Genomic DNA, 60,948 nt, shown 5'->3' on the forward strand with positions numbered 1-60,948 from the left:
AATCATTTTAATATCAATTAATATCATTGTAAATGTATTTTTTTATTTAATCTCTGTGTACACATAAACTCTTTGGTATTAAATCTATGTGTAAGTGGCTTGAAATTGCTTCTAACACATCATTAATTATATCTAAGCATTAACCACTCTGATTAATCAGATTTTCATCTCTTTCCACTGTTTTGCATTTACTGTGTCATTCTGTGTTTATTAAAATTTATAATTCCTTTTCTTTAAACATATTTCCAACATATGAACTTTATGTGATGTACAAATATTAATATTTAGGAGGTAGTTTCAGTTTGTCATTTAGGCAAAATCAAGTCTAATGATGCAGTTTTTCAATTAACTTTATTCTTTGTTACCTATTTATAGCATTTAAATTTAATGAGCCCATAATTATATATATGCATATACATATCAATGATGACTGCGGTCAAACAATTTAACATATACATGAACTCATGTAGTTTCCTTTTGGTGTCAAAGCACCTAAAGTTTACCCTGTTCAAAAATCACTAGTATATAATATAAAAATAGCAACTATAACCTTTAAATTGTACTTTAGTCCTCCAGATTCATTTATTTTATATAACTGAAACGTTGACTTGTGTCTCTTCTCTCCCAAGTCATCATTCTATCATGTGTTTAACCTTTTTAAAGATTTCATATGTAACAGAAATTATGCAGTATTTTTCTCTCTCCCTAAGCTATTTCACTTAGCTTAATATCCTCCAGGTTCATTTATGTTATCACAAATGGCAGTATCTTCAACTTTTTAAAAGCTGAAAAATATTCTATTATTACATATTATACACACACACATGCACAAACACCTCCCCCACATTTTTTTTTCTCCACTCATCCATCAATGCAGAGTAACTTCATCCCATGGCTTGGCTGTTGGGAGCAATGCTGTGGTGGGGCACGGAGAAGAGGAGAGTGAAGATATCTCTATCAGATGCTGATTTCATTTCCTGTTGATATATAATTTATAGGAGGGATTGCTGAGCCATATGGGAGTTCTATTTTTAGATTCTCAGGAACTTTCATACTGTTTTCCATAATGGCTGTACTAACTTACATTCTAACCAGCAGTGTACAAAGGTTCCCTTCTCTTCACACCGTCACCAACACTTGTTATCTCTTGTCCTTTTTATAACGGCCATCCTAACAAATGGGAGGTGATATCCCATTGGTATTTAATCAGAAACTGTAAAATTCCTAGAAGAAAACACAGGGCAAATGCTCCTTGACATTGGTTCAGATAATAATTTATTAAATACGACATTAAAAACACAAGCAACAAAAAACAAAAATACAAGTAGGAGTATATCTAACCCTAAAGCTTCTGCACAGGAGAAATCAATCAATGAAATTAAAAAGCAGCTTATGACCTCAGAGAAAATATTTGCTAACAATATATCTCATAAGGGGTGAAAATCAAAATACATAAGAAGCCACACAACTGAATAGAAAAGAAGAGAGAAAACTCACCAAAATCTAATAACCTGATTTAAAAACAAGCAAAGAACCTGAATAGATATTTATCTCTTAAAAAAGATATAAAAATGGCTAACAAGTGCTCAACATCAGTGATCATCAGGAAAATGCAAACCAAAGCTCATTTACTTTAGCTTCTATACTTTATTTCACACAATAAATATGAATGTGTACAGAAGGTACAGTAATCTCCATCCTACAACAGAGGGCCCTGAGACTGGTGACTCGGGGATGCACCTGCATGGAGCCGGCCTGGGGTGGGGTGGATGATGCTGAAGAGGACAGCAGATGATGTAGAACCAGTGGCAGCGACTCACCTGGGAACCCTCAGCAGAGGAGCCTCGGTGGGTCCCCAAAGCCCAGCAGCACCCTCTGGGGACCTGCTACCTGCTGGCTTGGTCAGCACCACGGACAGAGGACAGGTGGGCGAGGCTGAGTCAGAACAGTGGGAGGAGGACAGCCAGGTCCCCCAAGCCAGGGCCACTGGCTGACAGCCATGAGAACCCCCTGAGGCTAGGGATGGGGTAAACGGCAAAGCTGGCCACCTGTGGGGCCCTCAGTCACCCTCATTGCCTCTGGTGCCACCCCGGCAGTGCAGAGCAACACAATTAGTAAGTGGACAAGCCAGGCATGTGGATGGATCTGGGGAGTCTTGATCAGGGGCTCTGACAGGACAAGGGAAAAGAAGGGCCACTGGGGCTGGAGAGAGGGTCACAGACTCTGGGTCAGACACGATGGAGAAATGAGGAAAAGGAAAGGGGTGGTGGCCGATATGCAGGAGAGGCAGGTGGATGCGGGATGGTCAGAGTCCATTAGACAGGATGGGCTCCAGGTGCATCCTCGCTGTACTGGGCACTTCTTAGCATTCCTGGAACTGAGCCTGGCAATATAGTCACATTTTGGGAGACTGCTGTCAGGGCCCAGCCACACACCCCTGGGCAGCCCTGTCCCATCTCAGGACTGGACTTTCTCAGCTCCCATAGGGGATGCTGCATGCAGCCCAGGAGGGGCAGCCCTATTGTGCAGCCTGAGCCCCCATGGATCCTAAGCAGCCTCTGCCTGGCCCTGTGCTCCCTCTGCTCCATTGCCCTGGCCCCTCCTGAGTGTCAGCCAGCATGGAGGCCCTGTTCTGTTCTTTCTTCCCTATGTGGGCTCCTGGGCTGAGACCTGGGTCAGATGAGGACAGGGCTGGTCCTTCCCTGAGGCCTGCTGAGGAAAGGGGATGGCCCCCAGCCTGGTCCAGGTCCTCAGTCTCCTCATGGCCTTACACTGAGACACAGCTGCCCCTGTCTGTGCCTTGGAGGTGGAGGTAAGAACCTGACCCTGCTGCGTGGGAGCTGCTCCATAGATGTGCGACTTGGTGGGGGTTTGGCGAGGCAGAGTCCGTGGCCTGTGGGCATGGGTGCTGGTGAGTGGGAGTGACACATTGTCACTGGGAGAGGCCACAGTTCCTGCTGAATCTCACACTAAACTCCAGCCCTGCAGGAGTTTTACCACAGCCACCACCGAGAATCACAGTAGTGTCTCAGGAATCGCGGCCTGCTGCCCACCAGGGCCCTACCTGGAGGCCAAGATCCAACCAAAGCCCAGGGTGTCTGTGCCCTGGGAACAGTGTATCCTGTGGTCATGAGGCCAGACCGCCAGTGTCCACTCATCAGGGGCTGGGTTCTCTCCTATTCTGGCTCCTTCCAGTTCACATTGGGGCCCCTAAGCACATGACCCAGCATCCAAGAATCACTCCAGGAAGCCTGGCAGCTCAGCTCACTCCATCACTTCTTATCTACAGCAAAAACATCAGGGCATCAGATGCACAGATAAATGGTTATGAATGCTTAACAACTGGAATAAATCTAGGAACAGTGAGAAGGCACAGTGGTGAGTGAGTGTCCCCCGTGATCACTCTTTAGGGTTTAGGACAGATGCCCATTGTTGCTGCCTGGTGCTGCCTGCCTCTCAGACAGAGAAGGGTACACTTTCCTCACCAAAAGGACAACAGGCCTGGTCCCCAGCCCTCCTGCCAATCCCTGCAAGGATCACCTTGCTGGGAGGAATCTGATGCCAGGGCCTGGGCCACTTCTAAGCCAGGAACAGGAATACCTTCTGGTCACCCCAAAGGAAGGAATAAATCCTGATCAGAGTTCACAACCTGAGCTCTTGCTCACTCTTTATTCATGGGAAGGGAGGCCCAGTCCTAGGCAGACTGAACCTCTCCTGAGGAACTGTGGAGCCAAAGGCCGGAAGCTTCCAGAATCCTTAGGTTCGGATCCCCCGTGGGGTCACCCTGAGGCCTGTCTCACCAGAGCATTCTTCTGTCCACAGATGTCTCATTGGATCTACAAAGGAAACCTCACAGAGGTCTGGGGCCCAGCATGGTCACCCCTACTGAATGTCGAGAAGGCGAAGGCCAAGAACCCAGGGAAACACAGGTCTGGTCCTTCCAGTCCCAGCCAGAGCAGGATGCATAGGCTGGACCGTGTCAGAAGCCCAGTTACCCAGGTGGAGGGAAAGTCAACCCCAAGGGGGCGGAAGGGGCCAGTCACAAATCCTGGGCAGACAGTGGCATGGGCAACACAGGTGAGCTGCACACTGCTGACTTTCCCTGGCTTTGGAAATAAAGTTTCTGCAGAAAAAGCCTCCTTTCCTTCAAGAACCGCTATTTCATGACAGCAATTTTGACAGTGAGTCTTGTATCTGTTCTGAGGCTTGGCCCTGCTCTATAGAAAATGAAGCAGGCCAAGATGTCCTCAGTGAATGTGCACCAGAATGACCTAGAAGTGAGCCACACCTTCAGAAGCCACGCCATGTTGAGAGAGTGCTGCCGCATCAAGTAAGGCATGTGGGGCATGGAGGGTCCCAGGGGAGGTGGGCAATCCGGAGGGATGGGGCATCTGAGGGGCAATGGGGAGGTCTCAGGACAGGGGTAGGGTCTCAGAGAAGAGGGTGACAGCCCAGCCTACTGCCTGGAGTTCTGGCCTTGGGAAGGGTCTGCAGAGGGGCCTGGAATAGTGAGGTTTTCAGGGCAGTCCAGGGGACTCCGAACACCTCTGCTCCTTCCGTGAAGACAAGCAAATGTTGTGTACCCAGATTGCCACCTTAAAATGGCTTCTACGGTTATTGATTGATGGGATAAGTGTGCACAGGAGACCCCAGGTCAGGGACCCTGCTGCCCTACAGGGCCTGGCTTCCCCAGCTGAGGGGTCTGGCTCCTCCAGAAGGACCCAGCTCCCTTCCTCTGCACAGGAGGCAGAGGCAGGTCCCTGCAGGGCATACAAACCATGCCCTGCCTGAGAGGGGGCATCACACGGCTGGGGCTGGGACTCAGGGCCAGCATCCTGGGCAGACTGGGCCAGGACTCATCTTGGGAGAGTACTTGGGGAGCCCCTTCTTTCAGGGGCCACATTTGATGGAGATGAGACTACCCCTATAAGAAGCTGCAAGACCTTATCTGATCCAGCCTTTTGTGGGAGGTCTCACCCCATACATAGGGGACCCCCAGCACCACAGATTGAGGCCCCAGTAGGCCCTGCTCAGGCCACCAGCCCTCTACCTTGAAGGACCAGGTCCTCCCATGCCTGCTGTCCCCACAAACCCCTACTTCAAGCTCATCACAAGCTCATCCTGAGGCTCTGGTACATCTGCCTTCTGCAGGGCAAGCACATGCTCACAGCCAGGGCACATGTGGCATTGGAAGTGCACAGAACCCTGTCCCCATGTGCCTGAGGGCGCTGGGGGAGCACACAAGTACATCAAACCTGGCCCGAGGGCAGTGCCCACACTGCCCACAGAACCCTCTGCTTTAGCCCAGAGGGAGGGCCAAACCAATCCAGCTCTGGTGGGCTGCACAGGGCACCATGAGTCCTCCTGGAAACTGAACCCACCCCTGACACAACTAAGATGAAAGGCAGGAGTGTGGCGAGCACTTCCCTGCCTGGGCCTTCCTGTATCTGTTGCCTCCTGTGCAGAGCTGGACCCTAGGGGTGTCCAGAAAGGACCCAGCACTGCCCAGTGCAAGGTGCACAGGGCAGAAACAGGGTGAAGGCACAGACCCCTCCCAGGAGAACCCTCCTGGCCTGACGCCCAGCCCCAAACCTAGACCCTCTCCTGAAGCTCTCCTGTTTGTCCTGTGGGAGCTCTCCCAAGACACAGTGTCCCAGACCTGGGCTCTGGATGATGTGTTTCTCAGGCACTTTTAGGCCTCCATGGCTGAGCTCAGAAGGATGCACTGTGACCTGCCCCCCAGGTGGTCTCCAGCACCAGGTCCCTTCCTGAGTCACCATCTAAGACAGTAAATAGTGGGGAGTGCCCAGGACCCTCCATCCCTGCTCCCCAGGCCTTCCTCCTCCTCCTCTTCCTTCTCTAAGAAGCTTCTAAAAACAGGCCAGCTGGGCCCCAGGTCAGGTGTTGGACTCACCTGAGTAACAGGGCAGGGGATGAGGGCAAGATCCCTCTAAGCCCCCCACCACACCCTTACCCTCCTGCCCTAGAAGAACCCTGGAGGGCCCTGGAGGGTTTGGTCCCATCTGTGCCAGCCCACACACATAGCTGCGAGCACCAACAGGGCCAGAGAGCAACAGGGGTCCCCACCCCCTGTTCCCATACCCCAGGCGGCATACACCCCTCACTGTGAAATCAGTAGGGCCCCTCACTCATGAGCACCCACACCCCAGGCGGCACATACCCCTCACTGTGAAATCAGTAGGGCCCCTCACTCACGAGCACCCATACCCCAGGCGGCACACACCCCTCACTGTGAAATCAGTAGGTCCCCTCACTTACGAGCGCCCATACCCCAGGCAGCACACACCCCTCACTGTGGGATCAGCAGCCTGTAGATGTTTCCTCAGTGTCAGACCAGGTGGGTTACTAGAGACCCCAAGACTCCAAGGACCCAGATACCTGGGGCCCAGCTGTACAAGGGTCAGGTGGGCTTGGGGGAGAAGTGGACCAAGTTTGCTTTCCATTCAGCTAAACATACAAAGATCCCTAGGAAGGCCCTGGTCCTGGAGCGAGTGTCTCTGGCACCCAGGCCTCTGTGGCATCCCTCAGCATGGAGACCCTTCCCAAGGGGGATGGGCTGGCCCTCCCTGGCCCACCAGCCCAGCTCCAGAAGCCCAGAAGCTGACCTGAGGCCAAGGCCCAGCAGCATGAGAATTCCGTAGAGCCCAGGACAGCAGGTCACTCTCTGGGGGCCCAGTGGCTCAAGATGTGGCAAGTCTGTTCCTATCTCAGGAGAGACCATGGGATTTTTGGTGAGTTCTGTGTTGAAATTCTCTCCCAATCTCCCCATGGACCTGGACATCTGGGGTTCATGGTGTCCACAGTGCAGCTTTGAGCAGGGATGCTGAACCCCTGTTCTTTCATCTTCCCTGGACACCCCCAGGACCATAGGACAGGCCCTGGCCCTGAACCCCATCAGGGCCCCCACAACCAGGCCTTGCTCAGCCCACTGAAAACCCAATAGTAGGGCCATAGACACTCCCCTTGCATGGTGGCACCTGGACCTGACCTTTCTCAGGGGCCACTGAGCAGCACAGCCTTCAGCTCCTGAGCTGGGTGAAATCAGTGTCAGTGGGGAAGCTGGACTCAGAGGCTGCTGGAGGGGAGGGGGATTGTGGCATCTGCAGAGCCCTAGCCAGCCAGCAGCCTGTCACATGTCCCCATGCCTGCCCACTTGTGTGACAGAGCCTCCCTCAAAGGGCAAACATCCCAGACCTACAGATGCCCAGCCCAGCCCAAGCCCAAGGAGAAAATGGACCCAGGAGAACCACGGGTGCCCCAGAAATAGCCAAGATAACAAAACAGGGGACTGAACTTCCTGGGGCACTGGCCAAAACTAGAATTTGGCCCAAGGAAGAGCAAGCCCCTTAAAGTAGTGTGTGGGTACGCAGGGCCCCCCCAAGGCAGGGCATGCCTGGCAAGGCCAAGGCAGTGACGTTACCAGGCTCAAAGAGCAACCATCCACATCGCCCAGGGTGGGATAGGAGCAGGTGGACCAGCCTCCAACCTCTTCAACTCAAGGAAACAGCTATGGCTGGGCTCTCACACCCTGAGTGGCCACCATCTGACCATCAGTGGGGCAGAGTCCAGAGACTATCAATCTATCAGATGGTCCTGGGGCCCTGCTTCCACTGCACAAGAATGCCTTCAAGTCACATGATCAAGAAGAAGCTGGGCAAGAATGGGCCCAGGAGCCCGGGTCCCTGGGTCTGCTGTCCTCAGCAGGTGCCAAGGACAGAAAAAGTCAGAAAAGGTGTCTATGGTCAGAAAAAGTCAGAAAGGTAGTCTCACTCCTTGGAAGGAGGCTCCAAGGCGGGGACCAGAGCTGCAGGGGGAGGAGGAGCTCCTGGCAGCACTGAAATAGGCTCTGGCAGGATCCCAGAGTCTGTGGTTCCATCCTTCTCTTTTTCCTTTTCTTTGAGAGCTTGGAATCTTCTTCCATTTGATGGTAAGTCTGCAGCCATGGACAATCAATTTACAAAAGGACTTCTCAGCACCATTTCCACAGCCTGCCCTGTGGAAAGCTGATAAGAGCACACTGCTGTCTCGCAGAAGTGACCATCCAGATCTCGCCAACTGGTAGAGATTATTTCTTAAATCTGTCTCAGTAATGGTATCCCCCAGACCATCAACAGAGTCGGGGCAGACTTCTCCACCAGTGGGTCCAGATGACACATGGTTGAAGCCTGCTTTAGAAGCTCATCTGCTACGGGGTCATGGTTTTCACAAGTCGATCTTTCTTATTCTGATCAGCAAGGAATCATCTGGATCTGCAGGCTTCTCATGTCTGTGCGGACACTCCCCTCCTCTCTCACCCTCTCCTTTTACCCACAAAGAGCAAATGTGGGGCTTATTCCTTAGGTAGTAAGAGTGTGTCCTGGGCCAGTTTGAGCGGCATGTCACTGGTGGATGCAGCTTTCCCCAGCAGGACAGCTGGTTGTGTTCTATCAGGGCTAGAATTCCCTCTCTCCATATCTGCAGTCGCCTTTTAAAGACAGTTCTGCATCATGAAGCTGGATGGGCAGTCCTACTCCAGGTGTGAGAGGCAGGTCTGATGGACAGTTCCTGCAGGCTTGGCACCCTTCAGTCTTCTTGGAATGCATGTGCACCCCAGAGCCCCAGCCAGACACTGAATGGCCTGGCACAGATTTTGCACTTTTTCTCATAGTTTTCTTTGGTCATTCAGATACATGGGTTTTCTCCAGGACACGTGTGACACAGAAGAGAGAAGCATCCTCCCAGGTTTGTCTGTTTTAGGTGCTAGAGCCCAGAGACGTCTCCTCTCGAGAGGATCGGCAGGCAGCAGAAGCTTTTCAGGTGGGAGAGAGGACCCCCACAATCCCGTTGGCCCCAGCTCTTCTTTCTGGCTCTGTTCTTGAGACCCTGGGCAATTGCCTTTGACTGTATGTGATTTGTCTTTCTTGACTCAAGGTGAACCTCACTTCCAAGGAATCTCCATTCTTGGAGGAAGCTCTTGGCTTCCTAGTATCTCCAAGAACTGGCCTGGAAGAGACAGAGAAATGTGGATGAATCTTGAAATACTCACAGTGTATACTTGGTGCTTTTCAAAGACCCTCCCCTCTATGCTGACAGGGCTGAAGGAAACCTTGTGTCTGCTGCTGGGAGATGACAAAACCTTAAATGAGAAGGTCAAGAAGCAGGATCACTGGAAAAAGAAATGTCCAATCTCTAAACTCATAGACACGTTGGGGAACATCTGTGTGTCTGGATGTTTATTGTGTCCAATGATGGATAATGACTCAAAAACTCACTGGCTGCGGTGGCTCACACCGTTAATCCCAGCACTTTGGGAGGCCGAGGCAGGTGGATCACCTGAGGTCAGGAGTTTGAGACCAGCCTGGCCAACATGGTGAAACCCTGTCTCTACTAAAAATACAAAACTTAGCAGGACACCATGGTGTGAGCCTGTAAACCCAGCTACTTGAGAGGCTGAGGCAAGAGAGTCATTTGAACCTGGGAGGCACAGGTTGCAGTGAGCTAAGATCGCCCCACTGTACTCCGGCCTGGGCAACAGAGACCCTGTCTCAAAGGAAAAAAAAAAAAAAAACCCTAACAAACAAAAATAAAATGCAAAAGCAAAAAGATTTTGGCTAAGTACTCCTGGCCTGGAAGGGCTCTTTGTTTTACATGCAGGTGATCTGTCCTGAAAAGAGGCCTTCCGGTCACAAAGTCTTACTGGGTAAGAGCTCCAAGTACACAGAGCCACAGGCCCATCATCCATGGAGTTGCCTCTGCTGCCCAGGATGGAAACATGGAAACTCAGGGTAAACGTGACTGAGGCTAGAACAAAAAGATTAGGGAAAAAAACGAAAACTAATTTGAAAAAATTAAAGAAAAATATTCTAACATAAAGTAATTTTTTATTAAAGCCTTGTCTCTGAATAAGTTAAATATGGCATATCACAGTATTCTACATAATAATCTAAAATTTAACTATTGGCCAAGCACAGTGGCTCATGCCTGTAAGCCCAGCACGTTGGGAGGCCAAGGTGAGAGAATTGTGCAAACCTAGGAATTGGAACTAGCCTGGGCCACAGAGTGAGACCATGTCTCTGCCCAACAATAAAACATTAGCTGGGCATGGTGGCATGGCCTGTAAAACAATAAATAAAAAGGAAACTCTAACTGCCACAAACTGAGCTACAATATTTATGTCATCATAAAGTAATAGACAATGTATTTCAGTCCAAAAGAAATAATCAAGAATTGATTTCAAAATCAATTCAGAGCTTTGCCTTCTCTGTATGGTGGAAGAGCAAGAAACAGACTCCCTCTGGAATCAAACACATAGGAAGCCAGACCAACTACATGAACCAGATGTTTCCAGACACTCTAGAAGCATCTGCAAGGAGCACAGGACAGTGGTCTGGAGGCTGAAACTAAGGGGACCACATTGCTGCCCCAGCTTAGAGCCTGCAGAGCCTCCTGGCAGTGCAGGGTGGGTGGATATAGGCAACGCATGGAAGTCCCCACGTTAAAGAGATAGGGTTGAGAATGTGAGGAGAGAAAAACACAGGGCTGAGTACCAGAAAGTAGGGAGGAGTGGCTGAAGTAGGGGTAAGATTGGTGAGTAGAAGATGGGGGCTCATTAAACCATTGGCAGGTATATGGGTAAGTACCAATCAAGATAAATAATATTACCCAGTACAAAAGAGAAAAGGCACCCTACACTTTTTTTTTTTTTTTTTTGAGACAGAGTCTTGCTCTGTCACCTAGGCTATAGTGCAGTGGCACGATCTTGGCTCACTGCAACCTCCGCCTCCTGGTTTCAAGTGATTCTCCTGCCTCAGCCTCCTGAGTAGCTGGGATTACAGGCACACGCCACCATGCCTGGCTAATTTTTGTATTTTTAGTAGAGACGGGGTTTCACCATGTCGGTCAGGTGGTCTCGAACTCCTGACCTGGGGATCCACCTGCCTTGGCCTCCCAAAGTGCTGGTATGAGCCACCATGCCCGGCCCACCCTACATTTTTTTTTCAGAGCATTTTCACAAGAAAACTTGTCATTATGAGTATAATATTATCTAAAAGTAGCAGAAGAGGGAACATTTCCCAATATATTTTAGGAGGCTACTATTACTCTCCAATAGAATCAGAGAAAGGCAGTACCAAAAAAAAAAAAAAAAACCTGCAAAACAGTATGCCTCATGAAACTTGATGTGGAAATTCTCAACAAAACATTATTCAACAGAACCACATGCTTCACCCATGGGTGAATTTCTTCTAGGAATCATAAAGATTTGGGGAAATCAAAAGAAATCTTTTGTTAAGAATCAAAGTGGTAGATTCCTGTCTTGAGTTGATTACTTTGAATTTTTGGTCCCAAAATCTATACAGGACCTGGTCTAATTCTATGATCTGTAGCACATGCAGCCAGATGCTGAAGAGAAATAGATACAACAGCAATATGGGAGTTATCCTCTCTAAAGCCCAACGGAAAAACCCTGGAGTCAGAAGTTTCAGGTGAACGAGGGAAGGAGAAACAATTCAAACATTTAAATTTAAATTGCTATGAGAATACTGACTTGTTAGAAACTGAAGGAGTGAGCAATGCTTCTAAAGTCCACGCTTTTCCATCAGAATATGGAGATAGACAGTCTCGAAGTGCAGTTTCTTCACAATTGTCTTATCCAGTCATAACATTAATTTCCCTATGAATCAAATCATAAAATAATATTAAACTCGTGACACATTCTCTGACTAAAAGAAGGCAAGATAAACTGAACAGTTAGTTGTCAGTGTAGTAAATTATATACAAGAATCTTATCACTGCATTTTTTAATTACAGTGGAATTAGAAATAATCTAAGTTTCTATCAAAGAATAAACAGTGAAACAAATCTTGTATGCCCATTGGAATACATTTAAGACATTAAAAATAGGGAGTTAGAATCTCATGCATTGATATGGAATAACGTAAATGATATATTGCTTGTGAAATAGCAAAATAAAAAAACAATATAGTATGATACAATTTGTGTTCAAAAACTGTACATGTATTTATCTTCTTTTTTTTTTGGTGGGGGGGCAGGGTCTCACTCTGTTGCCCAGACGGTAGTGCAATGGCATGATCACAGCTCACTGGAGCCTCAACCTCCTGAGCTCAAGGGATCCTCCCTGCTTGGCCTCCCAAAGTGTTGGGATTACAGACATGAGCCACCGCACCTGGACAACTTTATGTGTACTTATAAATTTATATAAAACATCCAGAAGAATCAACACCAAGCTATAATAATTCCTTCTAAGAAGGGAGTGAGTTTGGAATGAAGAGGAAGACATGGGAGAATTTTGTTACATAAAGATCTCTATGATCTGCCATTATTAAAACAGCATGCATTTCTTTTATAATTAGAAAAAGAAAAAAATACACGCATTGTTACCATTTGGTAGGAGGGCAATAGTTTTGTTTTCATTAGTATTTGAATTACAGGTTCGTGCAAGCACAAACCTGGAAGAGAAATCCCAGAGGAATAATTAGAACAAAAAAAACCGCACCTCAAAAAGTGAGTGAGTGTTATCTTTACATAACAACAAGCATTCTAGGTGAGTGCTGGTCACTGCTCCAGCTCCCACAAATCACCTAAGCCCTGCCAAGGGAAGGCGGAGGACAGGGAAGGCCAAGTGCCAGCAAGTGCTCCCCAAAACTGAAGGCCAGTTTCTGCAAGTTTCCTGTCATTAAGAAGAAAATGGAGTCCAAATGGGATGTGGACCCCTTCGGGACGCTGGCAGAGAAACACAAAGAATATGCCACAGTCATACCTTAGAGGAAGACATCTAGGTTGAGACTTGAAATTCATCAAAAGCTTGTATGAAGTAAATGAAGCTACTCTACCTCTCCTAGTGTCAGTTTCCTCACCTATAAAATGGGAACCGCATGTCAACTTCATCAAATTGTTGCCAGAGTTAAATTCACAAAGATATTTAAAAGTGGCTGTTACTGCAACGCTTCACATTATTTAAAAGAAAAGAAAAGGAAAAAACAGCATCGGACTTCAAAATACACAAAAGGAAAAATGTCCATGTGTTCAAGGATGAGATGATCAGCTTTTGAAGCAGCCTGAGGTGCGTGAGAATGAGATCTATCCCTAACTAGAACTCTTCACAGCTCCACTGAAGAGGACACACATGGGGCCCCAAGAAGCTACGTTCATGGCCAGTGTAGAGTAACTGGTGTAGTGAGGGTGGAATCCCTAAAGACCCTCTGAAATGCAGTCACACAACAGTCTCCGAGGAAACACTGGAACAAACCAGGCAGCTGAGCAGATACTACCAGGAATGGGGTGAGCAGAGGAGGGTCGGAGCCACAAATCTCAGCAGAATACACCCAACTGCAAGGAGCTCCTGGCTCTGTGAACAGCAGCTGTGGTTGCATCAGGACCAATCTTGTGAGGCAGCTGCTGGGGAAAGCTGAGATCACGTGTTTTTGCAGACACACACCCAACAGCAGTGCCTCTTGAACACAGATCACAAAACCCTCTCCATTCATCTTTAAGGTGACGGATGATGGATGCCTTCACATTACAACATCCCCACCAACACTTGCAGACAAGTGTATTTAGAAACTCCCACCTAAAGAGGGAACAGTCAGGAGTAGAATGAGAATATTGAGGGATGGGGGAGGAACGCAGGTATTTGACCCCACAGACTCTACTGAAAACAAGGGAAGAGCTGCTGTGCTGTGCTCTCCCTATACTTCATCTCACCACATCCATAGATGCCACATGGTTCTTGTTCCTTTATTTACACAGGTGCTGATGAGCCTAAGTGTAATTGATTCTGAAGGAAAAAATTCTTTATAAAGTACAATAACAGTGTCTAATATGCATGACCAGGGTTTTTTTTTTTTTTTTATAGTAAGCCACATTTAGGAATCACAAATGAAGCCTGTTGGAATGTGTGATATGAACAAGGTCTTATTTTCATGTAGATTAACACCTTGGTTTTTACAGATTAAACACAAAAGCGTAAAAGCTGGCGCCATTCCAGAATCAAACGAACTGTCCCTGAGGACATATGGAATTAAGGGACATCAACTATTAGGAAGCTACACAAAACTAGAAATGCTCCCAGAAGTTTCCTTTGTAAATATGTGAAGCCTGAGGAGTTTCAAAGACTCCCCAAGTGCTCCACACCTTGAAAGTCGCTCCCACAAAGCTGGAGCACCACCTGTTCCTGAGGATCAGGTTGCCATCTGTGCCTTTGAGACACTGGGCAGTCAGGCCTCAGTTGCGATGAGGCCAATGATGTCACGTGTAAAATGCCTAAATCATCTTCATCTTTAGGTAGCTATTTGGGGAACTTTCCACCAAATGGGTTGGTGAAAAATGGCACACCAGAGACACACGCCTGGGATGTGAGATTTTCTCCTCTGCTCTTAGCATCTCCTGGATAAACCAATAATGACCCTCTCTGCCGCCTCAACATTCACATCCGCAAAAAATGCGCTGGTGTGGGTGACATTTTCACTAAGTCACAGTCCATGTCAACCCCTGCAAAGCTCTGAACTTGTGCACTGGCGGGCCAGGCGGCGGATTTCTCCCCATAGCGGCTGCACTGCGCTCTGGCTGGAAAGAAAAGAGGGCAGCGGCACAATGGACAGCGCTTGTACCTCAGGCCAGTTCTGACAGCAGCTTAGGAAAGCAGGTGGCTCCCTGATCTGGAGGAGGCGCGATGTCCAGGAAAGACCCCGGGTGCAGGTGGGAGAGGGAACCCAGCTGAGCAGCGGGAAGTGGGGTGAGGACCACATCCGTCCGAGCCGGACAAGGGCGAGGTGCACTTCGCGGCGTCACGACCTCCTCATTGCCCAACCTGGACCTGCCCCTCCTGTTCCTCTCCGGACTCACATCCCATAGCAAGCAGGTGCCCGCGATCAGTAGCCAGCATCGCTGTGGAAGCGGTGAGGTCCACACTGCCCTGCCCAACCATCTTGGGCTGCCCGCCTCCTCCCATGTCGCCTGCTGGGATTCTAGTCCAGCCGCCTTGCCACCAACTGGCTGGGAACCGTTAAGAACCACCGTTTCCAGACTGCCTGGCCAGGCGCTCGCCGCCCCGCTCCTCCCACGAGAACTGCGCCCCGCCCCCGAGCCCGGGGCATGCTGGGATTGTAGTCCCGAAACGCTGAAAACAACGGGCGGGAGCGGTGAAGAGACTACAGCTCCCAGCTTGCACAGCGAGGCCGGAACAGCCTGGCTTCCCCCTTAAGGACTGCACACCGCCCCCTGTTCATGCTGGCTGGGATTGTAATCCGGTCGTCCTGCAATCAAAAAACTGGAAGCTAATCAAAGATGACAAGTCCCAGTATGCCAGGTGTTGCTCCCGCCCTCCAATCCACACCTCCCCGAGTCCAGAGCAGTTCTGCCATGCCAAGGGGAGCCTGGCTGTTCCCAAACCTCTCTTGGCTGCCAGGCGACAGCGGGACCAGGGCTGCTGGTCTTATCGTGTAATTATGTCACTACCTCTCCCTGAGATGCTGGCTTCATGCTTCGTCATTGCCAGAAGTTTGATTTCTCACGGAGCAGCAGGGGACCGCGAGCGGCTCACAAACCTGTCATGGTTGCCGTAGTAACGCTGTTCTTCCTGGAGCGGTACTCGCCCCGCCCCTTCCCTCGCCACCGCCCCTTCTCCTCGCCCAGCTCTTTCCTTGTGGGCTGCCTCTCCCCTCGGCACCGCCCCTCCTCCTCGCCCCACCCCTGACACGTCCCTTCGGACATGCGCAGTGTAGTCCCTGCGTAGGACGGGCTAATGGCCCCGTGTCTGACAGTTCGACTTCCTGGCATTCTATGCGGGAAGTTCACTCTTGAGTGTCTGAAACCATCAGTTCACTGCCAGAAATGGATATATGCTGTCCCTGATAACCTGGCACATGCCTTTTCAAAGCCACCATTTCCTTTCTCCTCTAGGCTGTCACAAATCCTCCTCTGCACCCTGGGAGCGCCCCTTGGACCCCGGGCTGGCTGCAAGGCCCACACCTGGGTCAGGCCTCACACAGGGACGCTCCTGCCACTCTAATAAAGAGTAGAAAATGTCACAGCAAAAGGTCTGACCCTGCTGCATCCAGTCAGGAAACAGCCACAGGGAAGGGAGCCCCTAAGCTAAGCCACTTTGGGAGCCACATCCACGGCTTCTCTGCCTCCGACCCAGGCTGGTTCAGGCCTTAGGGTCCTAGTGTGGACCTCCCGGCCGTAATTAATGCAGGTGCAGGGCCAGAGAGCCCCTTGGTCCCTTCCAACACGTGAGGGAAGTTTGTGTGGTGAGGTCATGAACAGCGTCTGCGTTTCTGCTGTGAATAGGGCCTTCTTGGAAACACTTTTAATTTCCCTTTTTAAATATCCCTTTCGAACCACGTTTAATAATTTGCTGGTGGAACTTAACAGTGATAATTCTTTGAATCCATTTTTCTTTTTTCTTTTTTTGAGACGGAGTCTCACTCTGTAGCCCAGGCTGGAGTGCAGTGACTTGATCTGTGCTCACTGCAACCTCCGCCTCGGCCCGGGTTCAAGCAATTGTTCTGCCTCAGCTTCCCCAGTAGCTGAAATTACAGACACCCGCAGCCACGCCTGGCTAATTTTTGTATTTTTAGTACAGATGGGGTTTCGCCATGTTGGCCAGTCTGGTCTCTAACTCCTGACCTCAAGTGATCCGCCCGTCTCGGCCTCTCAAAGTGCTGGGATTACAGGCGTGAGCCACCGTGCCCAGCCTGAATCCATTTTAACATTTAGTTTTCCAGATTAACTCGAAGTATCCCATGACTACACGCTAATGAAACTAGAGGAGGCACAGCTTCAGCTCCGTGCAGGACGGATGCACAAGAGCAGAATCTCCGTGGGACCTCTTTCCGGAGCATCAGTATTACTGCAGGATTTGGAAGAAACAAATTTAAATAATTTCCAATGTAAGACACTGGAAATTTAACAGAAGCCTGGAAAGTCATCTGACTTTAATAACTGTCAGTCATCTGTGCCTAAGTCAGACTTTCTCCAAGAAAAAAAAAAGAAACTCTAAGGAGAACCTATTTTTCATTCTTCTAAGTAGTTAAAATTAGAAATCACAGCAAGTCAATAGAAAGCTCTTCCCTGCCAGTCTCCTAAAGCACAATATGGCCTTGGTATGGTTTTATTTGTATTTTTTGGAGGAGTGTGTTGACATATTGGTATAAAAATTGGGGGTTTCACCCAATTTTTGGAAGTTTTCAGCTATTAGTTGGTGATTTACTTTGTACGTCATTTAATTTTTCTGTCCCTTCTCCAACTTGGACTCAATCACTCCACAGGTCTCTAAGACTCTTGATTTTCTTTAAGGCTTTTCACTCTTTTATTCAGAATGGACAATTTCTATTGCTCTGTCTTCTGTTTCTAATATTTGAATAAGCTCAAAAGTATTTTTTAAATTTCCTTATCTTCCTATTGTTTCATAATTTCCACGTCTTTGCTGAGGTTCCACATCACTTCATTCATTGTTAGAATATTTTCCTTTACCCCTATGAACAGATTTATAATAGCTGCCTTTAAACATCCTGAATTACAACACCTTGAATATCTTAGGATCACTTCTACTGTCTGCTTTTTAAATTGTATATGGATTCCATTGTCGTGTTTCTTCACACGTCTCATGAATTTTAAAGTTGTGTACTAAAACTGTAAAGAATCATTATAGAGACACTCAATTCTGCTGTGTACCTTTGAAAAGCAGTGTTATTGTTTACAAATGGTGTTAATTGGGCTAGATTCAAACGTCAATACCTATCTCCCCTATAGTGGGCACAGCTGAAATCCTCATTCAGTTCTTACTCACATATAGGTCATATTTGTATTATATAGATGTGTTTCTATAACAATAGATAATATATTATTCAGGTGTCATCATTATAATCTGTGTTAATTCAACAAGCTACTCCAGTATTACTGAAAGCCAGGACTTCAGTTTTGTCTGCTTATTGGATTTTGTATAAATCAAATTAAATACTATGTATATTTTACATCCACTTAGTTTTATGGAACATTATATTTGTGATATTCATGCTGTTGCAGATACTAAGGTCTGTGTTTTTTTTTTATTCTTTTTCAGACGGAGTCTCACTCTGTTACTCAGGCTAGAGTGCAGTGGTGCAATCTTCGTTCACTTCAACTTCCACCTCCTGGGTTCAAGCAATTCTCCTGCCTCAGCCCCCAAGTAGCGGGATTAGAGGCATGCACCACCACGCCTGGCTATTTTTTGTATTTTTAGTAGAGATGGGGCTTCACCATGTTGGCCAGGCTGGTCTCCAACTCCTGACCTCAGGTGATCTGCCCACCTCTGCCTCTCAAAGTGCTGGGATTACAGGTGTGAGCCACTGCACCTGACCAACAATTTTTTTTTTCATTTTAACAATTTTTAAGTGTGCAGGTCAGAGGAATTAAGCACATTCACACTGTTTTATGAGCATCCTCCACATTCATAGCGGGTGTTTTTCATCTCGCAAAACTAAAACTCGGTACCCATTAAACACCTCACCTACCTTCCTGTAGCCCCAGGAACCACTCTTCTACTTTGTGTTTCTGTACACTTAACTACTCTAGTAGTTAAGTTCGTATGAGTGGAATCATATAGTATAGTGAAGAAATCATGAAGACATATAATACACACTATATAACATGTGTTTATTCATTTGAACAAAAACATTAACAGACATCAGTAGTACATGGTGATTACAGAGGAAGAGAGATAAAAAAAGAAAAGGATTCGACAGACACAGTAAATTCATGACAGTGATGCTCAAGTACCACAGCAATGAGTTCCCTGCCCCGGTCACAGGGCTGATCACAGTGGAGCTGGGAGCCCAGTGTAGCTGTCTGACTTCCAGAGCCCATGCTCAGCCCAAACTTCACCGAGCCCTGAGGCACTCTGCCCCTGCCACCTGGGCACTCAGTGGGCCTGAGATTCTTCATGGCCTGGTCTTCTTGGCCTTGAGGGTGTGGCTGGCCTACTGGGATGCGACTCAGCGGCAGGACAGGTTGTAGCTGTAGGACAGAGCAGCAGCTGTGAGGCTCCAGAAGCCACACCTCAGGCCTCCCTCCCAGTCCCCGCCCAGGGCTCCCATTCAACAGGGCCTGCTGCTGACCAGAGAGCCATGGCCACAGGCTGTCTGAATCTGACCACGAGACAGAGTCTCCGCCCACCCTCTGTCAATCTACTAGGCTCTCACCTCTCAATTGGACTGTGTGGCTCCATGGGCTTGAAACCAAACCCATATTCCTGCTGAGTCTGAAGATGATAATTCCCTCTTGTCACGGAAGCAGCTGTATTTCTTGGAGGACTTTAATCTCCTGGAGCGAGAGGGAAAAACAGGAAGTGGACAGGGCCTGGGTGGAAGACAGTGAAGAGCCCTTAGGGAGGGAGAAAACTGGGGCAGATCTCTAGGGCTTTTCTCTTAGTGGGCCCCCTCTTCTCCAATCCCATGCAGCCCCACCCATTTCTCAGAGTTGGATATAAACAGAGAAACAGCCCCTCCCAAGGAATTGGTCCAGGATTCCTGTCCCCTACCCACACCCTCCATTGCAATGGGTCTCGTCCTCTGTGTATCAAACCCTCCCAATAAATCCAGGATGCAGAGGATGGAGCCGGAGAGTGTTCTACCCAGGGTAAGTGGGTGGGATGGTCTCTGACTTCCACATCCCCGCCCTCCCCCAAAGTGAGGGCCCCAGCTGCTCCCCATTTTTCCTTTCTGGGTGTTGATCACATTTCCCTGGAAGACAGCCAGCCAAAGACCCTCAGAAAGGCCCCTGGCCCATGACTTGCCCCCATACCCACACCCTCCCACGCTGCACTACTGCCAGGCCAGCAGGGGTGAGAAATGTGCATAGAACAGCACTGGGACCTGCATCAAGCTCTGGGCTCTAGATGAGGAGGTGTGGGAACTGTGGCTCAGGGACCTTCTTCCCCAACACTCTCTGACAACAGACAGATAAATGCAGGCCCAGTATACAAAGAAAATGCTCGGCCACTTAGGAGCTGCCTGACTTGGGAGGGACACAATTTCCCTCTCCTTCCGTGGGCACAACCTAAGGGAGAGGCTGAGTCCAGCTCCTGCGGCTCCTGCAGCTTTGCAGTCAGGCAGCTCTGCAGCTTCGCCACTCAGGAAACAGGGACTGGCAGCTGCTCTGAAGCTTCCACCACTCAGAGGTAAGATGGGCCTGACGCCCCAGCTCGGGGGGCATGGGGAGGACTGTGGGGCTCACACAGGAGGGGGTTTGCTGTGATCGAAGGGCTGGGTCCAGGGCTCTCTCCTCCCAAGCCTGAGGATCCTGGTCCCCGACCTGCCTGCCCCAGCCTCACTCCCACCCACACAGTCCTTCATGGCAGTGCCCAGCTTCACCAGGTTAATGAGGAACCCCCTCCCCCCACCAGCCCAGAGAAGGCACATCACCCTGGCCATTGGGGTGGTAGTGGCGGTGAGGTCCCATTGTCAGGTGCCCACCCAAGACCTGTCCCCTGAAATCTCACCAACCGCTTCTGCCTGGACACCCGTTCCCAAGGTCTCCCACCTGGAACAGCCCAGGACCCTCAGCTGCCTCCCCCAGCCCTCCCCTCCTCTCCCGCATCTCCCCAGCTGGCCCCCAAGGCCACTAGACACCCCCAGTTACTTCTATGCTGGGATTTTAACAAGTCATGAGGGCATGGGGTCCCCTGTCTCACTGTTCTCCAAATCTACACTGAGCCCAGCTCGCCCAGGCGGTTTCTCTGGTCTCTCTAATGGAGGCATTTCAGGACCTGTGGCCACAGGAGGGCAGGGCTGGGGGAGGAAGACCCCCTGCTCTCTTGATGTGGAGGCCTCCAGCTGGGGGGGATGAAGCCTGCCCTTCGACTCCCTGGAGCCCCTCCCACCGCAGATCCACTCACCTGCTGCCCCACAGCCTCATCTGTGCTGTCTGGGGATTCATCTCCTGCATGGCCAATTTGGAGGTCTCCACCTGCCAGGGTAAGGAACAAGGTCAGGGAGACTATTCTCTCCTCCCTCAGTTATACCTAAGCCCCCTTGACCTCAGGTCCTGGATAACCAGCCTGAGTGAGCTGTTGCAATGCTCCCACCAACTCCACTCTGCCCTGATTCTAGATTCACTCCCAGCTCCAACACTCACTGCTCGTGTCACCTTGGGCAGGCAGCCAGAACTCCCTGAGACTGTTTTTTCATCAAGGAAGTGTGATGGGAACCACGCCTTCCTCACAGGGCCTCCTGATGACTCAGTTTCATGTGGCTCTTAGCAGTGCTCTCACCATCATCCTTCGTGGGAAGAGCAAGGTACAAGCACCCATAAATTCCCTTCCTCCCTGAACCCCATCAGGACCCTGTGAGGCCTGCTCAAGAGGCTCATCATTTGTTCATCTGCCAGATGAGGAAACAGAGGCCCACAGAGGGCAGTGATGTGCCCAGGGCCTCACAAGAGAGGCTGGATCCTCCCACACCTGGAGGCCCTGTCCCAGCTGCCTTCACCCCACACCCCAGCACCACCACTGCTCACGGTCCCATCCTCTGGTGTCTATGGGTGTCCACATTGTCATCCAGGCTCAGCTATGGTGGGAGGGGGACAAGGTGTCTTGGGAAGCCTGGTTGAGCAGCACCTGCTTGTCCCAGCCCCACTGGAATCTCTGCTCAACAGGCTTTATGCCAGACCAAAGGCCTCACTTACCCCGTGATCCACCAAGGAAGTCCCCTGCACAGAACCCTCTCTTCCTCCACTCAGGGAATGGTCACCCAAGATGCCATCTCTGACAGTACAGGTACTGGGTGGTGACATGCCACTTCCTCATTTCCAGGGAAGGTTCTGAGATCTGGTCAGGAGGGATCCACAGGGAATGCAAGAGTCTCCAGATGCTTATAAGCCATCTGGAGCTTTTGGTAGTGCTCACTGGGAACTGGGGTGAGAATCCTGTGACTGACTAATTAGCAGTGTCTGCAAAGGACAGAGTGGGGAGCCACAGCAAACACACAGATGTCCACCCTGCATTTACCAATTGAGACCCACCAGGCCTGTGAGATTCTTCTGCTGTCCCCATCCTTGGTACAGACAGGGTGACCCTTCCTTTAGAGGTGCAGTGCAGTCAGAAGCAGTAGCAGTGGCCTGACTTCCTGGGCTAGTTTGGGGAAGGAAGGAAGCCCCATCTACCATGCACACCCCACAGCCTGGAGGTAGCTCCATGCCAGCACGATGGACCAGCATGGGAACCAGAGCCCTGCTCCTTCTGCAGCTCATCATGCCTGCTCAGCAGCCCAGCTGCCATCACTGCATTCCATTACCAGGGTCACCTGCCCCCAAACCCCCCACCTGCCCATGGGCAAACACACATCTTTCTGTTGATCCAGTCTAGACAGTGCTGGAGTTGTTCAAGTAAACGTTCAGTGAGAAAGTTACACACACAACACACACACACAGGTGTACACACCCCCACAACTGGCCCAGTACCCCTTCCAGCCTAATCTTTTTCTCTATCCCCCTCCAAAACACTTGACTCCCAGCTCCCATTTCTACTTTTTCTTGATGTGCAAATCCTACTCAGTGTACTGTCTTTTCTGAAAATACTTTTAAATTTTCTGTAGCTTTTTCTGTGGAGAGGGAAAAGAAAGAAAGATTTGAGAAATAATAATGTGAAAGAAGAAATTATTTGAGAATAATAAGCAGATGTGTACATTCAATTCCCTTTTGAGAACCAAAAGGATCAAAATGCCTGGATGAGAATTTCTACGCTGGTCCTCTAAACTCTAAGGGCTCCGTGGGTCTGGGGAAGGAGCTCTGTGGAGGCTAAAGCAACTCCATCTTGGATGTGAATCCACCATGTTGACTTTGGATTAACCCCAGTTCTGGGAATGCCTGTAAGATTTCTACTTGATCTATTGTTTCATGTGTAAGGTACACACTTACTGTAAATCTTCTCCTTAGGTCAAAGCAACCTAGATGTCATCATACAAACTACAGGCTAAGATGTGCACCTCATTCTCTTTCTGGAAGGCTGACCTTAATTGTCCTGCACATTCCTTATAGACCATATTTACCCTTTTCCTATACTAAGTAAGCCCTGACTCTTCCGGGTAACAGCCTGGGGAGCTACCCGTCTTGCTACTGCTCAAGACCATGCTTCTGTCCACAAATTCCCCCCAATAAATTACCTTTTACTGACAAACTGGATTTGTCTGTTTCATTCTTTGGTTTCTTGACTCCTTCTGTGTTGGGGATCCCTTTGCAGATACAGCCCTTTCATAAAACAACGTATATTAGTCCACGCTCACACTGCTGTAAAGAAATACCTGGAACTGGGTTTAATTGGCTCACAGTTCCACAGGCTGTACAGGAAGCTAAGTGGCTTCTGCTCAGCTTCTGGAGAGGCCTCAGGGAGCTTAAAAACATGGTGGAAGGGGAAGAGGAAGCAGGCAGGCACATCTTACATGACTGGAGCAGGAACAAGAGAGAGAGGGGAGAGGTGCTACACACTTTTTTTTTTGTTTTTGAGATGGAGTCTCGCTCTGTCACCCAGGCTGGAGTGCAATGGTGTGATCTCGGCTCACTGCAACCTTTGCCTCCTGGGTTCAAGCAATTCTCCTGCTTCAGCCTCCCAAGTAGCTGGGACTAGAGGCACGTGCCACCATGCCAGCTAATTTTTGTATTTTTAGTAAAGATGGGGATTCATCATGTTAGCCAAGATCGTCTTGATCTCCTGACTTCGTGATCCACCTGCCTTGACCTCCCAAAGCGCTGGTATTACAGGCATGAGCCACTGTGCCCAGCCTACACACTTTTAAACAACTAGAACTTGTGAGAGCTTTCACTATCACAAGAACAGCACAGGAGGGATGGTGCTAAACCGTTCATGAGGGACCACACGTATGATCACATCACCTCCCACCAGGCCTCACCTCCAACACTGCAGATTACAATTAGAGTTGAGATTCAGGTGGGGACACAGATCCAAACTATACAGAGGCCTGTGGATATGTCTGGATTTTGATGATCACAGCTGTTGGCAAAACTTGGGTCTTACTTAACCTGACCATGCCCAGGAATGTTATGGTACCCCCTGGTCCCTGGACTTTCTGGGCATGACTGGCCCATCCTCTGGATTGTAAATGCTTTAGGAGTTTCTAGGTAGGTTTCTGCAAAAGACTTCAATCTGTAGAGATTAGGAGAATATTATCCATATAGTGTTCCCAGAGAACGCCGGGCACATCACTCCAAAATATCTCACATCACTCTAAACCATGTCGGATAGTTGGGCTGTGTAAGTTTCTCTGGGAGCAACGAGAAGGTACATTGTTGGTCCTCTCAGCTGAAGGCAAAAGGTCCTGGGACTTTGGAAGGGTATGCTGCAGAAAGCATTTGCCACACTCAGTATGCCATGGACCTGAGCAAGTATTTAGTTTTTCCAGGATTTGAGCCATTTGGGGGACAGGAGCATGCATGCCCAGAGTCACCTTATTTGGTTCTCAATAATCAATGATCAACTGTCATAATATCCCAACAATCACCTGTCATACTCCAGGTGCCATCAGGCTTTGGCACCAACCACACAAAGCTGTTTTATGGGCTCTGTGCAGACATGCAATCCCCATCCTCTCCAAGTCCTGAAGAGAAGCTGTGATCTCAGGACAAGCATGGTGGCTCATACCTGTAATCCCAGCATTTTGGGAGGCTGAGACAGGTGGATCACTTGAGGTCAGGAGGTCGAGACCAGCCTGGTCAATATGGTGAAACCCCATCTCTACTAAAAATACAAAAATTAGCTGGCATCATGATGCGTGCCTGTAATCCCAGCTACTCGGGAGTCTGAGGCAAGAGAATCTCTTGAATATGAGAAGTGGAGGTTGCAGTGAGCCAAGATCGTGCCACTACACTCCAGCCTGGGTGACAGAGCAAGACTCTGTCAAAAAAAAAAAAAAAGAAAGAAAAGCAAAAAAAAAAGCTGTGATCTTCTGTGCCCTCCTGGGAGGCGACATGGTTTGATGCACAGCAGTCCTCTTGTGCGGGATAATGTCACCTAGCTTCCATGTGGCTTCCCTTCAGAGCATGGCTGTTGCCACTCTCACCTAGAGACAGAACTTGTCTAAGGTTGCCTCAAGGACAGTTCCCAGGAGAGTGTTTGGCCCCAACATGTCCTGGGGGATTGGGAAGATGTAGACCCCTCAGAGCCAAAACTCGTTGTTTGCTCTGAAGGGACCAGTGACTCATTCTAGCCACATGGCTACAATTCAATAGCTCTGGGCTTCAGAGCTTCTTTCTTTGGAATTCCAACTGCTGCATTTCAGGACAGTTTGGCTCAACATTGAGGGGCTCAACACTGAGGAGAACACTGGCCTTCCTGTCGTGGTAGGGGCTGTGGTGCTTGCTCCACTCCTGGGAAAGGGAAGAAGCAGCGGGACCAGCCTGCTCCTTACACTGGAACCCACACTCCATTAACAGCCCCCAAAATTCCACTCCTGGCCTGCATGGGTCCCAGTATCTGCCAGGCCTGCTATTGACACCAAAACAGCCATTGCTGTGGCCCTCAGCCCTGCCTCTCAAGGCCTTGCCTGGCCCAGCTACTGCCTCAGACCACCTAGAGCCCCAGTGAGCTTCAGGTGAGTGTGGGGCAGGTGGGGCAGCCTCTTTCCTTTTTTTTTTTTCTTGAGACAGAGTCTTGCTCTGTCGCCCAGGTTGGAGTGCAGTGGCGCGATCTCCGCTCACTGCCAGCTCCGCCTCCAGGGTTCACCCCATTCTCCTGCCTCAGCCTCCTGAGTAGCTGGGACTAGAGGCACCCACCACCATGCCCGGCTAATTTTTTGTATTTTTAGTAGAGACGGGGTTTCACTGTGTTAGCCAGGATGGTCTGGATCTCCTGACTTCGTGATCCACCTGTCTCGGCCTCCCAAAGTGCTGGGATTACAGGCTTGAGCCACCGTGCCCAGCCTTTCTCTTTCCTTTCTTGACTCTGCCTGCCACAGGAAATGGAACCCAGAGCCCCTGCCGCCACTACCATTCAAAGCCACCCTCAGAACAGGCCTGAGGCTGCAGGCTCCCCTGGCACCTCTCCACAGAGGCTTTCTTCCATTTAACCTCCACAAGGGCAACTAACTTGTGGGCAGCAGTGGGCAGGCCTTTCTCTAGGTGCAATTCCTCCTCCTCTAACTCGGGGACCTTGCTCTCGGCCCCCAACAGAGCCTCTGTTCCAGGAGGACAGGCCATGGTAGAGGCCAGCCTACCCCCTCTCTACCTGCCGAGCTCTGGGCTCCTTGGGAATTTCAAACCCCCTCATCAGCCTCCTCTAGCCTGCTGGAGCTTTCACAGCATCCTGGCACTCACAGGGCAGCCTGCAGGCATCAGGCAGTGGGTGACAGAGCCTCACATAGGCACTTGCAGGCATCCTGGGATCTCCCCAGTAGGGTCCTGTTTTCCCAAGCCCATTCTTTTATTTATTTATTCATTTTCTTTTTGAGACAGAGTCTCACTCTGTCACCCAGGCTGCAGTGTAGTGGCCTCAACTCACTGTCACCTCCTCCTTCTGAGTTCAAGCAATTCTCCTGCCACAGCCTCCTCCCATAGCTGGGATTACAGGCACCCATGATCAAGCCCAGATAATTTTTGTATTTTTAGTACACATGGGGTTTCACCACGTGGGCCAGGCTGGTCTCGAACTCCTGACTTCGTGGTCCATCCACCTCAGCCTCCCAAAGTGCTCAGATTACAAGCATGAGCCACCACACCCGGTCTCCCAGACCATTCTTTGGAGTAATGCTGACTATACCAGGTCTTCCCTCAGGCTGAACCAGTGGCTGGAGTTGCCCCAAAAGTGACAGCAAGGGAGTTCCCACAACAGACTGCCCCAAATCATCCTGAAATGGAGCAGTTGGAATTCCAAAGAAAGAAGCCCTGAAGCCCAGAGTGGTCTATCCAAAGCATGCATTAGAGGAACTGACACACAGAGGGAGCTGTGGTGGATCCTTGCAAGGGACAAAACAGAGATGTTCTGCCCCAGTATATCTGCAATGAGTGGGTCTGGTTATGGAGTTTATATGAAGGTTTAAGGAATTTGGCTTAGGGCCAGGGCTAGTTTCTTTCAATGCTGTGGACAACATCCTAAACATTTTTATCAGTGCCTGGGAATCTTCAAGACCCCAGCTTGGGTTTAAGCCTGCAGAAAAAAAACCTGCAGCTGGCTGTATCACAGAGTGGTCAAGATACTCTGTAATTCTTAGTCAGAGAAAAAAATAGGGAGAAAGTGAGGTAATAGACATTACTCTTTGAAGTAAGCTTTTCTTTTTTTTTTTTTAAGATGGAGTCCCACTCTGTCACCCAGGCTGGAGTGCACTGGTGTGATCTCAGCTCACTGCAACCTCCACCTCCCAGGTTCAAGCAGTTCTTCTGCCTCAGCTTCCCAAGTAGCTGGGATTACAGGCGCCCACCACCACACCCAGCTAATTTTTGTATTTTTAGTAGAGATGGAGTTTCATCATGTTGTCCAGGCTGATTTGGAACTCCTGACCTCAAGTGATCCACTCGCCTTGGCTTCCCAAAGTGCTGGGATTACAGGTGTAAGCCACCATGCCTGGCCTGAAGTAAGAATTCATATTGGGAAGTAGAAGTCAGTCGTTCTTCAAGATTGTTTCATGTATTTGGTTTCCTGTGCTTATCTATATCGGTTTTGGTGTGGGGACAGTTGTCAATTTCTACAAAAAACACAGCTGGGAATTTGAAGAGATTATATTGAATCTCTCGTTCACTTGTGGGATATTGTTATCTTGGAAACATTAAGTATTTTTGTCCTTGAAAATTAGATATCCTTCAATTATTTTAGATCTTGATTTCTTTCAGCATTAAAAAAAAATAAGTGTAGACCAGGCATGGTGGCTCCCATCTGTAATCCCAACACTTTAGTAGGCAGAAGCAGGCAGATTGCTTGAGCCCAGTTGGAGACAAGCCTGGGCAAAATGGAGAAACCCCATCTCTACAAGAAATAAAGAAATTTGTCAGTCATGGTGGCACACACCTGTAGTCCCAGCTACTGACAAGGCTGAGACAGGTGGATCAATTGAGCCCAGGAGGTCGAGGCTGCAGTGAGCTATGATCACACCACTGCACTCCAGCCTGGGTGAGAGGCAAGACCTTGTCTCAAAAAAAAAAATTAAGTATAAAATCTTTGCACTTCTGTTATTTTTTATAGATATTTTTGAAGCTAGTATAAATCAAATTTATGCATTTTATTTTCATTGTCAGTTGCTTTAAGTATAATTTTTTTATGTGTATCTTGTATCTTGTGACACTGATCAACTTATTAATTCTAGTAGTATTTTAGTGAAACTCTTACACATTTTTATATAAAGGATTATGTCATGTGCGATTAAGACTGTTCTAGAAGTTGACACGGGGAAGGAGGGTGCGCAGTCAGGACCCCAGCAGGGCCTGTGGGGCGGTCACACTGAAGGAAGGGGCCCAGGTCATGGAACCTTCAAGTAACCTCACTTTGTTGGTGACAGACCCACCAGAACTTAGAACTCTGGTAATCAGAAATCCTTATTCTAGACACAGCCCTGTATCAAGCTAATTTCATGGGAGATGCTCAAGATAAAGATGTTCTATTGCTATATCCTGAGTTCCTGAAGCTCTCGTCTGTGGAAGGTTGGAAGTGAGGGCATCTTCCAATGATGCAGACGTTGGCTCAGCTCTCATCCACAAATCCTCAGGTCACTTGGCAGGGGGCACCCAGAGGCAACACAGGGCAGACCCATCCAGTCCAGACCTCACCTGTGATCACATCTTGGCCACCCCACATCCCTGCCCACCATCATTTGTCTGGGGAGCAAGAGATTAGGGTTCCCTCCCTGGACAGAAGCAGGTTGTCAGGTGTTGGGAGACTGATAGGTCTGCCAAGATCATATCCCAGGTCACGGCTGGCAGGATAAGAAGTTGAGTGTTGGAGAACAAGTTTGTCTACTCAGATGTTAATCCCAAGACCTCACATTGTAATCTGGTTTTCTCTCTGGCTGGAAGTCTATGCAGATGCTCTTGTGTGCCTGATATAGGGAACAGATTTCTAACTGGGCTTTCCCCCTGCAGAGATAGCCAGGCAGGTCACTGACACCTCTTGGCCCAGCCGCTTGGCACTGTCCTTGCAGAACTTCATGCAAATCAGTAGAAATGAGTGATAGGTTCAACCACTCCACCTTCTTGGACAAAGGGCAGGAGCACCACCCTACCAACTACGGCCAGCGCTGGTCTGGGGTGATAGTAGAAACAGAGGGGTCACCTCAGACAGGAATCCAAAATGTTCAGGGCAGGCCCAGGATCTGGACTCAAATATGGAGACTCCATTGTCCCTGTTTCAGGGCTTTCACACGTACGTGCCCCGCAGTCACTTGGACTTCCATTTGTCACCAAAAGAAACTTGGTTTGGTGCTAAGTTCTTGCTCACATAGTTGTAGAAAGAGGAGAGAAAATAGTTTTGTATTGTTTGCACTAGGCCATGAATATCTTTCCATGTTGCTACTATTTATATATATATATTTTTGAGACAGAGTCTCACTCTGTCACACAGGCTGGAGTGCAGTGGCCCGATCTCATCTCACTGCAACCTCTGCCTCCCGGGTTTCAGTGATTTTACTGCCTCAGCCTCCTAGGTAGCTGAGATTCTAGGCATGTGCCAACACATCCGGCTAATTTTTGTATTTTTAGTAGAGATGGGGTTTCACCATGTTAGCCAGGCTGGTCTTGAACTCCTGACCTCAGGTGATCCACCAGCCTCAGCCTCCCAAAGTGCTGGGATTACAAGCATGAGCCACAATGCCTAGCCTATGTATATTGTTTTAAACACCCACCCCAGGTATTTCCTGTAGCATGCAACTCCACTGCCCTGCCAGACCTTTAAGATTTAAAAGCTCACACCCCTACTAGGGATATTTTTACACAAAAAGGGGGGCTCAAAGGGGAGAGAGGATGGTTAGGTTGCTCTATGAATTAGTTATCCCACATAACTCATTCCTATAGCCCCAATCAGGACTGGAGCTACAACCTCACATGTCTTCATAATATTCCATAAAGGAGGCCATTTCCCTCAGCAGTTCAACTTTGCAGTTCAGGTGGAGCCTGGACATGATCATCTTCTATTTCTATTTCAGCCATTCCTCAGGAAACATCCTATGTGTGCCCTAATAATCTGTAACAATCTGCTAGAGCTTCCATACACAGCACTGCAGCCTGAGGGACATTGACAGCAGAAACTTAGTTTCCCACAATTCTTGAGGCTAGAAATCCAACAAGTTGTTAGCTAGGATGGTTTCTCTAAGAACTTTGTCCTTGGCTTGTAGATGGCTGATTTCTATCTCTGTGTCCTTACTACCTCTTCTAATAAGGACTCTAGTCATATTGGATTTGGATCCATTCCAATGAACTCAAAACTTATAACCTCTTTGGAGGCCATATGTCAAAATACAGTCAATTCTGAGGCATTCAGTGTTAGAACATGAGCTTTGGGGAGGAGACACCACTCAGTCCATTGGATATATTATTCTCTTGTAGATGACAAACTCCTGGGAGACTGCTCGGTGAAAGGATATGCATATGTAAGATTCGAATATCTATAGCCAGATCACTTTACAAAAGGGTTTTGGAAGGTACACTGCCACCAGAAATTTCTGAATATAGATGCTTCCCTGAATCCAGAGTCTCCTGGATGTTAACTTTCTTTTAATTTTTTGGCAATCTGGTATCCATGTGGTGAACAATATCATGTTGATTTGTGCTGATTTCCAGTTTCCTGACTGAAATTTTTGAGTCATCTTTCAATTGCTTAATACAGACGTGTTTTCCCTGAGTCATCTGCTCAGATTCTTGGCCCTTTAAATGGGCTTTCTCCCATCCTGGACTCTCCCAGCCTTTGCCCCCTTGTCATGTCTGGAATTGTAGCTGTTTGGTAAGATTACTTTTAATGTTAAAAAATTGTGTTGCTTAAAGACAAAAAGGTATTCCTAGGCTGTCCTGCCCTGTGCACTGTCTCTAAAATAGAAAATGAGGCTTCTTGAGGACCATTCCATCCATGTGAGTTGCAGATAGAGCCTCCAGTAGCTTGAAGGAAATTACTTGCAGCCGTCACTGTTTATGGTTCTCAGTTCTCGCCCGTGCGCTGTTGAACAGACATTTGACATTGCAAAGCCTGTGTTTTCCCAACTTTACAAGAAGGACATTTTTTGAGGACTCACTGGGATAATTCTCTTCATAAAGGATATTGATAAAGATGAGTGCTGTTGCTTCACAGATGGCAAAGTATCATGAAGGTGCCTTGAAGGTGTTAATGGCTTAATTATTCTCCACCTCCACAAAAAACTTTGTTGTCATTACTTGTTTGTTTTTCAGATGGAGTTTTACTCTTGTCACCTAAGCTGGAGTTCAATGGCATGATCTTGGCTCACTGCAACCTCTGCCTCCTGAGTTGAAGTGATTCTCCTGCTTCAGCCTCCTAAGTAGCTGGGATTACAGGCACCTGCCACCACGCCTGGCTAATTTTCTATATTATTAGTAGAGATGGGGTTTCACCTTGTTGGCCAGGCTGATCTTGATCTCTTGACTTCAGGTGATCCACTCACCTCAGCCTCCCAAGGTGCTGGGATTACAGGTGTGAGCCACCATGCCTGGCCCATATAAAACTTTAGAAGCCTAGAACCTTCTTCACCAGGGACATCTGTGTCCTCCACATGCATAAGTCTCTGAAGAATAGGAGCTTCTTGGGGCCAGGCACAGTGGCTCACACATGTAATCCCAGCACTTTGGGAGGCCGAGGCGGGTGGATCATGAAGTCAGGAGATTGAGACCATCCTGGCTAACATGGTGAAACCCCATCTCTACTAAAAATACAAAAAATGAGCCAGGCTTGGTGGCAGACACCTGTAGTCCCAGCTACTTGGGAGGCTGAGGCAGGAGAATGGTGTGAACCCGGGAGGCAGAGCTTGCGGTGAGCCAAGATCGTGCCACTGCACTCCAGCCTGGGCGACACATTGAGACCCCGTCTTGAAGAAAAAAAAAAAAAAAAGAATAGAAGCTTCCTGGAATAAGCTCCAGCCCCTAATCTGCCAGTGATTCACAGTACTGTCATTGACCATATGTCTCGTCTTGTTCCCCTCCATATGAAAATAAGTCTACCCTAAACCTTGAGGGGGGAATTATGCAGATACTCCCAGTCAGGTACAAAGGAGAAGCTGAATGAGCCTCCGGTACTACTCAACTTGGTACTCCAAGTTGAGCCATCTTCTTTACCACCTTCCTGGGCTCTTACCAGGACTTCACCATTACTCCACAGTTCCTGGGCCAGCTATTTAGTAGGTAGTCTGTCTCCTCCAAGACATAATTGTGACTCTGCAAGCCTCTAGGTGTGTACTAAGGATATCACTGCAGCTCTCTAAGCCTGTCTATGCCTTTGAAAAATGGGAAGATGAACCTCATAGAGTTATTGTAGGGACTAAATTCCATAAGACACAGCAAGCAGTTGCCGAGTGCCTGGCTCTGTACTAAGGCTGCTTAGGATGCTCTGGTTGCTTATATTTTTTTCTGTCTTTTTGCCCAAGAAGTTCTCTGCCTCATTGGCCTGTGTCCCTCTACATTTCGAACAGCACCTAGAAAGCAAAAACATTTTTGCATTGGTAAACCACACTTGAGATTCCTTCTAGCTGGATTTTGTCCTTGACACAGAATGAACAGACTTCCCGGGGAGCTGAAAGAGGAGTCCCTACCCAACTCAGATATCTGAGGAGGTTCTTGTTGAGGCTTGTTTATTCAATACATCTATTTTCAGCACAATGTGTAAAGTCAGTTTTCTAGATGCTTGATATCATTCAGTGAACAAAGATGACAGTCTCTGGACCTCTGTATGTTTACTGCTAATTATGGAGCTTCTGTTACACAGCTAGCACTGCCCTGTGTGTGTTCATTTATGTCAAAACAACTCATAATGTATGAAGCCTCCTATTGCTTAAACAAATTGGCTCAATAAACTTGATTATTTCCATTACAAAAATAACAAACATCAAACAAAAAGTGGCTTAAATGGAGTTTTCCAATTAAAAGAAAAACAATGGAATGTAAGTTAAAACACTCACTGTAGAAACACTAACATTTAAAGTTATTTTCTGAGCACGATTAAATTTCATAAAAGTCATTCTTATAATCCCAGAGGACATCATATAAAGAATACTTCAGGAACCTTGGAATGAGAAAATTTTATACTAGGTCCAGCATAAGAAACATGCAAGAAAAAAACCCAGAGGATTTCCATGGAGATTCTGAGCCAAGGGGCCATAAGATTTTAGACAAATGAGTTTAACACAAAGCAGAGAAAATAGATTTGCTTTCAGAATCTTAGAGGTTTTGATCTGCCTAGTAAATTATCAACACTTTTTAAAATTATCTGTATTGATCTAATGTTTGTCTTTTCTTCTCAAAATAGGTACACACTCACACACATAGTTACATTCACCACAAATCTCCTACACCTGAAGTTTATCTATAAAGTAATATATTTGTATATGTAAAGCCAGGTAAATCAAAACTAAAAATCTATGTTTTGCAGACTAGAGTGAGCACATTCAGAAAAATGTAGAATAAAAATTTTAAAATAGTCTTTCAGAATTCAGAAATATGTGACTATATTTTGTTATAGTCCTATGTAATCTTTATTATAACCATCATAATGATCCCATAGTTACAAAAAGAAGGAAAAAATAAAAATTTTACCTCTGGTAACAATATTCCACTGGGAAAAAGGATTACAAAAGATATAGTATATATCTTTCTATATAGTATACATCTATAGTATATAGTATATTGTGACCATCAGTTACCTACAACATGGAGTAAGGTGGGATACATTAATGTTGGTGGTAAGATGCATTTCATTAAATAGAAAACAGTCTTAACACATTAAAAACAGTTTTATTCCATGAAAATAAATGAAGTTCAAACATTATCTCTAAAAGCATTTTAAACTCCACTGCATTTCATTATTTTAATGTGTAACTGGTAAAACAATTTACTTCTATGGTTCAAAATGCTTATCTTCTCCTACAATGCAGAATAATATTACTCTAAACACCTACCTCATGGATCACTTACAACACTGTTATAAAGGGCCTCTCCACTTAGATTTTCTTCATGCATCTTACATTCAAGTGTTTTTAGTGTTACATGGAAAAATGTGTTAATGGTGCCCAACTAATAGAGAAAGATGTCTCAGAGCTCTGATGCAGAAACCATTAACCATGTGCTTTCACATAAGCACTAGGAATGAAGATATAATATCGAGAAATTTTTGAATTTAATTTACATAAATATTTACTTTTCAAAATGACTATAATAATTTCAATTCCAAAAAGTATAATTTGAATGTAATTATAATTGTCTAAAAAAGAGAAAATTAATCTCCTTCTCCATTTAAACTTATGTACAAGTAAGCAACCTATTTTAAATTATTCTCTATAATCAACAATTGATTAATGTCTCAAACTGTTACTTCTTTGGTGTTTTCTACTGTCAATCTATGATGTTTACTTAGCCTTGGTTTCTAATGTATTTTTCACATTTCCTAAATCTGTATAAAATATTCTAGTAGAAACTCTCCAGTGTTTTCTAAGGTGTATGTATGGAACAAAAATTTTTCCACATTAATTACATCCATAAGGTTTTTCCTCAATATCAAGTTTGAGGAACTCCAGGAGTTTCCCTTCAGTATAAATTTTCCAGTGTACAATAAAATCTGTGGTGTAAGGTATTGTGACTTTCTTTATATTTGTAATGTTTTTCTTCACTAATATAATCTTGTGCATGTTAAGGGTTACATTTTGTGAAACATCCTTCAACAGTCATTACATTAATATCACTTTTATTTAGCATGAAATCACTGATGTAAGTTGTGAAGTCAGCATTCATTAACGATTTTGCCACATTTTTTAACTTGGTAGGGTTTCTCTCTGGAATGAATTCACTTACAGTAAAAGTTGAGCACAAATTAAAACTTTTGCTACATTCCTTACAACTGTAGGGGCTCTCTATCATGTGAATTATCTTATATTCAGGAAGGATTGAGCATTGATCAAAGACTTACCACATTCTTCACATTTCTAGGGTTTCTCTCCAGTGTGAATTCTCTTATGTTTAGTAAGGTTGGAGAACCAGTTAAAGGCTTTGCCACATTTTTGTCATTGGTAGGGTTATTCTCCAGTATGAATTATCTTGTGTCCAATAATATATGAGCTCTGGTTAAAGGTTTTCCACACATTCTTCACACTTGTAGCATTTTTTTTTTTTTTGAGATGGAGTCTCGCTCTGTCACCCAGGCTGGAGTGCAGTGGCACGATCTTGGCTCACTGCAAGCTCTGCCTCCCAGGTTCATGCCATTCTCCTGCCTCAGCCTCCTGAGTAGCTGGGACTACAGGCACCTGTGACCACACCTGGCTAATTTTTTGTATTTTTAGTAGAGACAGGGTCTCACTGTGTTAGCTAGGATGGTCTCGATCTCCTGACCTCATGATCCACCCGCCTCAGCTTCCCAAAGTGCTCGGATTACAGGTGTGAGCCACCACACCTGGCCTCATATTTGTAGCATTTCTTTCCAGTATGAATTATCTTATGTTTAGTAAGGATTGACCCACGCATAAAAGCTTTTCCACATTCTTCACAATTGTAGGGTTTCTCTCCAGTATGAATTCTCTTATGTTGAGAAAAGTATGAGAACCAGTTAAAAGTTTTGCCATATTCTTCATATGTGTAGGGTTTCCTTCCGGTATGAGTTCTCTTGTGTCCAGCGAGATGAGATCCCTGGTTCAAGGCTTTGCCACATTCTTCACATTTGTAAGGTTTCTCTCCAGCATGAATTCTCTTATGTTGAGAAAAGTATGAGAACCAGTTCAAAGTTTTGCCACATTCTTCATATGTGCAGGGTTTCTTTCCAGTATGAGTTCTCTTGTGTCCAGTGAGATGTGAGCCCAGGTTGAAGGCCTTGTCACATTCTTCACATTTTTAAGGTTGCTCTCCACTATGAATTCTCTTATGTCCAATAAAAGTGTGAGCACTGGTTAAAGGCTTTTCCATATTCCTCACATTTGTAGGGTTTCTCTACAGCACGAATTCTCTTATTTTGAATAAGAGAATAACTGATTTGAGAACTGGTTAAAGGCTTTGCCACATTCCTTACATTTCTATGTTTCTCTCCTGTGCAAATTCTCTTATGTTGAGTAAGGATTGAACACCAGTTAAAAGCTTTGCCACATTCAACACACTGAAAGATTTTGCTAAGGGTAGTTGATAAATATTGGTTAAGTCCATTATAACTTTTTTTCTGTCCCTTCCCTCACCCACAAGTTTCCAGTCTTTTCTTCAGTTTAAATTTTCAGTGCCATAGCTGTCATATCTTCTCAGTATCACTTTTGGGAATAAATGTTTTATGCTCTGCTTAGGCAAATGTCTGGAGTAAAATGAGAGGACATAGCTAAAACAAATAAAAATAAATCATACCACTTATTAGACTCAGGTGAATATACTTTACAAACACAAAATATAAAATTATACCAAGCATAATAAAATGGCATAATGCCACACACCCAAATTCCTTAATAGACATGCAAACTTAACAAAAATATATCGACCAAAATGCCTTTGTAAGAGCTCTAAAAACCAGTTAAGAAGTTGTAGTGCCACAGATAGAACGATGCCAAGAGCCACATAGAAGACAAAGGAGCATTTGTTACATTTACCCACCACAGCCATACCTCCTCCCCAGTACAAAATAATGCCTTTAAGTGTAAACTCTCAACTCTTGGCTTCTCTCTCAAAAGTGAAAAAAAAGAAATAGTGGCACATGTGTTCATACTTCTGGCTTTGAGGTGTCTTTCCAAAGACTGCTTTCTGTCTACCGTGACACAGAATGCTGAAAGAAATGGTGCTATACTTTGAACAACAGGTTAATGTCTGTAAGACAAAAGGTATTTACAGCAGAGAGACTGTAGGACCACAGAAAAACAGCAGGTGTACCAACTAATTACAGGCTCTTCAGCAGAAACATTGGCGAACCCACATAACTCAATAAAGGGAACACAAATCTAGGGAAGAGACATCTTAGGAACAGGTTTGAGAAATTCTCAGTATCTAGCCTGGTAAATTGGTGTCAGACACTGCAGGGAAAAAGCCACTTTGTACAGAGTGTGATGGGTGGCTTTTTATTTTTAATGTACATATCTCAACCAAATGTTAAAATATATACCAAGTATCAGCCTAACATGGCCCAATCAAAGAAACAAGTATGCAGAAATCAACCCTAAGCAAATGAAGATATATAAATTATCTGGAAAAAATCAAAATAACCATCTCAGTTATGCTCAATGTGTAACATGGGAACACAGGCAACTAAGTGTAATCAGAAAAATAAGAATATCAACAAAATGACAAAAAGAAACAAGTGTTAGAGCAGAGGTATATAAAAAATGACTGAGAAATTATCCAATGTAAGAAAAAATATTAAAAACTGAAGCTCAACAAACTCCAACTCAGACAAAAGACCCATAACAAGACACAATATAGGGAAAGTTTTGAAAGTCACAGAAGATAATCTTGAATGCAGAAAGACAAAAGAGATGCATCACCTATATCCATGCTCCTGCAAGATTACCAGTGAAGTTTTGAACATAAAACCCTGCAGATAGATAAGAGGAGAGTTGGGTTATATAGTCCAAGTGCTGAAGGAAAAAAAACTTAGCAAAACTGTCCTACAACATTTTTTAAAATAAAGATTTTCCAAGATAACTAAATGCTCAGAAAGTGCATCACCATACGACTGTCCTACAAAAAAATGCAAAAAGAAGTCTTTCCCATTGAAAATTTAAAATGATAGAAAACAAATGAAATCATATAAAATACACAACTCTCTGGGAAACACATGCACATACACAAAACTAAAACTTTGTAGTATTAAAATTAGGCAGAAAACAATAGTGCTTTAAAATTTGAAAGACATCATGAAAATTAAAACACCCATTCATATGTGATACACTTAGTGACATTATAAGTTGAGGGCAGATGTAATGAGCAAGAATTTTTGTATGCAACTGAGTGCAAGTTGTTACTAGTTTAAAATATGCAGTTGTAACTTTAAGAGATTTTATGTAATTTACATGGTAACCATAAAGAAAATGCAGATACATAACAGAAAATAAAAAAGCAAAGCATGTCACTACAAATATCAACAAGACACAAAGTAATACAAAGTAAATAGGGACAAAATAGGTGCAAGATTAAAATAAAACAATAAAATAGTAATTGCAAGTTATTTCCTTTCAGAAAAGTATTAAAATATTCATGGACTAAACTTCCCAATCAAAAGGCAAATATTAAATAAAGGGTTTTTTTAATTTAAAAAACAAAATCCACCTCTGTCATGTCTCCAAGAGACTCACTTCAGATCTAATGATGAAAATAGACTGAAAGTGACAGGATGGAAAAAGACATTCCATGCAAGTGTTAACCAAATGAGAGTTGGAGAGCTAATTATATTAAGTCAAAAGCTGTCATATTTTATAAAATACAGTTTAAGTCAAAACTCACAAGAGACAAAGAAGGACATTATATTATAATAAAATGGTTCTTTCACTGGGAACCTATTTATATCTGCTATCAGGGTTCCCAAATATTTAAAGCAAGCATTGACAGAAATGAATATGACAATGGGAGAGTACTTCAATACTTTCAGTAATGAATAATAAAGCATGACAGAGCATTAATAAAGGAACAAAGGACTTGAAAGCAGTGTAAAGCAATTAGACCTAAAAGACATATACAGAACATGCCACACAACAGCAGAATCCACAAACTTTTCTATAGCTCATAAGAAAATTCTCCTGGATACAACACCTGTTATCTCACAAAATAAGTCTTAATCCATTTTTAAACTGGAATCTTACACATTATTATTTTTGGCCAAATTGTATGAAACTAAAAATCACTAACAACAAGAAAACAAAAAAAACCCACAAAATATGAAAATTAAACAATACGTTCTTAAGCATGCTCTTGTTCAAAGGCTGGAAGACTTCATACTGTGAAGATGGCCATACTGACCAAAGTGATCTATCTACACATTCAATACAATCCCTTTCAAATTCCAAATTTAACTTTTCCACAAATTAAAAAACAACCCTCAAATCATATGGAATATTAAGAAACCACAAAGAGTCTGGCTATTTATAAAACAAAAACAATATTGGAGGCATCATGCTTAATGATTTCAAAATACAAAACAAAGGTAGGGTAATCAAAGCACTTCGGCACTGGCATAAAAGTAAAACCCTACACCAACGAAACAGAATACAGCACACAAAAAAACTGTTACATGTATGGTCAAATGAGTTATTAACACCATGTATTGTGGCATTATTCACAAAAGCCAATAGGTGAAATCAACCCAAACTTCCCTCACCAAATGAATGGATAAATATAATTTGGAATATAAAAATAATGGAATATAACTCAGCTTAAAAAAAAACAAGAAGTCTGACATCTACCATAAACATAAATCTTAATGATATTATGTAAAATTTAATGAGCCAGCTGAAAAAAGACAAATACTGTATGAATCCACTTATATGGGATATCTGCAGTAGTTACACTATTAAAAAGAGAAAATAGAATAATGTTTGGAAAGGGCCAGGCAATGGGAAATAGGATTCACGTGGATTGTGTATTAGTTTCACAAGATAAAAACATTCTAGGCTGGGTACGGTGGCTCATGCCTGTAGTCCCAGCACTTTGGGAGGTCAAGGAAAGCAGATCACATGAGATTGGGAGTTGAAGACCAGCCTGACCAACATGGTAAAATCCTATCTCTACTAAAAATACAAAAATTAGCCAGGCATGGTGGCACATGCCTGTAATCCCAGCTACTCAGGAGGCTGAGCCAGGAGAATTATCTGAAAAAAAAAATCAAAATAACCATCTCAATTATGCTCAATATGTAACATGGAAACACAGACAACTAAGTGTAATCAGGAAAATAAAAACCTGGGAGATTGCAGTGAGCCGAGATTGCACCACCGCACTCCAGCCTGGGCAACAGAATGAGACTCTGTCACAATGAAATAATATAAACATAGAAAACATTCTACAGATATGTTGCTAACAGTGTCAACATATGTAACATAAACTAAACTACATAATTTGAAGTAGTTAAGATTGTACATTTTGGGTTGTATTTTAGACAAGTAAAAATAAATAAACATGCAATAGAGTTACGAGTCTTTTCAACACTTACCTCCAAATCACAAAATGTTTCTCTCACACCAAGATAATACATATTCACCAATAAACAGGTGTGGAAATTAAGACAATTGCCATGACTACTCACTGACACAAGAGAAAATAACCAACTATCACCACCAACCAAAATAACAATTATATACAAATTATTTTTAAAATATGGGTAATATTTATACAGGCCAACACAAAGATAATTATAGTGGCAACAGATGTATGGCTGATCTATACTTGACTTCTGCTGTACACTGGCTTAAAGTGTATGAAGTTCAATATTACACAGAATTATAATATATAAACCAAAACGAAAACACAATTAAGTAAAATGAGTTAGGATAGGTTTAGCCTATCCTAAACCATGAGATATCGACATATAAAACTACAAAACAAAAATTTAAAAACACATTAACCTGGCCGGGCATGGTGGCTCATGCCTGTAATACCAGCACTTTGGGAGGCCGAGACAGGCAGATCACCTGATGTCAGGAAGTTCGAGGCCAGCCTGACCAACATGGTGAAACCCTGTCTCTACTAAAAAATACAAAAATTAGCTGGGCATGGTGGCCGGCACCTTAATCCCAGCAACTTGGGAGGCAGATGCAGGAGAAATATTTGAACCCGGGAGGCGGAGGTTGCAGTGAGCCGAGATCAAGCCACTCAAGCCTGGGGGACAAGAGCGAGACTTCTCTCAAATACAAACAAACAAACAAACAAAAAACCTCTAACCTAAAAAGTCTTGAATAAACATAGTTAACTACTGAATCCTTCTAGATACCTACAATGTTCAGCTATGACTGGGCATCCATAAAGAGCAAATACTTGATTTTATTAAAACTCAACTTTTAGGTTCAAGGGTTACGTGTGCAGATTTGTTACACGGGTGTATTGCGTGATGTTGAGGTTTAGGGTAGGACTGATCCCATCACCCAAGCAGTGAGCAAAGTACCCAACAGGTAGTTTTTCAACCCTTGGCCCACTCCCTCCCCCAACCCAGTGGTTTCCAGTGTTTGCTCTTCCCATCTTTATGTGGCATGATCACAGCTTACTGATGCCTTGACCTTCCCGGTTCAAGCGATCCTCCTGCCTCAACCTCCTGAGTAGCCAGGACTACAGGCATGCACTACCACACACAGCTAATTTTTGTATTTTTAGTAGAGACAGGGTTTTGATACATTGTCCAGGTTTGCCTCGAACTCCTAGGTTCCAACAATCCTTTGCCTCAGCCTCCCAAAGTTCTGGGATTACAGGCGTGAGCCCCTGCACCTGGGAGAAATTTTTGAATCTGAGGACTGTGAACTACCTCTAAGTTATTAGGCCCACGCAGGCACAGGAATTAGGCAGCAGTTATGTCTCATTTCCCCCTTGAGCTATGTAATCATTTTGTGAAGCTGCTTGCTCTGTGGTATCTGGACTGACTGATGCAACAAGTAGCTAGAAATTAACCTAAAATTCCACATGCTGGACAACAAAACCCACACCCTATAGTTCAACGATGTATATTCAATCACTATCAGTGTTATTTCTTGTGCAGTTTATGAGCATCATTCCTCAAGGTGTCACCCAACAGCTGTGAATCATGGGCCACCCTTTTGTGTACCAGTACATAAGTAAACCAGTGTGAATTCCAGATAACATTGTATCAGCCCACTTCCTATTATTCTTTTGTCTTTATAAACGTTGTAACAAAGGCTGAACGTGGTTCCTACTTGAGGTTATTTGAGTCTGAGTCTCTCAAGCAGCTGTCCTCACCTTGGCCTCAAGCAAATTCTTTAAAATTCTATTTTGTGGCTGAATGTGGTTGGCTCACTCCTGTAATCTCAACACTTTGGGAGGTGTAGGTGTGCAGATCGCCTGAGGCCAGGAGTTCAAGACAAACCTGGCCAACATGATGGAACCCCGTCTCTACTAAAAATACAAAAATTATCTGGGCATGGTGGCAGGTGCCTGTAATCCCAGCTACTCAGGAGGCTGAGGCAGGAGAATCACTTGAACCTGGGAGGCAGAGGTTACAGTGAGCTGAGATCATGCCACTGCACTCCAGCCTGGGCAACAAGAGTGAAACTCTCTCTCAAAACAAAATTATATTTCGTGCCTTAGCTTTTTTTGTTAGGTCAATATTTCTGGTGTGGTGAGCAAGACTGCAGGATTCAGAGACTGTCTTCCCATCCCCCAACCAACCAACACTCCCAGACTTGGTGCCTGGCCGACCAGAACCTCTTGTGTTCCTCTGGCTCCAAGTACACTGTTGAGTGTAAGGGGTGAGTCCTCCTGAATTTAGACCTCCTTATTGGTTGGTGAGGCCTAGACTTCAGTTGAGCTGTTCTTTTCAACCCTCCCTTTCTAGAAAATACATTTCTATCTCCAACCATGGGCAGGATATTCGGGTTTCAGAATTTAAAAAAAGAAAAAAGAAAGAAAGAAAAACTTCTTTATCTGCCTCATGATAGGAGGTCTGGGGTACGATGCTGGCAGTCCAACACTGCTGGTTTCACTTTTTTTTTTTTTTTTGAGATGGAGTCTCACTCTGTCACCCAGACTGGAGTCTGGGTGACTCCACACAACCTCTGCCTCCCAGTTCAAGTGATTCTCCTGCCTCAGCCTCCCGAGTAGCTGGGATTACAGGCATGTGCCACCATGCCTGGCTTATTTTTCTATTATTAGTAGAGACGGAGTTTCACCATGTTGGCCAGGCTGTGGAGTGCAACCTCTGCACTGCACACATCCAAACAACAAAGCATAATATTCTGCCCATTAAGTCAATATCTGTTCTGAATCTTGGGCAGATTGCTTGAGGCCAGCTGTTTGAGACCATTTTTGAGGCATGAGCCACTGCACCTGGTTGTTTCCTCCTGTGCCATTGCACTCTAGCCTGGGTAACAATAGCGAAACTCTGTCCAAAAAAAAAAAGAAATGGCCTAAGTGACTATTCCTCTACCCTTCCCCCAGATATACATTGTGTATTTGGTGAAAGTCTGATTAAAGGCCGGGCGTGGTGGATCATGCCTGTAATCCCACCACTTTGGAAGCCTGAGGCAGATGGGTCACCTGAGGTCAAGAGTTCAAGATCAGCCTGGCCAAGATGTGAAACCCCATCTCTACTAAAAGTACAAAAATTAGCTGGGTGTGATGGCGGTCACCTGTAATCCCAGCTACTCAGGAGGCTATTATTGTTATTGCTGTTATTATTGATATTGTTATTATTATTACCTTGCCAGGTTTTGAGTTTTTATGTTTTGTATTTTTAGTAGAGACAGGGTCTTGCTATGTTGCTCAGGCTGGTTTTGAACTCCTGGACTCAAGCGATGCTCCTGCCTCAGCCTCTCAAAGTGCTGGGATTACAGGCGTGAGCCCCCAGGCCTAGCCACTGGAGAATTTATTAAAAATACAAATTGCTGAACAGCCATGGTGGATCACACCTGTAATCCCAGCACTTCGGGAGGCTGAGGTGGGCGGATCGCTTGAGGTAGGGAGTTCACGACCAGCCTGACCAACACTGTGAAACCCCATCTCTACTAAAAATACAAAATTAGCCAGGCGTGGTGGCGCATGCTTGTAATCCCAGCTACTTGGTAGGCTGAGGCAGGAGAATCTCTTGAACTCGGGAGTCGGAGGTTGCAGTGAGCTGAGATTGCACCACTGCACTCCAGCCTGGCCAACAAGAGTGAAACTCCATCTCAAAAATAAAAAAATAATAATTATAAAATAAATACAAATTGCTGGGGACCACCCCCAGAATCTCTGATTCAGCCATGCGGAGTGGGGCCTCACATCACATTTCTCAGGAATTCTGAGGTGATGCTGGTGCCGCTAGTTGGGGGACTAGCTTCAAGAAACACTGCTTTTTTCTTTTTTTTTTTTTTTAGATGAAGTCTTGCTCTGTCACACAGGCTGGAGTGCAATGGCGCAATCTCTGCTCACTGTAATCTCCATCTCCTGGGTTCAAGTGATCCTCCCTCCTCAGCCTCCCTAAGTGCTAGGATTACAGGCCTGAGCCACCATGCCTGGCCCATGTCCTGAGGTCTCGCCTGCTGTCTGCCAATGGCAAAATAAACAGCATGATGGTGCTAATGCTCAAAGTGGCCCTGGGCAAGGTGGAGAGTGGAGGCCAGGAAAGGGGTGGGGCTCCAGGGGTCGTACTTTCAGACGGCGCTCATTGGCTGTGTGGATGTCCTCATCATTGGAGTTGAGTTTGAAGGTGCCCTGGGCCCACTCCTCAGCCACCTGTATCAGGTAGAAGCAATGCCAGGGGTCAGGTGAGCAGGCATCAGCAGCCAAGAGAGCCCCTGCCCTGGTCCCACCCTATCCCTGATGACTGCCTGTCCCTGTCCAGGAGCTGAGTCTTGGAAGCGCACCCTGGGAGGGGGCATCTGGGGCCCAGCACATCTTTACCCATGAGCCATGTGGGCCACACGGGTCATGAAAGGATGGAGAGAGGCGGTCATCAAGGCACACAGTTAAACAGCACATGAGAATATACTTAGTTTAACGTGAACTAAGGGGTTCACATTGAACCTGTTCTGAATCTTAGTCACCAACCTATTCACACTCGCCTGTTTTCCTGAGCCGATTCTCTTTTTTTTTTTGAGGGGTTATAGGTGTGGGCCATCACACCCGGCCACAGCCAGTCTGTTTTCAGAGATGGTCTTTGGGTTAATGAGAATTCTCTCCTTGCTTACTTGCCAGGCAGTGTGGCTTTCTCAATCCAAGGAGGCTGGGCATAGGGAGATGGGATTTGTTTGCTCAGTTTGGACTCAGTGTTTTTTGCACTTTGATTTAATAGACTCATAAAATGTCAAAGGTTTAAGGGAGCTTAGAGTTCTTCTGGCCCACACCTGGCTGATCAGAATCTCTAGGGGAAGTTTTTATGAAATGCCAGATCTCTGCATTCTGAGATCCTGATTTAGTAACTCCAGGGTTGGAACCTGAGTTTTCTTTTTCTTTTGTAGAGGCAAGGTCTTACTCTGTTGCCCTGGCTGGAGTGCAGTGGTGCGATCACAGCTCATTGCAGCCTTGAATTCCTGGGCCCAAGCGATCCTCCTGCCTCAACCTCCCAAGTAGCTGGTACTCCAGGTGTGCACCACTGTGCCTGGCTAACTTTAAATTTTTTTGTGAGTGAAGCTTCCCCTAATCAATGATGGCACCAAATCGGAAAGCAGAAGAGACGGAAGCACAGCTCCCAGACACTTAGAAAATTGCATCTGCCTGAGCGGTATTGACCCTACAAATCAGTGTTAATTTATCGTCTTCTGCAGAGCTTGGCACAGTGGCCTGGATCACCCAGTGATTCATCTAATATCCCTGTGAGTTTGCCCAGCTTGCAGCTTCACAAATTACACTTGCAGCCTCCTTATCAGGCAAGCTAGGAAATTAAACCTAAATGGCTATGGTGTTGCTAAGAAATATGGCTGCATACACAGACACCCGAAGCTGAGACCATCACAGGCCCATTAAAGCATCATTTCCCACTGTGGCTAATGAGGTTTGAATCCTTCAAAGGAAACCTGCTGCTCTTTTTTAAGGTCAGAAAGTGGGGTAACTCGGTTATAAGCAAGAGATAGAATTTCCCTTCCTAGATGCTAGGGGAGTGTGTGTTTATGGGTATATATTGGAGCTCTGTGGTCTCATGGCTAAGTGGTGGGAGTGGGGACTCACAGACTGGCCACTGGTCTGACTGTATTTCCTACACCCCCACACACATCCTCACAGGGAGGATGACACATGTCATGCCATGAAACACTTGACCAAGCACAGGTCAAAGCTACCAACACATCCCATTTTGTAGTACCTTGCAAAGCTTGTGTAGCTGTGAGCTATCATTTATTTCATGTAGGTGTATTGTGGTACTTGGGTCCTAGTGGTTACTTTTCATATCATTGTTTTTACCAAGCATTTTCTCTCCTAAATTCAATCAAAAGCTGCACAATTTCTATCCCCTCTACCACTATTTCCATTCAAGGAAGGAAATGCTGGCTAGATTTAGAGAGTGCCCATTTCATTTCTTTGGAGGGCCATCATTTGCTTGGTTGTATATGTACTTTTCCTTGGTTGGGTCTTTTTTAAAATTTTTTTTAACTATCTTCCTGCCTCAGCCTCCCAAGTAGCTGGGACTACCGTCACATGCCACCACACCTGGCTAATTTTTAAAATTTTTTGTAGAGACAAGGTCTCTCATTATGTTGCCCAGGCCAGTCTCCAACTCCTGGGCATAAGTTGTCCTCCTGCCTTGGCTTCCCAAAGCATTGGATTATGGGTGTGAACCACCATGCCTGGCTTAAATTTTTTCGTTTAAAACAAACACACACATTGGCCCAGGCCTACACAGGGTCAGGATCATCCATATCACTGTCTTCCATTGCACATCTTGTTCTGCTGGAAAGTCTTTGTGGGTAATAAAATGCATGGAGCTGTCATCTCCTATGACAATAATTCTGAAATGGACCCTGATGGACAAGCCTGAGGCTGTTTTACAGTTAACTTTTTTTTTTTAAGTAGAAGTGCACTCTACAATAATGATAGAAAGGATAGTTTAGTGTATATATATAATATATATATATAAACTAGCAACATAGTCATTTATTATCAAGTATTCTGTACTGTACATGCTATAGTTTTATACAACTGGGAACATAGGCTTTTTTTTTAACAACAGCATCACCACAAACACACTAGTCATCCATTGCATTACCACAGTATGGTGGCTCCAACATCACTAGGTGACAGGAATTTTTCAGCTCCATTATAATCTTATAGGACCACCATTCTATATACACAAATATGTATTGTATGATCCCAATTTTTAAAAATGGGATTATACAATTTTGTACCCTGTTTTTCCATTCAACATTATATTACAAACATTTTCCCATGTCATTAAATTATTCTACATCATCACTTTTATTGCTTATAATTCATAATATGGACACATTCTAATTTATTTAACCAATCCTCTGTTGTGTGGCAATTAGGTTAATTCCATTTGTTTTTATGTAACCAATCCTCTGTTATGTGACAATTAGGTTAATTCCATTTGTTTTTTTGCCATTATAGTCATTGCTATAATGAACACCCTTGAGGTTTCCTCTTTGCAGCAACATTTTTTGAAGCACATTTTTAAGTCTTTGATTGATATTGCTACATTCCTTCTGAAAGGCTGTACATATTTCTAACCAGCTATGATGGATTCTTCTTATTACAATTTAAAATATATTTGTCAGTTTGATATGCAAAGAATGGGCATCTTGATGTTAATTTTAATATCTTGGATCATGGGAGGTTAAACACTCTCCTTGGGGGTGATTGTTACAAGGGATATCTTTTGCTCTCCTGCTTCTAGATGGGGGAGGTTAAATGTTGTTAGTTATCACTTAGGAAGATGAAATTGAAGCATGCTGCCAGGAAGCTGAGGGCAGTTAAAGTAGTGGCTATTAGCCTTCAGAGCCCAAAGCCAATCTTCCTGAGCATCAGTTTTCAATCTCCTTGAGTGGGCCTCCTAATCCGGAGGTATCTGGCTTGTGCAGGCCTACAGTAGTGCAGACCTGGGAGGAGTACGCAGTGGGACCCAGGAGGCTTGGGGTGTCATCAGGAGGCAGGAGGGGCCTGGCTACCTCAAAGATTGATTTTCTACACCTCCAGGCTTTCCCCTTTCCCTTCTCCTCCATCACGAAGATAATCAGGTTATCAGCAGCTTCCACTGGGTTCTGTTGCATCTGCTACCTTCCATTAAGGCACAACTAGAGCACTTGGTGCGGGTGGGAGATTTTGAGTGTGAGGTTTGTGGCGAATCTGTTGAGTGGATGGTTTAGGACTGTCAGTGCTGCTGGGCTACTCTCATTTCTAGGTGGGGAGAGAGGTCAGAGCGGGGACCTTCCAGTGAGAAGGTCCAGGGATGGATCTGATCACAGGAGGACAATATCACAAAGTGTTTTTGCCAGTTTCAATAACTCGGTTTATGAGGAGAAAACAGTGTGAGGATGGTCTGGGAAGCAGTGATGTCGGAAGTCAGGGAGGCAACAGGCAGTGTGTGTTCCTCCCTGGATGGCCCCTTCATCACCCAAACTGGCAGGTGCTCTGGGAAGAGTGGCCAAGCTGTGACAGAAACCGCCTCATTCCCTGGAATGTGGGAAAGAGAGTGGAGGTTTAATGTGTAATTTGCAGACCTTAGAATCCATTGTGGGCATGAATAAGCCCAGAGAGGCTACGGGCAGGAGAATTAAACATGAATGCTCATCGAGACAGAGGCGCTGGAGACTGAGAAGAAGTTCAGTTGCCAACATCTTTCACTTTGGGTATTGACTCTGAAGTCACTTGGCCAAAGCCAAATGAAGTCAGTCGATGAAAAGGGCCCTGGAAGGTAATATAATGCCACAAAGATTTCTCACAATGGAAAAAGCAGGTTTGGCACCAGTGAGCTCTAAATTCTTCTGAGGGTAAACCTGGACTCTCCACAGCTCTTTGAGAGCTGGAGGCTAAGAAAATCTAAGAATGGGGTTTATGTCAGCCCTCCTTGCTGTGAAGGAACTTGGGTCTTTTGGTGTTGAGTGCACAGTGGAGTCAGAGGCGAGGATGTGGTGGGGGCAGCGGCACACACAATTGGCTGCCATGGAGAGGAGAACTGCTTTTGGAAGAATCTGGAGGCATTTGGTTGAATTTAGCGGTGTGCCTACATTTATTATTAATCATGGTGACTCTGCTTTGTGTTTTTCACAGTGCATTCTTGTAGATCTGACTTGAATTTCATAATATAACAAATAACATATTTTCCAGAAGTTTCTTGAATTTTAATTTTTGCCAGTCAGTGTTTGAACAACTGCTCAGCCTCATGGGAGGGGTGGTTTTATAAGCTTGTGGAGGAAGCTAAGTATGTTTACAAGCTGTGGTAGCAAATTTGAGGGGTCAGGCCTGGATTCCCCCAGTCCTGACAGGGGCGCTGGGGGGCAAGGGTGGGCTGAATATGGCCCAGCGAAAGTCCCACGTGAGACCACAGTAGACGCCACTGCGGAAGCTTAGCTCCCACTCCACCTTGGAGGTGTTAAGGCCTTGTTTTCTGTCCCAGGTTCTGTGTGTAGTTAGAGCAGGAGACCCTTTTACCTGAGAACTGTTTTCTTTGCTGCGTGATCTTTGGCAGGTTATTTAAGCTCTCCAGGCTTTAGTTCTCATTTGTAAGATGAGATAATAATAATAGCATCAATCTCAAGGAATTGTGTGAAGGTTAATTGAGTTAATAGATTTTTAAAAAGAGAGAACACTCAGTGGGTATTAACTCTTATGATGATAAGAGTAGTAATGACCACGCATATTGGACTTCATAGATGGAGGAAGCCCAGGCTTGTTGGACAGCTTCCCTGTCTCCCAGCAAGGTTTTAACAAATCTAACAAATCTCCATTCTTTACCTGAGTGGCCTTGCTAGGGACGTGGTGACAAGCATAAAGGGGAGGAGCTATGGTTCTTCAGGAAAGTACTGATGGAAGGATAACCAGTCCTGTGCTTTTATGAAATAGAAAACCAAAATGGGGAACTTGACCTAGAGAATTTCATTAACTTCTTTAACTACATCAAAGGCAGCAGTGAAGCAACTTCTCTCGCGTGATGCCAAGAACTGAAAGAGTGCTTGCTGTCCTCCAACTCTTGGCCCTGCCACTTACCAGCTGTATAACCAGGGCCAGTTACTTAACCTCTCTGAGCCTTAGTTTCCTCATCTGCCAATGGGAATGATACAATTTTATAGGGTTGTTGTGGTTATTAATCAAATGACGTCTGTAGAATGGCTAGCAAGTTGTTAAGTTCTTGGAAACAGGTGAAGGCTCAGTAAAAGCCAATCATTATGCCCATTGTTATGTTTATTATAAATGCTTTTTTTTTTTTTGGAGATGAAGTCTTGCTCTTGTCCCCCAGGCTGAAGTGTGATGGTGCAATCTCGGCTCACTGCAACTTCTGCCTCCTGGGTTCAAGCGATTCTCCTGCCTCAGCCTCCCGAGTAGCTGGGATTGGAGGCACCTGCCACCACGCATGGCTAATTTTTCTATTTTTAATAGAGATGGGGTTTCCCCATGTTGGTCAGGCTGGTTTCAAACTCCTGACCTCAGATAATCTGCCCGCCTCGGCCTCCCAAAGTGCTGGGATTACAGGCGTGAGCCACTGCACCCAGCCTATAAATGCTCTTATTATGAGTTACCTTACAGCTTATGATTTACAACTGAGGAAGCAGGTTATTTCATGGCAGGACTTGTACTGCGATAGTTCTCTTCCTCGTCATGAAAGATGTCAACAGCACTCATCGGGATTCCCCCACCTTGGCTGGACCTATCCTCTGGCCTTGGTGGTTGCCCATGTAAAGATTGGGAGAAGGTGATGCCCACCTGGTTGCACAAGGGCTGGGTCTAAATCATCCAGTCTCTGTGTGTATCTACAGCCCTAGGAATGGGGACTGGCTCATGGCTCCTATTGCATGATCAGGGATTTTGAGGATATTTGAGCTGTCCAGACTCAAACCTTCCTTGTCATTACCTCCTTCCTAGCTTTTCATCTCTACCTAACAATTCTCAGCTTCTTTTGAATGTGTCCCCCTTTTCCATGGCCTCAGTTGCCTCTAGCTCCCTCCTCTGGCTTTACCCTCTTCCACACCCTCCCTGCAATTGCTTTTGTCTCTCCAGCCCCAGCTCCTCATTCCTCAGATGACAGCACCCAGACTTTCATATGGGGATGGATAAGTTAGGAATGCATTCAGCTGTAAATAAGTAAGCTGATGCAGAGTAGCAGCAACATAAGGATTTATTTCATTCACATAGCACTAAGTCTGAAGACAGGTGGTTGCCTGCTTTGATTCAGCATTTCTATCCTCATGCTCACAGCTCCAGGAATCACATCTGCACTCAAGGCAGGATGAAGGAAGGGAGGAAGAAACCACAATTTGCATTCGTTCTTTTTTTTTTTTAAGAGAAAAGCCAAAGTTTTCCAGTTGTCCCCAGCATACTTCCTTTATATCTCATTAGCCAGAGCTGTGTTAAGATTCCATGCCTGCCTTGTAAATCCAGGCTCTGTCATCTGGCTCTCAAGGACTTCGTCATCCGGCCTCCATAATGTCTCCCCATTATTCCCCTTGATGAAAACCACTGCTGCTGGATTTACCATTTCTTTTTAAACAGTGGCCCTTCACCATCTGTACATCTTTTCATGCTGGCCTCTCCACCTTGAACACTGCTTGGTCCATCTTCATCTTTCAAAACTTCATCTTTCAAAACATCATGATATTCAAGATGTAACTCAAATGTTGCTTCTTCCAATGAGCCTTCTTTGATCATCTCAAGTCATAACCCCTGCAGCTCTCGCTGATATTCATGAGACACCTGTCACATTGCCCTGTGGCAGTTGATGTGTCTCTTATCTTTCCAATTAAACCATTAGCTTTGTGCCTTTTCCAGCACCTAGCAGGGTGCCATTCATGTTGTGGGGCTTGGGAGACATAGATCGCTGGAAAAATCTGGTTTGGGATGAATTTCTGTCTCAGCCCCTGGAGAGGGTTTTTCTTTTCCTGACCACATTTTAATAAAGCTATTTTTCCTATTAAAATTTTCCCCACAAATGTGCTGAGGTATAATTGATGTAAACTGCACATATTTAAGGTGTCAGTAGGGTGAACTGTGAGATATGTATACACCCATAATGCGCCCCCACAATCAAGAGTGAACATGTTCTTCACTCTGAGCGGTGCCCACGCCCCTTTGTCATCTCTACCTCCCTTTCCCCAACAAACTTCAAAACAGACCTGCTTGACAGTTGAATGTGCATTTTCTAAAATCATATGTTGATGGAATTGTAAGGTTTGTATTTTTTTGTCTGACTTCTTTCTCTCAAGAGAATTACTTTGAGATTCATCTGTTGTTGTGTATATCAAGTTTGTTCTGTTTCACTGCTGAATAGTGTTCCCTTACATGAATATGCCACTATCTATCAGTTAATCTGCGGACATTTGGGTTGTTTGGGTCCAGTTTTGGGGTTTTACAAATAAAGTTGCTATGAACATTTGTGTATAAGTCATTACATGAACATATGCTTTCACTTATCCTGAAAATATCTAGGAGTGGGATGGCTGGATCAAAGGGTAGGCATATGTTGAGTTTTTAACCTCTTTTATGTGGTGGTACCATTTTACATTCCCACTGATTCTAGTTGTACATACTGTCTTGCCACATTTTCATTTCTTCCCCATATATCAAAGTTAATGCTTTTCAAACTTTAAAAAATTTGGGTTTGTTTTTGAGATAGGGTCTTGTTCTATCATCCAGGCTGGAATGCAGTGGCATGATCTCAGTTCACTGCAGCCTCCACCTTCCAGGCTCAAGCGATTCTCCCACCTCAGTCTCCTGAGTAGCTGGGACTACAGGTGTGTGCACCACCATGCCTGGCTAACTTTTGTATATTTTAGTAGAGATGGGGTTTTGTCATGTTGCCCAGGCTGGTCTCAAACTCCTGGCCTCAAGGGATTTGTCTGCCTTGGCCTCCCAATGTCCTAGGATTACAGGCATGAGCCACCGTGCCCCGTCTGTTTCATTTGTTTTGTTTTGTTTAAGAAGCAGAAACCTTTAAACATAATAGTAATAATAAAAGGCCATCCCTAGACCCCTAATGATGAAAGTGCATAAGGAGATAGATGCTTTGGCTGAAGGGTTGTAGGAAGCATGTGGTGCCTGAGGCCCTGGGCCACCTCTTCCAACTCTGGGGCCCCAGGAACACATACATGTAGAACACACACTCTAGGTGACAAGCATGAGTCAGATTTGACTTTCACTTAAGTTCTGGGCCACAGCACCTGCCAGCCATGCTGAGAACCTCACCATGACCTCCAAACTGACAAGGCTTGGAGGTGGCCCAGATGCAGCAGGCTGGACTATGAGGTGATATCTCTCACTGGATGGAATAGGTTTTTTTTTTTTTTTTTTTAATTATGCTGCTTTTTAAAATTTCATTTATTTTATTTTTTTATTTTTTATTTTATTATTATTATTATACTTTAGGTTTTATGGTACATGTGCGCAATGTGCAGGAAAGTTACATATGTATACATGTGCCATGCTGGTGTGCTGCACCCACTAACTCGTCATCTAGCATTAGGTATATCTCCCAATGCTATCCCTCCCCCCTCCCCCCACCCCACAACAGTCCCCGAAGTGTGATGTTCCCCTTCCTGTGTCCATGTGTTCTCATTGTTCAATTCCCACCTATGAGTGAGAATACGCGGTGTTTGGTTTTTTGTTCTTGCGATAGTTTACTGAGAATGATGATTTCCAATTTCATCCATGTCCCTACAAAGGACATGAACTCATCATTTTTTATGGCTGCATAGTATTCCATGGTGTATATATGCCACATTTTCTTAATCCAGTCTATCATTGTTGGACATTTGGGTTGGTTCCAAGTCTTTGCTATTGTGAATAATGCCACAATAAACATACGTGTGCATGTGTCTTTATAGCAGCATGATTTATAGTCCTTTGGGTATATACCCAGTAATGGGATGGCTGGGTCGAATGGAATTTCTAGTTCCAGATCCCTGAGGAATCGCCACACTGACTTCCACCATGGTTGAACTAGTTTATAGTCCCACCAACAGTGTAAAAGTGTTCCTATTTCTCCACATCCTCTCCAGCACCTGTTGTTTCCTGACTTTTTAATGATTGCCATTCTAACTGGTGTGAGATGGTATCTCATTGTGGTTTTGATTTGCATTTCTCTGATGGCCAGTGATGGTGAGCATTTTTTCATGTGTGTTTTGGCTGCATAAATGTCTTCTTTTGAGAAGTGTCTGTTCATGTCCTTCGCCCACTTTTTGATGGGGTTGTTTGTTTTTTTCTTGTAAATTTGTTTGAGTTCATTGTAGATTCTGGATATTAGCCCTTTGTCAGATGAGTAGGTTGCGAAAATTTTCTCCCATTATGTAGGTTGCCTGTTCACTCTGATGGTAGTTTCTTTTGCTGTGCAGAAGCTCTTTAGTTTAATTAGATCCCATTTGTCAATTTTGGCTTTTGTTGCCATTGCTTTTGGTGTTTTAGACATGAAGTCCTTGCCCATGCCTATGTCCTGAATGGTAATGCCTAGGTTTTCTTCTAGGGTTTTTATGGTTTTAGGTCTAACATTTAAGTCTTTAATCCATCTTGAATTGATTTTTGTATAAGGTGTAAGGAAGGGATCCAGTTTCAGCTTTCTACATATGGCTAGCCAGTTTTCCCAGCACCATTTATTAAATAGGGAATCTTTTCCCCATTTCTTGTTTTTCTCAGGTTTGTCAAAGATCAGATAGTTGTAGATATGTGGCATTATTTCTCACAGCTCTGTTCTGTTCCATTGATCTATATCTCTGTTTTGGTACCAGTACCATGCTGTTTTGGTTACTGTAGCCTTGTAGTATAGTTTGAAGTCAGGTAGTGTGATGCCTCCAGCTTTGTTCTTTTGGCTTAGGATTGACTTGGCAATGCGGGCTCTTTTTTGGTTCCATATGAACTTTAAAGTAGTTTTTTCCAATTCTGTGAAGAAAGTCCGTTTTTCAGGATATAAATACTACCTTTCCACCGCCATGACATGTCAGTCAAACTTCCTCCACCTCCAAGACAAATATCAGAAGCTGCATGACTCCTGACACCAGGAACAAAGAAACAAATTGGGAACATCATGTGCAAAAAAAGATTTTAATAAAGATTCAGCGGCTCCGTGCGTAGATCCTGCCATACTGCTTATTGTGATCTTGACAGTGATGTTGGACGAGAATGAATAGACTGTGAGGCCATTCATATTCCAGGCACTGATGAGCCCAGTGCAGCCTAAATGATGGCTGACTATAGACAGGGACCTTTTCAGGGGCTGCTTTGGGGGACCTCTGGCCTCAGCCTCTTGGCCTCTGCAGGCTCTGTGACCCTGAAGCTGAGGTTTCTCACTGGCCTGCAGGGAGCCTGAAAAAAGCAGATTCCTGGGCCCTCAAACTTCATTTGCCCTCCTGAGCCAGGACCCTGAAGAGCTGCATTTTTACCATGCTCTCTGTGTGTTTCTTCCTCCTCCTCATTCTGCTTTTTTATTATAGAAAACTTTAAACATACGCAAAAGTAGGCAGGAAAGTAAAATGAACCCTATGAACCCACGGCCCGGCTTCAACAGTTACCCATAGATGGCCAGCCTTGTTGCATCTCTACTCCTACTCACTGTCCCCAGTATTATTTTGAATCAAATCCCAGACATTAAATTATTTCATCCAGAGACAGGTTCCCCTATCTAAAACATAAGGGGATCTTTTTAAAGACATAACCATAATACTATTATCCCCACCTAAAAATGAGCACTGATTTCTTTCTGGTGCATAGTGGAGTGTGAGGACCATGGCCTAAGCTCTCTCAGCCAATGGGGAGGTCACTTCCTCTTGTAGTGGCAGCCGCACCTGACACATGTTGCAAGAGGGTGGCATTTTTAAAGGAAGCTGGCAGGAGCTCTACTTCTGGAAATCCAAGCTCGTAAGAGAAAAACAGCACGAAGTTGAGCTGACCCCTTGTGTTGCAAAGGGGGCCTTGGGTCCGAGGCAGGACTATTATCTAGAATCTTGCCATCCACACCTTCTATTTGTTTTTAAAGCCAACTTTGCATTTTAACCTAAGGGGTGCAGAGAAGCCACTGTCAAGTTCCCTATGGAGTAGTTCCTGGGGGCTTACCAGTATGATGTCACTCTGGGCAGTCTTTGAATATCCAGTCAGACCCCCTGGATGTGATGTGTGGCTCTGCAGTTTATGCACTGTGCATTAGGAAGCTGACACTTGCTGTCATCAGCTGACAGGGGTGTTTTTTGCGATAATGACAGTAGATGACGTGCTGATAAACAGGCTGGATGCTGGGAGTGTGTGGTGATGCAGGTCACCCATTTTCCCCTGCCTGCCTGTGCCCACTGCCTACCCAGGGGCCCATGCAGATGGTTTTCCAGGCCCTACCTTCATCCCAAGAGCTGGATTCATGGTTTCTTGCAGATGCCAAATAGGAACCAGCTGGGATTCCCAGCACTCAGACCCCCCCGAGGCTGGTGGGCAGAGGCAGGCTCTGTTGGGGCTCTTGCTCCAGCTGTCCCCCTTGAAGAACCCTCTGCAGTGTGCAGTGAGGCACTCCTGGGCTGACTGTCTTCCAGCCCTTGCTCCTGAAGGCACCATTTCACACACATCCCAGGCCCCTTGGAACTGATATGGCCATGGCCACAGCCTTGGCTGACCAGGTGTCCCTTGATTCCAGTGAGGAGCAGGGACATAGGAAAAGGAGCTTTGCTGGTGGAGGAGGCTGCACAAGGGAGCAGTGGGATGCCAAAGTCTCCTATTGCTGTCCATCCTCAGGGCTGAAAGCTGCTCAGTAGGAAGCAGCCAGGAAGGTGGGCTCATGGGAGCTGCACCCAGTACAGTGGGGCCAAAGTCTTAAAGGCTCCCCAATAATGGGGCCTCTTCCTCTAGCGGGGCCCACAGTGTGTGCGGATCGCTAGACAGTGGACAAAGGATGGGCTGTATCTTTGGAAGCCTAGGAGTCAAAGCTACTCTGCCTCCTTTAGCTGCTGGGGGTTAGGGGGCTGAGGAGTGTTCCATAAGGGCCCAGTCTGTCCAGGAGCTGCTGCCTACTGGCTGGATGGACACAGCTTGGCTCGCTCATACCCAGCGAGAGAGAAAGAGTTAAGCTGCTGAACCCGAAAGCAAGGGAAAGCTGGCTGTGCCGCTGTGTGTGGGAACCAAACTAAGCAGCTGAGACAGGGCAGACAGTGTAAGAAAGCTGGTGACGAGAGCTGCTGCTGAATAAAATCACCTTTTACCTGACTACAGCCCCCTAAGTGTTCTTTCTGCTCATCCACCCTCTGCCTTTGGACCTCAACATGACATTTGACGTAGTCATGAACCTGACAGGGGGAAACAGTCTTGGCTTTGGAGTCAGGAGGTCCTGGGTTCTACTCCCTGCAATGGGGAATCAGTTGGTACAACCATAATAGGGGGAAGTTTGATGGCATCTTTTAAAATCATAAACACATCAGTGTATCCTTTGACCTAGCAATTCCACCTGTGCAAAAGGGCAGGTGTACAAGGAAGTTCATTGCAGTGTATTTGTAACCACAGAAGACTGGCAACATCTCAATGCCTATCTATAGCGGGCAAGTTTAATAACCTGTGGTTATTTCATACAATAACCTCTTAAAAAGAATGAGGCAGTTCCATGCTTTCATTACTACAAAACAATTGTCAGTGATACTAGAGTGAAGATCTACTTCTGGAAATCCATGCTAATAAGAGAAAAATAGCACTAAGTTGGGCTGACTATTTGTGTTGCAAAAGGGGACTTGGGTCCTAAGTAGGGCCATTGTCTAGAATCTTGTCATCCAGGCCATTTATTTGTTTACTTATTTAGCAATGGAGTCTCCCTCTGTGGCCCAGATTGGAGTGCAGTGGCACCATTTCTGCTCACTGCAACCTCCGTCTCCCAGGTTCAAGCGATTCTCCTTTCTCAGTCTCCCAAGTAGCGGGGATTATAGGCACCACCATGATTGGCTAATTTTTGTATTTTAGTAGAGACTATGTTTCACCATGTTAGCCAGGCTGGTCTCGAACTCCTGATCTCAAGTGATCCATTCACCTCGACCTCTCAAAAGTGCTGGGATTACAGGTGTGAGCCACCATGGCTGGCCAATATTTTTTTTAAGTGCTCTCCTTAAGCTAATGTCTAGATTCAATAGAATGTCAATCAAAATTCCCAATCTGGGGGGAACTTGACAAGCTGATTATAATTTATATGAAAATGTAAAGGCCCAAGAATAGCAAAGACTTTCCTAAGAATACATTCTTTCTTACCAGATATCAGAACTTATAACAAAAATTATAGTAATTAATCTAGTGTAGTGCTGGTGAAAGCATAAACAAGTAGACACAGGGCATAGAACAGAGTTTGGAAACAGACTCTCATGCATATGTGGACACTTTAAGACAAAAGGAGCAGAGCACAACACTGGGGAGAGGATTTCTTTTCAAGAAATTGGTGCTGAATCAATTGGATGCTCATTTGAAAAAAAAATTAAGCTAGACTCCTAAGTCACACCACATGCAAATCAATTGCAGGCTGGGCACAGTGGCTCACACCAGTAATCCCAGCAATTTGGGAGGCCAAGGCAGGCGGGTCACTTGAGGTCACGAGTTCGAGACCAGGATGGCAAACACGGTAACCCTGTGTCTACCAAAAAATATAAAAATTAGCCGGACGTGGTGGTGCTCGCCTGTAATCCCAGCTACTCGGGAGGCTCAGGTGGGAGAATCACTTGAACCAGGGAGGCAGAGGTTGCAGTTAGCTAAGACCATGCCACTGTACTCCAGCCTGGGTGACAGAGTGAGACTCTGCCTCAATAATAATAATAATAATTAACTGCAGATAGACCATAGTCCTGAATGTGAAAAGGTAATAACAATAAATCTTTTAGAATTGCTCTATTCATGTATGACTATTGAGCACTTGAGATGTGCTATTAAGTGTAAAATTTGCAGTGGATTTTAAGCACTTAGTAGAAAAAAAACTTAAAATATCTGTATTTTAACATTAAAATTTTGAAATAATAATTTGGATATACTGAGTTAAACATTATTAAAATTAGTTTTATCTAATTATTTTTGTTCTCTTAATGTGGATACTAGATAATTTTAAATTGCATGTGTGGCTTCCTATTTTTATTGAACAGCACTCATCTAGAAGGTAATAGAGACATATACCTTCAGGACATCAAATTAGGAAGAGGTCTGTTAAATTGTATTTCAAAAGCATGAATCAGGCTGGGCGCAGTGGCTCATGCCTGTAATTCCAGCACTTTGGGAGGCTAAGGCGGGCAGATCACCTGAGCTCGAGAGTTCAAGATCAGCCTGACCAACACGGAGAATCCCCGTCTCTACTAAAAATACAAAATTAGCCACATGTGGTGGTGCATGCCTGTAATCCCAGCTACTCGGGATGCTGAGGCAGAAGAATTGCTTGAACCCAGGAGGTGGATGTTGCAGTGAGCCAAGATTGTGCCATTGCACTCCAGCCTGGGCAACAAGGGCAAAACTCCATTCAAAAAAAAAAAAAAGCATGAATCATAAAGGAAAAGACTAATAGATTAATATTTGACCACACTGATATTTTGCTGTCAAAAAGACATAATTAAAAGACTAAAAAGCCACAGAGAAGAAAATACATTTGCAGCACCTACAACTCTCAAAGGACTTATGTCAACAATATATAAACTCCAGCAACTTGATAAAGAAAAGACAACCCAGTAGAAACAAAGGAAAACATTTGGAATGGATGCTTCACAAAAGAGAATCATTAAATGACCAGTAAACATAAAAAAGTGTTCAGCTTCATTAATAAGTCAGAAAATGCATATTAAAACCATAATGAAATACCCCTACAAACCCACCAGAATTACTATAATTAAAAGGGTCAACAAGATTGTGGAGCAACAAGAACATATATTTATTCTTGTTTTTAGATGTCTCTCTCTATATATAAATGTGCACCCAGAGACATCTGAAAACAATGGTCATGAGAGCATTATTTGGAATAGCCCAGGTTGAAACCACCCAATGTCCACTAGCAGTTGAAGGGCTAAATAAATGGTGGTATATTACAGAAGGGCACAGTACATAGTAATGAAAAAAAAAGAAACCACAGCTGTATGTAACAGCATAAATGAATTTCACAAGCAAAATGTTGAGCAAAAGAAGCTAAACAAATAAGCGTGCAAACTGCATAATTCCGTTTATATAAGGTAAAAACAAAAACAAACACAAACTCAGCTAAGGGGATCTACAGTGTTAGGAGTCAGGATGGGGGTTCCCTTTGAGGAGGAAAGAGAAAGTGTTTGGGAAGGGCCATGGGTGGATTCTGGGGTGCTGTCAATGCTCTATTTCTTGACTTGTGTGTTACAAATGTATATTTTGGGCTGGGTGCAGTGGCTGATGCCTGTGATCCCAGCACTTTGGGAGGCCGAGGCAGGTGGATCACCTGAGGTTAGGAGTTTGAAACCAGCCTGGCCAACATGGCGAAACCCGGTCTCTACTAAAAATACAAAAAATTAGCCAGGCATGGTCGCAGGCACCTGTAATCCCAGCTACTTGGGAGGCTGAGGCAGGAGAATCGCTTGAACCTGGGGGGCAGAGGTTGCAGTGAGCCAAGATCACACCACTGCACTCCAGCCTGGGCAACAAGAGCAAAACTCTATCTCAAAAAAAAAAAAAGTGTATTTTGTGATGAAGTCGTGTGATCTATATATTTTTGAGGAGAGCGTCGTTCTGTGATGAACAATAAAAAGGTTTTGTTTCATTTTTATTCTGTATTATTTCAAAATATTTTGTAAAATTTAATATCTAAATATGCTATTTTAGATATTCAAAATTTCTGATGATGGTTTCACTTTTCCATCATGACATTTTTGCCGTTCAATCAATTAATCTCTTTGGGAGGCCAAGGCCAGCAGATCATCTGAGGTCAGGAGTTTGAGACCAGCCTGACCAACATGGTGAAACCCTGACTCTACTAAAAAGACAAAATAGGCCAGGCGCAGTGGCTCACGCCTGTAATCCCAGCACTTTGGTAGGCCGAGGCGGGCGGATCACCAGGTCAGGAGATCCAGACCATCC

The 60,948-nt window shown here is 45.3% G+C and overlaps 3 long non-coding RNA genes across 6 annotated transcripts; 1 reads left to right on the top strand and 2 right to left on the bottom strand.

Annotated features, from left to right (window-relative positions):
• Window positions 1-1,258: 1,258 nt before the first annotated feature.
• LOC100435883 (uncharacterized) lies at window positions 1,259-15,710 on the bottom strand. Of its 4 annotated transcripts, none has more exons than XR_010140685.1 (3): window positions 15,475-15,710; window positions 11,546-11,671; window positions 1,259-9,003 (listed from the first exon to the last, which is right to left on the bottom strand). It is a non-coding gene; the product is annotated as an uncharacterized LOC100435883 (long non-coding RNA). The 4 variants fall into 4 exon arrangements; XR_010140686.1 differs by having other exon boundaries at window positions 15,564-15,703; XR_008527455.1 differs by lacking the exon at window positions 15,475-15,710 and adding an exon at window positions 14,863-15,091.
• A 2,919-nt stretch (window positions 15,711-18,629) lies between these two features.
• Window positions 18,630-44,685, bottom strand: LOC129060624 (uncharacterized). The gene is made up of 5 exons (XR_008527456.2): window positions 44,431-44,685; window positions 23,157-23,241; window positions 20,894-20,964; window positions 19,200-19,320; window positions 18,630-19,014 (listed from the first exon to the last, which is right to left on the bottom strand). It is a non-coding gene; the product is annotated as an uncharacterized LOC129060624 (long non-coding RNA).
• Window positions 19,318-23,234, top strand: LOC134761676 (uncharacterized). Its single transcript, XR_010140687.1, has 5 exons — window positions 19,318-20,972; window positions 21,108-21,293; window positions 21,652-21,772; window positions 22,590-22,862; window positions 22,930-23,234. It is a non-coding gene; the product is annotated as an uncharacterized LOC134761676 (long non-coding RNA).
• Window positions 44,686-60,948: the final 16,263 nt, after the last annotated feature.

The sequence above is a fragment of the Pongo abelii genome, chromosome 6 (genome assembly GCF_028885655.2).
Source record: "Pongo abelii isolate AG06213 chromosome 6, NHGRI_mPonAbe1-v2.0_pri, whole genome shotgun sequence".
Classification (NCBI taxonomy): Eukaryota; Metazoa; Chordata; class Mammalia; order Primates; family Hominidae; genus Pongo; species Pongo abelii.